This window comes from Rhinichthys klamathensis, unplaced genomic scaffold, assembly GCF_029890125.1.
Source record: "Rhinichthys klamathensis goyatoka isolate OS25496 unplaced genomic scaffold, OSU_Roscu_1.1 h1tg000217l_1, whole genome shotgun sequence".
Classification (NCBI taxonomy): Eukaryota; Metazoa; Chordata; class Actinopteri; order Cypriniformes; family Leuciscidae; genus Rhinichthys; species Rhinichthys klamathensis.
The window spans coordinates 531,770-586,805 of NW_026606742.1; the positions used below are offsets into that span (position 1 = coordinate 531,770).

Genomic DNA, 55,036 nt, shown 5'->3' on the forward strand with positions numbered 1-55,036 from the left:
TGTGTAATATTTGACAAGTACCTTTGGAAGAATGCTTGCTAAATGATAAAGGCAACTGCATTGCTATCATGGACTGGACAAAAAATATGAACTTACAGGCTAAATTTGACACAATAGAGAATTTGAATTACTTCTTCCTTGCCTGTTAAACAGATGTTCACAAGATCACTTCGCTGTCTCGTAAAGAGGAGCCATGTTTGTCATCTCTCAAGTCACCAAAGTAGGTTCTTTAACTCCCTCAGTTTGATCATAATCATTTACATAATTGTATGAAGTTTAAAGTATAATTTCTCTTGGAGGTTTATACTTCAAACTCAAACATTATTGTACCTCAGTTTAGTTTTTACTGTAATGAATTTGGCAAGGCAGTTAGATGGCAGTTGTCCACATGTTTGTATGTTGTAAATGTATAGCAGATGCATGTTGTAACCTATATGATATTGTTGTCTGCTTCTATATACTGAACCATTTTTTTTTCAGGAGACCTTTATTTAACTGTCCACCTAAAGACAAAACTTTCATTGCGGGAAATGGCAAAAGGAAAAGAAAAGAGTAAGCTAAATCAAAGTTTCTCAACACTTTTATTTGAGATTGACTCTTGCTTTCCTTTGACAAAAAAGTAACAAAAACATTTATTTAAAATACCATCTGTTACCCAGAAAAAAAAAATCCAAATTAAAAATGATTTACTCATCATGCATAACACAATCTCTTAATAGATATTGACTCTTATAATAAGATTTTTTTTTTCTTGAAATTGATTATCACTAAATATGTTATTTATAGTCATTGCTGGTCAAGATTATTTACATGTTGTATTTTATGAGGCTACTACACAACCTAACTAGTGTTTGTACATTTTAGTGACTGCAGTCAGCCTGAGGACTACGAAGAGCCTGAGATAAGCTCATGTTCGGAGGAAAGTGGGAACAATGTAAGTTAGACCTGTTGTGCAATTATCATTTAAATATCAATATCAATACTGACTGTGCAAACTCATGTTTTATTTTTCAATTTTATAGCAGTCTGATCGTGAGCGGAGTGAAAGCAAGCCACAAGTCGTTCTGTCATTCGAACTAGAGGTTATGAACAAGAAGAAGTTTTTGAACGATACTCCTGATACCTTTGATCAAAAATCAGATGATCAAAACTCCACTGCAAAAATACCTGACCAACCATATGAAGTGCGTACGTCCTGGGAAGGGTGTGCGGTTCAGAAAATTGAAAACATTGCTGACAGGAGCAACGAAGACTTGGACTTAAACAACAACGGCACGCCCATCAGAACAATAAATTTTTTCCACTATGCCAAAATAATTATTTTTATACTTGAATTTTGGTATAAACAGGAGAAGCATGATATCATCTTATCAGTTGGTAGATTCACAATTCGGTTGCAAGCAAGCGATCTGTACTGTTGTCCAGTCCAAAATGATGAGAAAGATGACAGAAATCTTAATTATGCAACAATGAAAACATCAAAACAGTTCAATAAAAAGTATTCTGAGACAGTTTGGAACTACATGGTGGGGAACCATGACAAAGTTCACTCTTATGTACAGACCCCTCAAGATGCAATTGCAATATGTGCCATTTTGTTCTCAGAAGTGATTAGGTATCCTGACATGTTTTTCCACAACATCTTAATGATGGCGCATTATAAATCGTGGAATGAGTTTTGTGACTATCATCCCATGGTAACAGGAGGATCATGGAAAAATCAGGGAAAGACAGAAAGGTCGGAAAAGTCCAAGGTTGAAAAAAGAAAAGATAAAAACATTTTGTCTTGTGCTGAGAAGATATTAAGGGATGAGGGAAAAAGAGACACTCTATTCCAAGTTACCTCCACAGTTTGAAGAAGCGCCTTGGAGAACACACTCATGCTCATTTCTTTATGTGCATAAGCCAATGATAATGTAAATATATGTAAATTTGGGGGCTCTGTTTGGGAAAGGCTTTTAGGGTATGGGAGCTGAACACGCAGCAACCCTCACCCAAATAGGGCCCCCCAATTTATACTTTTCATAATGTTTATTTATTTTTAATATTTATATTTATATGTTTTATACTTGTATATTAAACATGTTTTATATTTGAATTTATTTATTGTTTCTTTAATAAAAATGATTTATTTATCTTGTTATTGTCATTTTGTGACTGGTCATTAAAATGTATTAAATGGGAGGGGTGATAACAATTTGATGTGAAAAAATAATAAAAACATAACTGTAGGATTTCAATAACAGTAAGACAATAAAATGAAACAATCTGTGCTTTAAGAATTATTCATTAGACATTTGTTATCAGCAAATGTAAATATTGTGCCATCATTAAAGAGTCCAAAGGCTCAATATAATGAAGTCTGCATAGGTAAACTTTGGTTATCAGCTCCTTCTTTAATGTTGTATGCTAACACGTGAACACACAACCCATAAATGCACATGCTTGCTTCTGGTAAGAAAGTCACCTCCATTAATGGGTTTTTGACATGAAATACTTTTGGAAAGAAAACATACACTGTTGTAAATACAATCAAAATTCAGTTTTTGTGTATCAAAATTTCACATTTACTTCAGAGTGTTATACTTGGCAATTCTTTGTTAATGTATTTCTGAGTGAAAATTGTATCTTCTAGACCAATTTTTCCCCAGTGTATCCTGAGGTGTGACTATTTTGTGAATTACTTCATAATTATAGTGCTTGCAGCCTTTATGACCTCATATTAATTAAGACTAGATTGAATATTTGTACTTTTAAAAAGTAGTTAGTCACACCGCAGAACCAAAATGAACTAACAAAGTCAAAGTGGTGAATTCATATACATTTTATTCTGATCATTTATGTTGGGGGAGTGGGAGATCATCACAGTTCTTCTCATAAATAAATCCATTTTCAAACCGAGTTTAATCCAACTTTCTGCAGGAAATTCGCATTCTAGATTTAATTGAGATTTAATTTACCTCTCATAAAGTAAACTTCACAGTACATGCACACAACACTTTCTATAGTCCTAAATGAAAGGAAATACTCTCTGTGTCTCGTTGCTCACCCCAGGTCAATAGGTGGGTTTGTCTCCTTGTAGGCCTCAGGTTTGGAAGGGCCAGAAGGACAGCATCTTCTGCATGTCACGATGTGCAGTTTCTCTTTTAGACCATTGACGCATGCTCGTATGGCACTGCGAACGGCAGCCGAGGAAAAATAAAAGATGATGGGGTCCAAACAGGCGTTTAGGGTGCTGGAGATCAACGCCAAGTGACGCCACCCCTCGCTATTGTCGTGGATGAAACCAACCACATGCGAGATGTTATAGGGGCTGAAAGAAATGGTGAAAACCAACAGCGTCCCAACCGCAAGCCCAATGGCCCTGAGTCTACGACGTCTTCCGAGATGGGGCAGCTTGGAGAGAATTCGAATGAAGTTTATGTAGCAGAAGCAGCAGATGAGGAGGGGTATACAGAAAAGCATGAGAAAAAGCTCCAGACGAACAGGAAGTAGAATTTTCAGCTGCTCTTTGGTGAAATTATCGTAGCAAATTCTCACGTGGGGATTGGGCTGTAGCATGCTGTTGCTCGAGTTCTCACTCGAGTTTATGTATGGCACGATGTACACGATGCTGAGGTTGAGGGATCCTAGAAGCCAGAGGAAGCAGCTTGCGATCACAGCGTTGCGCGGCCGGCGGCCTAAAGCGTACCGGATCGGAAACGCAACGCCTAGATAGCGTTCTATGCTAATCGCAGTCAGAAATAATGTGCTGGTGTAGATGGTGGAAAAGAAAAGGAAACTGCTAATGGAGCACAGGTAAAAGGGAAGGCTCCAGTGTAAGTTGTCAATGGCCTCCTTCATCTTGAAAGGCAGGACTGCGAGGAAGATGAGGTCAGATATTGTCAGGTTTAGCAGGAGAATGTCAATAGGGGTGGGTTTGCGGTAAACTTTTCGACAGAAGGTAAAGAATGCTAGGATGTTGGCAGGAAGGCCGATCAAGAAGGTGAGGATGTAGAATAACAAGAGAGTGTGGTAGATCAACTTGGCCATTGGTCTGTACCTCACAGATGGTCAACAGGTGGTAGAAACACTGTGCAGAGAACAGAATAGCAGGAGTCAATAAGATGGTGATAACAGACAAATTGAAAAATAAACCCACTACGTTTTTTTTTTATTATCCGTGGTTAATAATGATCAAAAATGGGTTTAATAAAGCAATTTAAATAAAAAATAATGTTGAAATTATCTCTAAATTTACTTACATTTTGAAACAAATCCAGCCAACAGAACTGTAAAAATCCCTGGTGACAGTGACAATTCATACTGCATGATATTATATGCTATAATGGTTATAACAGGATATTTCTGCAGTTATGGGCATGGCTCTGTTGACTTAAAAACACCTCTCACTAATTTAATTTTGTTTGTATTTTAGTATAGGCTATACATACACTTTTTCAGAAAGTCATGAAATTTCACACCTTTTTTAGTGTCATTACCACTAAATTTTAAATTATGCATTGTGTTTAATAGTATTCTGCGATGGAAATGACACTAGTGGAAATTACATTTTTATAATAAAATGATTGAATCCTTAGTCTTGCAAAGTTTTTTTATCGTAATTAAATCCTTAATATCATTAATCATTAATATAATTTGCAAAATCATAGCTTAATAGTAGATGCCACACAATAATAATGACATTTACTCTGCTTTTACGTTGTTTTCTTCACGTACCATGTTGCTAATGCTCTTCATATTGCATCCTTGGCAACAAGTCTACTAACTTTATTAGAACAAAATTGTACTGTGCTGTGGAAATGACGCCAAATGTGGTACAGTCATAATTTCTGAAATGTTTATATAAATAATTTTCATACAATAGAAATCTAAATTGTTTATATTTATTTCACTCTTTAGATTATCTTAGTTTTAAACAAGCATTATTGATTATTGACAGTTTTAATGTGATCTTCCTATAACAAAGATTGCATTTTTTTGTTTTTTTAATACAAATCAATCCTTGCAGCATTCCTACAGTGCCTGCAGTTGAGGGAATATTCTGTTCAAGAAGTATAATGAACAAAAAATACTCACCTTTACAATGTAGGAAAATTAGGATCCTCAGCATTTTGTGTCTCATCAGTTTCACAAAGTGTCTGCAAGCTCCCTTCACCTCTGTTCTAGGCATTTCGACTGCATAATTAGACTACGTGATGTGTGCAACGTCTCAAAAGAGCGGAAATTTAATCAATTCGGAGCATAATCTGCAACACTGAGGCTCATCAAACAATGTCTCTTGGCAACCCCCCTGGGAACAGTCAGTGAGAACACAGGAAGCTGTCATAACTGCCACGTGTGTGTGTGTATGTGTGTGTGTGTGTGTGTGTGTGGGTAAACACTACGTGGTGACAATCCCCACATAGATGGCAATATCCGAAATCATTATCCTTGTGGGACATTTTTTGATCCCCCATGAGGAAAACAGCTTATCATATAAGTGATGTTATTGTTTTTTGTTTGTTTTGTTTTGTGTGTGTGTGTGTGTGTGTACATGGAAATTTTGTATTAATGTGAACGGATTCAGCTGTTAGGCAGTTTGCATAGCATCACGAGATGAGAGAAGGCATTAAATGACCTCATGTCTCAAAGCACATATCATAATAATAAACAACTTACCGAGCTCTGACTTGTACCACCTGACTGCTGCAGATTCATTTCGGTGTTGATAGTGTTGACATAGAAACACAAAGATCTGAGTCTGAGGACGTGAACAGCTCCTGGTAGAACGTGTCACCTGTTGCCATCCTGTAATTATGGTTATGACATGGCGTGAATGCAGCATTTGAGCCTGTTGTTTTGGTTCAGGAAGAGGAACTGTAAAAGGTGGCTGCTGTTTGTTTGTGGTGCTCTCGGTGACTGGCGTCTGTCTAACTCTGCATAGCCTTAATATAACGCAACGCACTGATGACGTGATGTCTGTGCAAGCAGGGTGTGCGGAGGTATGTCCAAATGCAATGGTTGATGGATGAACATTTTTTTGTCCTGTGTGCGCACAGAAAGATGAGACATGATACAATATGAGACATGCAGCGCTAACCACTTCTTTCTTCTATCCTTTTCTTTTGGTATAGAATAAAATACCAGTTCGGGGTTCCTCTTTCGGCTGTTGTTGCAGCCAACTGCACAACATATTGCAGGCATTACTGAGACCGTCGGTCGTAAAGATGACGGCACAAAGCGGAATGAGCTTGGCGTGATGTCCCTAGCCTCTGTAGTCCCACACTTGTTAGCAACCGTCTTTGTAACAAATAAAAAAAAAATCACGAGTGAGGTAATACTGATGTATTTTATCACAAATTAGTCCAGGCAAAGTAGCGTTTTACGACAGACTAATTGTAAAAGAGTTTTTTGCAGCTTAGATCATTTCTATGAGGTGTCCAGAACAACATACTAATGCCGCATTCCAGGCAACCTGTAACCCGTGTTTTTCCAACCTTATACCCGTGAAAGTGCACTGGAACGGCAGTCAAACCCGTGACTTCCCACCCGTAAACTCGTAGTAGATCGATGTACTCCCAGTTAAGCTCTCACGTCACATAGCCCGCGAAACCACACAAAACAACCAACGGATGCAGTGTTTCTGCTCTAACGTTATTTATCCGCAAATGTTGCATTATCAGCACAGCAGCTATTCTAGCGTTAACTAGTTTTAACTAGTTTTCAATCCATTGAGTGCAAGGATAAGTTAACACCAAATACATTTCCAAATATACAAATAAAGTAAAATAAAAGGTATAACAGCTTATCCTGCCTTATGCGCCGTTTTTCCTCCTCTGTTTCCCTCAAATAAACAAGGAGTTTAAGCACCTTTGGCGACAGAAATTATTACAAATGCGCATAAGCCCCGCCATGCTGGTTTGTTTACATCTAGCAAAGTCTTGAGTCGTGGTTTGAAGTCGTGATTTACGTGCTCAAAAACCTGCCTGGAACGCAGCATAAAAGTCCTAAGAAATCCTAGTTGAGGAAATATGTTTAATTCTCATCAATCCGAGATGTGTGCCAATATGGCCAGGCAACAATACACCCCAATGGGGCTATTTTTTACCTTTACTCCTATCAAAATTAAACTTTACACAATGAAAGTACCCATTAAAAGTAAAAAATTTTGTATTACAAGTTTCTTTGAAAATGAATTGTAATATGCAAATGAGCTATACACTAATCGAATATGCCCAAAATACACCCAAATAGGCTTAGTTTTTACATGAAAAGTAACTTTTTTTTTGCCAACTACAAAAAGAGAGGCAAGTGACCCAGGTAAGTGTGGCAAGTGACTTCAAATGTATCATGTTTATGCTTACTGAATGGACATGAATGTGTTCGTTATTTGGCCCCTGTTTTTTTCTACTTGTGACTTTACGGCTTCTTGGCCATAAGTCAATTAGGCCTATAGTGTTGAGCTCATTTGCATATTTAAAATAGATTTTACCAAGAAACTAAATACATACCTTTTTGTTTTACAAGATACTAACTTGTAAAACAAAAATGTTACTTTTCATGTATACTTTCACTGTGTGAGGTTTGATTGTGATAGGAGTAAAGGAAAAAATAAGCCCATAGGGTGTATTTTGGGCATATTCGATTAGTATATTGCTCATTTGAATATTCAAATTCATTTTCAAAGAAACTTCTAATACAAAATGTTTTACTTTGCATGGATACTTTCATTTGTATAAAGTTCTATTTTGATAGGAGTAAAGGAAAAAAATTGCCCCATTGGGGTGCATTGTTGCCTGGCCATATTGGCACACTTTCCTCAACTAGGATTTCTTAGGACTTTTAGTATGTTGTTCTGGACACCTTATCGAAATGATCTATACTAAAAATCTATTTTTGGCTCCAAAATGAGTTACTTTGCCTGGACTAAATCAATTCAGAGCTGCATTACACTGGGCCATACTGTTATCTTACTTAATGCTTTAACAATTTTTTTAATAATAATAATAATTCTTTAATAATTAGGTTGATTGAATAAATATGTTGATTGAATAAATGGTCCATTTGCTGAGATCAAGCTATATTGTATTTTATTATTTTATCTAGCAGATTTATCGGTCCCACTTTTTACTTAGGCCTATTAAAAACATGCACCACTCTAACAAGTGAGATTTCAATGATATTTTGACCTCTGAACTAGGAAATGTCCCTGGTTTACATTTCAGAAATCTGGTCCCCTTAAATAAAAAAGTAATAACAATAAAAGAGGTCAAATAAAATATGTGCATACAAAACCAGAAGCTTTTAATATGTGTTTTTAAAAATTATAAAAAATTTCATTAAGTTGCTTCTGAACTTCTATCACCCTCTTTTCTACCACCCTGCATATTGCTGTTACCGTGGTATTTTTACCTGTCAAGCAGCAGAAAAGCAAGCGCAACATCTGTTTTCAAGCTTTACCGGTGTTCACGCTCATAGTTCTTTTTTGAACCTGTGAATGACTTTAAATTTCAATGTTTATATGTGAATAAAAGCCTAAATTAAATCAATTCCACATATGCGATCGCGTCTCTTCAGAACTCTTCACCTCTCAAATCATATAAATAGCTTTATGATCTCTTTATGAAGTTTTTGAAGTGCCAAAGTGGTAGTTGCGTAGCTATCAATGGAGGGACAGAAATGTCTCAGATTTGATCAAAAATATCTTTATTTGATGTTTTGGGTGAACTGACCCTTTAAATAGGCATAACACCGAAAAAAAAACTTAGCACATACTTTGATTGCACTTCTCATCTCCCTAGAGATACAGAAAAATATAATAGGATCATAACATGCATTTAAAGTGCTCAGGATTAAAGCTGTCGTGCGCCACTTTGGATTTTCTTTTTTGACGAAGGCCACTACATGTGATATATTGTAGGGTGCAAAACAGCTGGCGAACACAAGGAGAGTTCCCAGAGCCAGTCCAACTGCCCGGAGTCTACGTTGTCGCTTGATGAGTGGAAGCTTTAACAAATTACGAATGAAATTGATGTAACAGAAGCAGCAGGTAAGGAGGGGTAGAAAGAAAAACACCACTGCTAAACCCATCTGCACTGGAAGCAGTTTTGCGAGCTGTTTCTCTGTGAAGTTACTGTAACATCTCTCAGTTTGCTGATTTGTGGTGTTGACCGCTACACCAGAATCCGTGGATACTGCCTTGTAAACAAATGTAAAAATTGCGGCAACAAGCACCCAGATGACAACACATATAGGTATTGTATAAATGATTCTCTTCGGACTTCTATACTTAACTGGAAACGCTATACACACATAGCGCTCAGCACCTATTGCTGTCAAGAACAGGCTGCTGGAATAGACGGGAAGTAAGTAGACAAACACATCGGAGCGGCACACACCAGAGGGCATTTTCCAAACCATGTTATCTGCGGCCTCTTTCATCTTGATGGGCAGGCAGGTGAGGAAGATGAGGTCAGAAATAGCGAGGTTCAGCATGATAATGTCAATGGGGATGGGTTTAATGTGAATCTTGCGAATGCATGAGAAGAACGCCAGCACACTATTAGGAAACCCAATCAGGAATGTGATTATATAAGTAGCAAGTAACACCTCCTGAGGTGGTTCTTCTGACATTGTTGTCAGCTTGTGGTAATGTTCTTTACTTTAGAAAACAGCCCTGCAGGTTCAGCTGAAGACACCACCTGTAATGTATACACTTATTTTAAATGTATTCTCGTAGTTTTTTTCAATATTATTAAAACTATTGAAAGCTACTAAAAAAGTATCAGCTGTTTTGGTTTAATATGTGACTTACCAAGATATATTTTTCTGTTATCAGTCTTGATGAAATCAAGAGACAACGGGTTCCTTTGATATGCCGTTCCGTGACACTCAAACCACCTGGACAGCATATAAGCACGCTCTAAGATTTGCATTCATCATGTTATGAAAATGAGTTTATATTCATAATTGAGCCACTGTTTTTTTTGTTTTTTTTTACTGCACGACACGTCCATACCCTCAGGGCTATACCCATTAGCTAATGCTAATAAAATTACACAGCATCAGACTGGTTTATGTTCCATGATCTGTGATCAGCAACAGAGCAATTACTTAAAGTCTGGAGGCTGAAATAAAGTGATTTTTTTGTTATTGTTATTCACACTCATGTTGTTGCAAAACCTGTATTCTTTTTGCAGATTTTGTGTAACTCTTGTGTGTAACTCATCTTAATGATCAAACCAAAATGACACAAAAACACCTTAAAGTTATTTAATATTAGTCAATGTTCCCAAAAGTTTATTGAAAGGTGTTTTGATCACTATGAACTGTTTGCAAGAGCAGCATAAAGATTAATCAGAATTTGTCCTATATTGTTAAAAGCATAAAAGATTGGAATGACAAGTATTATTTCTTTTATTATATTTTAAATGACTATTGCATACAACTTTTTAATATTAATTTAATGTGCTGGGGTCAAAGTACTGAGAGCTTTTGGAAAAAAATGCTGTACTGATAATACAAATCAATTGAATGTGCAAACAAAAATATAAATGAAATTAGATAAATGAAATTGTCAATTCGAATCTTTATACAATCAGGTTTAGGTAAAGTTGTGGGTTTCTGGTAGTTGAGAGTGAATCAAACAGCGAACAATAATTAGCATTCTTCAGATTCAATTTTAATTAATAATTAGTATAATTCTGATGCCCATATACAAATTACAACTAATGGTGAAAGTTGATGTAAAAGCAAAATGAGAGAAAATGCAAATCAGCAGGGTAACATTATTGCACTTCTATTATCTTTTACATCAAAATTTGACTGTTATCACTGCTGTTTTTATAGTCATTAAACGCAATAAGTCAAACGGGTGTATTCCAGTCCAACATATTTTCTAAAACATCTGAATATATTTAAAGACACTCACCAAGACTCTTCAGGTTATAGGCTTCCTTCTCGTTTTAAGTACCAACTTTTAACATGCATGTTTATTATGTCACACAGGGGACGTACCTTATTCCAAACCACAAACTGTCACATGGGTTTTTATCCACAGTTAGTGCGTAATGTGAAAATAGAAGACACTTGTTTTGTTTTGTTTTGTTAGGCCTGTAAAACCTGTAAAATGCAGAGGTGTACACATTTTAAAAACATTTATAATACTGCATGCGGCAACTTAAATTTCATTCATTCATAATATCAAAAAACTGAAAATGAAATAATACCAGTGAATGTAAGAGCAATTTAATTTATATATACAGTGCCCATGTTAAACATAATACACATTCACATTATTTATTATAGCAGAAATAACAATTACAGAATAAGAGTTTCACAGAATAGGTACAAATTAACATGGTTCATTATCGGTATTTAAAAATTTCTAAAGATCTTCTTGCATGTTCAAAGGTATTAATAAAAATTACTATTTTACAATATTTACTAATTACATTTATTTACTGTAGTTTATACTTTTGGATAAAATCACTGAAAAGTAATGATATAATACAGAAGCAACCATTAGTGAATAGGGGAAGATGTGCATAGACAGCTGGTGTCTAAAAACAATTGCTGAATTTTAAAAGAATGTGCACTTTCTCATCCAATATCTTTAATGACCACCAAAACATTATCTTACAGCTCATATCCTTCCCCTAAATAGGTCTGTTTGGGTGACTCATAGATTAAAAAAAAATTCCATGTTCTCATTTGCTCCAGGAGTGTATGGCAGCACCCTAATCAGGTCACTTTTATGGACGGGTCTGCTTTGTTTGCTCTTGCTCTGTCATCTTTAGATTCTCCATGGCTTATTATTGACATTGCCTGTGTAGTTGTTGTTTGAGGGTTCCTGGAAGCCATACTGCAGTGATGCTGATGCCACAACTTGCATGATGCGTCTCTTCTCTTACGGCACAGCCTGTCAACCAAATCCCTCGGCGTCCACGGCGAAAGCATCAACATAACCACGGGCTCTAGAAAGACATTGCAGGAGCTGGACAGCATGGCTTCACTTCTCCACTTCACATTAGTGTACAAGACAAAGCCTACCACGTGGGAAACATTGTAGGGTCCATAACAGACCACAAATACAACTAATGTGGAGAGTGCAATGGCTAATACCCTTCTTTTCCCACCAGAGGGCAAAGAAGAGTGTCTGACAAGCACAAGGCAGCGCAGCGTGCAGAAAGCTGACAAAACAAGTGGCACCAGGAAGAGTAGCAGTGCCATCTCTAGGCGCAAAGGCACTAGCACATCCAACTGCTCCTGGGTGAAGTTTTCATAGCATGCAGAGACATTATGCTCAGATAAAGACACAAAATGTCCCCCTCCTTCGGCAAGATAAGCAAAACCCAAGTGCAAGAGCACTAAAGCCCACAAAATGGCGCTCACTAAGCTAGAAGTATGGGCCCGGCGGTAGAGCTTGTAAGTTATGGGGTATGCGATACTCAGGTAACGGCCCACGACGACTGCTGTGAGGATCAGACTGCTACCGTAGACCGAGGAGAACAGAAAGAAGCTGTAAATGGGACAAATGGCAGCTGGAAGCGCCCAACCCTGGAGCACCGTCTCGGCCACTTTGACTGGCATCCACAACACTAGAGCGAGGTTTGCCACACACAGGTTAAGAGCGTAGACCACATTGGGAGTGGCGCCGTGTTTTCGAGCCTTACGGATGTACACGAAAAGAACGAGGAGGTTGCCGGGAAGTCCAAGCAAGAAGGTGAAGAAGTAGATCAACATCGAGACATAGCTGAACGCAGTCAGCTCCATGTCAGATCAATTTCTAGATTTGTTGCTCAATTAACAAATACCAGATACTCCTTTTTACAGGCTCTCCATTGGCCTCCAGTATTCCCTCGTTATTCCATGCGGAAGAATTGCCGTTCCCGAATCAAATAAAATGCTGAATACCTTCCAATCTGTGTGAGAGAGAAAAATAGATGAAGACAATGGAGAAGTTCGTATTTGCACGGAAGTTTGTATTTATTTGGAAAGCACAAAGTAGGGTGGGGAGAAAAAGGGGGCGTGGGAGGGGTGTAAGATGGGTGGTTAGTGCATCTAAGAGCTTGAATTGGTCTGATATGAGGCAAGGGGATGGGTACTTAATGTAGCAAGATGGCATTTATATGGTCTCATGTTGCCGTATTTGCCCTTGGTGCACACGTCAGATCAGGCCCCTTTAGTGAAATGATTCAGAATAATTGGGCTTTACAGGAAGCCTTGCCCATCCAGCCGTGACTCGGTCACATGAAATGAACTGGACGGTTAAACCATTAAAGCTGTAAACTCACTAAGAGACTGTTTAGGGGTTTATCATTCAGCATTGACTATTGCATATAATGAATTAACTTGACGCTTTTATAGCGGCATGCAAAAGGCCTTTGGATCTGTTTATTAAGCATGATCATACTGGCTGTATATCATGCATCTTTATCTTTGTGTGTGGGTATATATATATATATATATATATATATATATATATATATATATATATATATATATATATATAACTAAACAATTAAAAACAGTGAATTTTGTATATTCTAAATATTTTTATTCAAAAAAAAAAAAAACCTCAAACCACCCAATCCTACCACATCAAATTATGTTTTTAAACACGCTGAGCATGAGAACTGAAGAAAACAGAAAGCTTCAGCAACAATGTACAACCTCAATTTTAGGTTTACAATAATAGCAATAAACAGAAAAAAACAAGTAACACCAAAAGTAGCATCTTAGTCTTTACATAATGGCATTTAAATATGAACTGATCACACGCTTTAACAAAATGTGATCAACCATGATTTGAGCTCTGTAATATTTGCCATGCATTTAAACTCGTAGGGAAATATCTTCCTCCCTGTTATTTCACATAGACTCAAATGGTCCCATTTAGAGACATTAGTATAGCTATTAACTTCAACAGAATTGATAAACCCTCACCAATGGATTTGCGTAGATTTTTTTTGTCACCCATACTTTTATCTCATTCATCACTGAGAGTCAAAGTCCAGTCTAAATAGAGCCTTTCATATGACATTAGCTTCTCTTCCCTCACATAAAATAAAAATCTGTTGACAGATGGATTGTTGGAAAGAACTATGAAACCAAAAAGACCATTTAACAATACGACAAAATGATCCACATGTGGATTGCGAGTTAGTGTGTATTTATTTGAGGTTGCTCCACTCTTAATCATAAAATCAAATGAATGTTTGAAATACTATACTCAAAGCTCATTACCACATTAAAAAAAAAAGTTGTCTTAAGATTGGTAAAGACATGGGAAGAGGAAATAGAAATTTATAAAATACTGGAATCAAAAAAAAAAAAAATACATTTTTTTTTTTTTATGTAATCATTAGGTTATCAAATAATTATTCATTGTATTGAATTTACCTTGTTTAGTTGTCCCTGACTAGTTTCCACCCTCTCTCTTGCCAATTAAACTAGCCATTTTTGCAGCTCTGGCTGTAGCAAAATTGGTGCTGGTAACTCAAAGGTTCTGAGTTTGATGCCTAGGAATGCAAGTCCTGAAAAAATGTATCCTTTGAACACACTGTAAGCCGCTTTGGATTACAATGTCTGCCAAACATGTAATATCTACCCTACTTCCTCTTTATTACCTCACCGGGACTGGGCAGAAGTTGCTAAAACCAAACTGCTGTCACTGACTTATAAATGTGTATGATCCTGTGTCAATAGGGTCATCTGTGTGACGTCAAAAAAGTTGCAGAAGTTCCGAACAAGCCATTGGACTGATGAGGACGTTTTGAATTATGATTTTGACTCTTATTTCAAAAGATTAAGTAAAATTTGATTTCCCATATGACTCTTTTAAATTTAGACCACATGTGTCAAACTCTACTCCTGGAGGGCCACTGTCCAGCAGTGTTGCTCCAACCAGCTCTAAAACACCTGTCTGGAAGTTATCCTGAAGACCTCGACTATTGAAGCCAATAATCGGTTGGTTGAAGCCAAACTGCTGGACAGTGTCCCTCCAAGAGCTGAGTTTGACACACCTGACTCAGGCTATGTTCACACTGTCGGTCCAAATCCGATCATTTTTGTATCCGGATCTAAATTATTGACTGCCCACACAGTCGCAACTGTTTCAAATCTGATTTGTGTGTCCAGTGGCTCTCTTTCGCCTTCCAGAATATCTGCACTGGTTTTCGCGGCTTTATTCCGTGCTGTCATCTCGGTCATTCTTAAAATTCAACATGTCTCCATTGTATTGTAATTTTTTAGCGCGACCGGCATATGAATAAACACAACCTTGTTTCTGGAGCAACTTACAGAATGTTTCCTATAACATTGTCTGACATGTTTACGTTTTACGTAGTGTGAGAAAGTGACATCCGATGCGAAATCCGATTAGAGCGGTAAGACTGAAACACATATGGCACACATATGGATGTAGCTTAAAACGGATTCGTAAAAATCCCATTTCATGTGATTTTTTTGCCATTCACACTTGCTAAATATGAGAAATTCCAATCGAATATGTACAAAATTCAGATTTGGACTGACAGTCTGAATGATGGTTTATATTAAAGTTGCAGTCACATTTGCGAAATTTCAGGAACATTTTGCAGGCGTCAATTGTCAATTGCGTAGAGATGTAAAAAGCACAGCTCACACAGACGTCACTTTCAAACCAAACAGCTTTCTGTTTGTAAACGTAGTGAATTTGCGTGACTAACACAAGCGAAATCCGCATGGGGAACTTTTTCGTGAAACGCAAATTCCTTTTGGGATAACTGGATTTCACCTGTGAAATTTCACTGAGCAACGGTAAATGTGACCGCACCTTAAAGGGATAGTTCACTTTGAAATTAATTTTTGGTATGTTTTAGCTTACCTCAAGGGCATCCAAGATGTAGGTGTCTTTGTTTCCACAGTAGTTTCAATTTTGATATTTTTAGGTCAAACCGTTCTTGTCTGTCAGTCATATAATGCAGGTCTACGGTCACCATCTCAAAGAGCATGCACAGAGAAGTCCAAATTAAACATGATTTAATGACTCGTAAATGGAAGTACGCATTGATGGCCTAAGACACGAAACGAGCGGTTTGTGTGAGAAAACGAACAGAATTTATATCGTTTTTACCTCTTGTAACCACAGCCACGTCGAAGTGATCTGAGGGCGCGGGCGCTTCGGTCCGCGCAAGCGCCGGAAAGCGCTGGAAGTGATCTCTCGCGCGGTTGCGAAATTTTTTTATCGTTGTCTGTTGATATATCGAAATCGTCTTCCATTGCGATTTCCTGTATATCTAAATATGTTTAGATCTTCACAGTGAAAGGTAACACTTCCGAAATCTCTGTGTAAACAATGAGTGACGTACACGCGCGAGAGATCACTTCCGGCGCTTTCTGGTGCTTGCGCAGACCGAAGCGCCCGCGCCCTCAGATCACTTGGACGTGGCTGTGGTTACAAGAGGTAAAAACGATATAAATTCTGTTCGTTTTCTCACACAAACCGCTCGTTTCGTGTCTTAGGCCATCAATGTGTACTTACATTTACGAGTCATTAAATAATGTTTAATTTGGAAATTGAAACTACTGCGGAAACAAAGACACCTACATCTTGGATGCCCTTGAGGTAAGCTAAAACATACCAAAAATTAATTTCAAAGTGAACTATCCCTTTAAGTATGGGGTAAGAACCAGGACGGCGACTCAAGCGAGGTCCAGCTTGAATCTGCCGCTAGAGTTGGTGAGTGGCACCACAGCTGAACGCAGACCCTGAGTCTGGACCCCCAGAGTCAGGTGCTGGCGGGTCTGGCTGCTGCGCTGCTCCAGCGACAGGGCATCCTGCTTACGAGACAGATCCTCTATCATTTGAGCTTCATGCTGCTTCAGAGCCTGCATAGAGTGCCTGGTCATGGATAAGACAGTTTCAAAGATGTTCAGATTCCTTTTGCATTTGCATTATTTATATAAATGAAAGGAGGAATTGGACTCACTGGGCCTGTGCTAGCTTCTGTCTCAGTGCTAGAATGGCAGCTTCCAGTTGCTTGGCTTCATCCACCAAACCAAACTGTACCTGTGAGTAATAAGTTATGAGATAACCAATCAAAACACAGCAGATTAAGATGGATTGTGTTTGTATTTCAGTGGGTGATATTAATTAACTAGAACAAAGGTCAAGCATCATTGCAGATGACATGAAGTGCAATCTGATTTACTGTTGTTCGGCAAAATCCAGTCATTTCATTCCATCTTATTTTTACCATAAGAGCAAGCGTGGCCATTCGTAACTTGATTGTGTGAGGCTTCCAGTGTCATCCCAGATATTTTAGCTGTACAAAAACAGCCCGTTATGCTGCTTGATATTGCAAACTGGTATTTCTTATCCTATTCATTTCTCATCATATTCATAAACACACTGGTTTGTAGCGCAGATAAATTTACTATTTACTGGACTTTGTTACTTTCACAAAACTTACCCTGCGCATGCGATTCTTTATGTCATCATTTTACCTTCATAAATGTATCTAATGCAGTTAATAAATCGGAAGTCTCACATATTCACAGACAATATTTTCGCAGTGCAAAATAAGGTGGATGGGAATCCATCCGATCAGGAATTTCATGGTTTGAGTTGTTCACTGAATTTTCGCAGCCAAAATACAGTCATTTCAATAGGAATCCACACGTTCAGGTATTTTGTGTGAGGGCGAAAGGATTTGTAATGGATTTGCTGTAACCTCATCCTTCCCTCGCACTTTGCAACAAATCCTTCGCTCGCGGGTCAAAATGATCCGAAGCCCTAGAATTATACTTTTTTTTTTTTTTTTTTATCCAGAAAGCTTATTTCATTTCATTTTGATAATATTTTATTTACCTTTAAATTACTCGATTTTATCAATAAATGATAAATAAATAATAATTTAGGCACATTCTTCACATTCCTTCAGCTCTATATTTCGTTGGGTCCTAAAGTCAGTTCGCTTCAGTATGCATTCAGATACACATGTAGACATTATAAAATCATTTTTTGGTAAAGTTTTAGCATTTTTAGTTTGAATTTTGAGCATTTTTAGGTTTTTCTATGTGTACTGAAGCATTCCTCGCATTCCATTCATTCCTAAGGGGGTCAAATTGATCCACGAGGGAAAGATTTGTCACCACTCCAGTCAATTTTGTGTGTGTGTGTGTATTCGTGGTTCAAGTGAGACAAAAGTCCTAGGGTCTTGGACCACTCCGATGAACAAAAAAATTCACTGTGACTGCACCTTTATGCATGTTTCCACTCAACTGGTTGTGGAGTTTACCTCATCTCGGCACAGGTCCATGCCGGGCCTCTTTATCCTGTTCTCCAGACGGGTGTGGACCAGCTTTAGAGGAGCCATCTTGGCATGCATGTCCTCCTCCAGGCCACTAATGTCCTTCTCCAGCTCAGCAATCTCATCCTGAGTCTGAGAGACAGTGGGACAAATTGAAAGAAAGAAAAATGCTGTATTCATCCATTACAACATGGCAATCTGGAATACTTGTTTCTGACTGATCAATCGCATCATTCTGCTATCAGATATTTTGGAATAATTGCCTATATTGTCCCTAACAAACAATTTCCAACACAGTGCTAGATCGTGTCGCTCATATCACGGCAAAGTCTGACTTCTCACATAATCAAATAGTATACACTCAAATTGATTTTTTGGGTTGGAAGTCATATAATAAGAGGATATTATGCAGTCAGCTGGTCATTATCGCAAAACAAACTCAGGTTGATGCCTCATTTTATCACCCTGTGGGGTTTATTTGAGAATAATGACCAACTAACCTATATTTCATTACTGAACTTCCACATTCACATTTCAATTGAGTGTAAAGCACTTTCTTTAACCACTTATTACTTTGTATGACAGTTCATATGTGGTTAGTATGCTGTGGCCAAGATGCTCTGTGTTTCATTGCATATTCAAAACCACCAGAAAAATATTAAAAAAGAGGGGGAGAATCAGGATGAAGCCTCACAGTTTTCAGCTGCCATTGCATTTCATGATGGGCTTGTTCCTGGTGGTGAGTTCGCTTACGGAGAGCAAACTCCACGGCCATTCGTTGGGCTTCCAGCTCATTCTGCACCTAAGAGAGAAGAGGCATGTAGCCTATATAGTAAATGGTGATCATACTAAATACTGTTGTTCAACTACAAGTCAATAAGTTCCTTGAATATTTTAAATCAAGCTTTTAAATACACTAAACGATTAAATCTGTAGTCCAGGTGTTGCACCTGTGCTCTTGTGATGCTGTTATTCTCTCTTATTTGCACAGAGGCCTGCATCTCTTCTTTGGCTCGAGTAATATTGTATCGGCTGAACTGCTCCCACTGCTGAGGAGTTGTGGAACTGCAAACAAAGTGAACAAAATAGTACATTATATTTATAATTTATATTTATAAAACGGTTAGTTACAATCCTTGATTCTGATTGGTCAATAGCTGTGTTTTATTATTGAGAGGTGCTGGACGTTCAACGGCCAGGGACTATTTTTTTCCAGCGGAAGGAAGACTTTTAGTGATTTTACTTCATGAAAGTTGCATAGAAAACGTTACATATTTTTCGGCTTTAATATTTGTATTGTGTGGTGACCGTTTTATAAAAGCAATAAGGTACTCGAGGATGAGGTTAGTGCTATATCCTGAATAAGTAAATAATAACTTCGCTTCGCGTCGTGCCTAACAACGCCCTTCAGCCGTGATTTATTCACGATACAGCACAGGCTCTCGTACCTTATTGCTTACAATGTATCATGTTTGCAATTTAATAGTACATAGTTTATTTTTTGTCATCATCAAATTACAAAAAACTACAAATTACTAATATTTGGAAAATATACACTCACCGGCCACTTTATTAGGTACACCTGTCCAACTGCTCGTTAACACTTAATTTCTAAGCAGCCAATCACATGGCGGCAACTCAGTGCATTTAGGCATGTAGACATGGTCAAGACAATCTCCTGCAGTTCAAACCGAGCATCAGTATGGGGAAGAAAGTTGATTTGAGTGACTTTGAACGTGGCATGATTGTTGGTGCCAGAAGGGCTGGTCTGAGTATTTCAGAAACTGCTAATCTACTGGGATTTTCACGCACAACCATCTCTAGGGTTTACAGAGAATGGTCCGAAAAAGAAAAAAACATCCAGTGAGCGGCAGTTCTGTGGGCGGAAATGCCTTGTTGATGCCAGAGGTCAGAGGAGAATGGCCAGACTGGTTCGAGCTGATAGAAGGGCAACAGTGACTGAAATAACCACTCGTTACAACCGAGGTATGCAGCAAAGCATTTGTGAAGCCACAACACGCACAACCTTGAGGCGGATGGGCTACAACAGCAGAAGACTCCACCGGGTACCACTCATCTCCACTACAAATAGGAAAAAGAGGCTACAATTTGCAAGAGCTCACCAAAATTGAACAGTTGAAGACTGGAAAAATGTTGCCTGGTCTGATGAGTCTCGATTTCTGTTGAGACATTCAGATGTTAGAGTCAGAATTTGGCGTAAACAGAATGAGAACATGGAACCATCATGCCTTGTTACCACTGTGCAGGCTGGTGGTGGTGGTGTAATGGTGTGGGGGATGTTTTCCTGGCACACTTTAGGCCCCTTAGTGCCAATTGGGCATCGTTTAAATGCCACGGCCTACCTGAGCATTGTTTCTGACCATGTCCATCTCTTTATGGCCACCATGTACCCATCCTCTGATGGCTACTTCCACCATGTCACAAAGCTCTAATCATTTCAAATTGGTTTCTTGAACATGACAATGAGTTCACTGTACTAAAATGGCCTCCACAGTCACCAGATCTCAACCCAATAGAGCATCTTTGGGATGTGGTGGAACGGGAGATTCGCATCATGGATGTGCAGCCGACAAATCTGCGCCAACTGTGTGATGCCATCATGTCAATATGGACCAAAGTCCCTGAGGAATGCTTCCAGCACCTTGTTGAATCTATGCCACGAAGAATTGAGGCAGTTCTGAAGGCAAAAGGGGGTCCAACCCGTTACTAGCATGGGGTACCTAATAAAGTGGCCGGTGAGTGTATATTGATCATGTTTAAGTGATTTATTTTTAAGTTTAAGTATGTTAAAATATAAAAACAGGACAGATTTTTTTATTTAATGACATCATAATTTAAATAATAATAATAATAACAATAACAGTAAATGCATAGCTAAACACATCTGTTTAGCTATGCATTTACTGAATGAGCACTGTGCCACTGTTCGTCCGACTGTTTTACTGTACTCTCTTTTATTTTTTATTCTAAACTGTTTTAATTATTCTTATTTGTTTTGATTATTTTAATTTCTTTATTCTAAACTGTTTTAATTATTGTTATTTCTTTTGATTTTTTTTAATTTCTTCTATGTAAAGCACTTTGAATTACCATTGTGTATGAAATGTGCTATATAAATAAACTTGTCTTGCCTTGCCTAATAATTACATTTTATTATCATAGAGGATTGATGTTTATTTATTTAAAAATGGAGATTTAAAGTCATCATGAAAACAAAATTGCAATATATATTATAAATGATGTAGGTGCACATCATTATTGTGCCCTCGTAATCTTTAATCAAAGGCACGTTTTAGTCGTTATAGAACCACAACGATGCAATCGATTCCTGATGGACAAAAATCAAATCCGGCAATACAGTTTTCTTGTTTGAGAACCTCTTTCACTCGGGTATACGTCGCAATAGGAAGAATCGACTATCACAACTTCCTTTTTATGCCGACTTTAAACTACATACATAATGTCTACATACCTATAATTGTCCTATAATATACTCTCTGGGCATTATTATTATTATACCAAGATAGCACATTTACTCACCCGGGGGGCACCCTTGTGGGGTTGGGCTTCAGGGAGATCTCAGGTGACCGTATAGTGAGAGACAAGCATGACATGTCCACATCAAGCGCCTCTATTTTATCTTGAAGGTCAATGGTCAGCTGTTGCCGTGCTTCCTGTAGACGACTGAGAAGATCTGATAAGACTGAGAAGATCTGAGAAGATGCCAAGCAGATTGCTATTGAGTGCTTCAAACCAATGAAGGTCTATCTGACTGTACTATACTTACCACAGCTGTTCAAAGGCCTGATCGATGCACTGCTGAAGGCTGCGTTGTGCTCCATCGATCACCTCTACTTCCCTCTTAAGTTCAGCTTCTACAGGGTCACTGACCAGCTCCTTGCCACGACGACCTTCCCTCAGGGTCAAGCACTCCGCAGTGACTTCAAGGGGCAGAACAGTGGCTGCAAGGGCTCGTTCTGTCTCCTCCTTGGACTTAGCAATGATTTATGGGTTCATGAATACACTTGAGATTTTTTGTTTGTTTGTCTTTTTAGAAGACACATTTTTCTTGCATTGCATTATTTATTTATTTTGCATTATATTTTTTTTACAACACATTTCTTCACTGTAAAAAAAAACGTTTATGGTACATTTTACATTAAAGACTATTTCAGAGTTTCATGTTTAATTCAATGTGTTACTTGGGGTTTCTTTACAGCAATTTCTGAATGAAAATTGTTTTTACATGTTCACTCAAAATTGTTCAGTGTTGTAAAGACATTCAGGTATGTCTGATACTTAAGATTATGCAAGACATTTGTACTAGTAACCACGTAATTCTTGATATCAAAAATGATGATTTTTACTGGTAAGGATTGTATTTCTGATTATGTGAAATTGGAATTTCAACTAGTAAGAAATCAATTCTTGATATCAACAATTGAATTTGAATGGCAGCCTAAGCTGACATTTAACTAGGGAAAATACAATTACAGATATGAAGAATTATAGTTTTTAGTTGAAATTTAATTCTTGCAAGAATTCATATTTCTGCGAGTGATGACGTCATTGTGGATATACTGTAAGAAATTATATAATCATTAAGTTGAATAAGTTTGATATGAAAACGTTTTTACATCGCTTTAACTCATCAAAATTAGTTAAGCCATTTTGTAAAATTTTTAACTCATTTTTTTTAAAGTCAGTTTAATGTAATTTAAGTTGAAATGACTTTAAACAACCAAGGTGATTATACTTAATAATTTTAGGCAACAACCTTTTTCTTTTCTTTTCTTTTCTTTTTACAGTGCAATGGAAATATAATTCCTGATCAAAAACTGCCATTATTACTAGTAGAAATCTAATTCTTGATATCAATATTTTCACTTGATAACTTCAAGAGATGGGAAAAAAAGACGTTTTTAGGGACACATTAATCACCAGGGTTAGTGCGTCCATTTCTGTATCCACTTCCTGTGCACAGGCTTTCAGATTCTCCTTCCAGCGTACGACGTCATTGATTCTGTCACTCAGTCGCCGGCTGCTGTCATACTCTTCCCAGTTCGTCTGATCAAGTGAGAAAAACAACAAAGAATTTGTTGGTTAAACTTTATTTTAAGGTGTCTTTGTTACAGTGTAATTATATATTTAAGCACTGAGTAATATTAAAGTCCCCCTGTAGTCAATAATCTTATCCCTTAAAACTCATCTTTGATCACCAAAATGACATATTTAAGTGTTTTTTGTGCCTTAAAATAGCTTGAATGTAAGTACACCCTTGCCTCATTTAGTATAAGCTGTTCTTTGAATATGGAAATTGGCCCTGCCTCCACTCACTCACACCAGCTCAGAGATCTATATTGACGATCACATATCGATGTGATTGGTTACAAGGTACTTTGTGACGTCAGAAACACCAGCGATTTCAAACCGTGTCTTTGGTTCACTGCAGTTTTAAGGAGAAAATACTCAGCAATGGTGTTGACTTATGAATTTGCACATGTTTTTTCTTAAAGCACATTAAAAACACCACATAGGCATATAAACAACATTAAAAACTTGATTTTCACCACAGGGGGACATTAATTAACTACATATACTTTCGGCATAATTAGGGTTTGGTTATAGGTAGTTGCTTGTAATTAAGCATAATTTACTGTTACTATACATGTAAGATGTGTAAAAGGGACACTGTAAAATAAAGTGTTACAAATGTGTTAATTAGTGGTAATTTTGGTAACACTTTATTTTTTGACACGTTACTACATGTACTTACTATAGTAATAACAGTAAATGATGCATAATTACAAGTAACTAACCCTAAACCAAACTCTAATTGTAACTCTATAGTAAGTGCATGTAGTTAATTAATATTAGTAGGCCCTACTTATTTGAATAAGTACAATGTAACCATGTCACCTTAAAATAAAGTAATTTTTTGACCTGCCAAACAACTTCCCACCCTGATCTTTAATGCATTACCTTATTGGCCGTCTCATTACGCAGATCTCTTCCTGCCTGCCGTATCTCGTGTGAAATATTGCGCTTGTGCTCAGCAGCTTCTGAGATCTGTTTATTGCTAGTTGCCCAGTCAGACACACTGTAACGCAAGCTTGGCTTCGAGCTCAGGGTGGCCATGTTTGCTGGTATCTGGTCCCATAGAAACAAGATGACAAACACAAAAGAAGTAGTTCTGGCAAACAGGCAAATGGTTATCCATCTGAATCTAAAGGTTCTGTTTGTGTTTTACCGTTCTGATTGTTATTCATGCATGAAATACATCAATAAAATGTTATATAAAATCATTATTATTGGACAAAATGTCAGAAATGTTTATCAAATTCACTGGTGAAATCTTAACATTTTGGTTTTTTATAAACAACTTCAGACATATATAAGGATCACCAAAACCAACAGGCATTAGAAGTTACCTAAATTCATTACCCCGCTTTGTGCTTTTCAAAAAGCACTATATAAAGACACTATAATGTTCACCAAATTCTTTTTTTCTCTAATATATTGTTTTTATCTTCTCCTACGTACACCCACATATTGCTTTCCTATTTAATTTGTTTATTTATTGTCATAAGTATGTGTATGATAATAAAAATGTTGTGAAACTGGTGGTATTTGAGTGTATTTTTAAAAAAAATTATTTGTTTTTTGCTATGTTGCTCTTAAAGTTCTGTGATTTTTTTCCAGGCCACAGCAATACATTTATACATAAGCCTATACAGTGCTGGTCAAAAGTTTGGAAACATTACTATTTTTTATGTTATTGAAAGAAGTTATTTCTCTTTTCATGTTATTTTGTTAAGATATTATGTTATTTATCTTTTCAAAAGAAGGCTTGCTCATGAGCAACCCTGCATTTATTTGATCAAAAATACAGAAAAAGTAGCCTAATATTGTGAAAAATTATTACAATTTAAAACAATGGTTTTCTATTTGAAAAACAAGGCTGAATTCATCAGCCATTACTCCAGTCTTCAGTGTCACATTCTAAAGAAGATATATAGATATAGCAGGCTATCATATATAATCATAATGATAGAGCAAAGCAATAGAGTGACATTTCAAGATGTTTCCTTAAGTGACATGATATATAGTCTACTTCATCTAACGTCTTTTACTTTTCATGAACTCGTAATTGAGAGACTATTGAATATTTTAACTTTTTAAAGATGGAACTGTCACACAGCAAAATAAAAAAGTTAGGTGGAGACCTTAGACAGAATTCAGTACCTAAAATATGAACATTTGACTTTAGTTAAAATCTTTTTTCCCCTTTTTTTTAAAAAACAAGTTAATGTAGGCAACATGTCATTTGTAAGCCGCCACAAACATTTATCTGACTTTGTGACTTACCGAGACGGATGAAACTTTCAGAAGTGTTGTTTGCCTGCTGTGAGTGCAGGAACACAGTAAGCGGGTCTCCTGGTAACGGGGCGACGCAACCGCAGCTCCTTCAATAATTTAAATAGCATAGTAACACTCAACAATTACTCACTCAATGAGACAGTCATCATATGACCGTACCATACTCTACGACCCCTAGTCTCAGCTATTGCAAGTAATAGGCTACGTGCTTTTGTTGAATCGCAAATAGAACCGAATATCACTTGGAGGTGACGAGGTCCGACGTCGTGAACGCCGTAGAACAGCAAGGCAAAAAACAAAAACACTCAGAACAATTCAAAAACGCCGTGGCAAGTCACCCACAACATCTTTTGCATTTTTCAATTTTTTTTGTCAGAACCACGTTTGCCAACATTTCGAGAATTTTTTTAACCCCTGGGTGCTACTATTAAAAAAAAAACATGAAGCAACTGGCTCAGTCTGTTTTATTTCATACAAATAGTTTAGCTATATATTTGTACAGGTTTGAGGTTGATTACTTGATAAATATTTTCATAGGCCTATGGCAGCTTTTTATCCTCTAAAATTACTATATCTGTATGTAGGCCTATAGGTTTATACAGTATATAATCATGATATATTGGTCATTTCAGTGTTTAATTAATGGAATGGATTACTTCTGGCATTAATTGGTTTACTCTCTGTTTGTTCTCTCTCTTTTTTTTCACAATCACAACAAACTGTGTTCCATTAGAGAATATAAATTAAGAATACATTAATAGTTATGGCATAGATTTATCATGGTTGCAGTCAGATTAATGAAAGAGAGTTTTCATAGATAGTCCATCTCTGCTGTCTCAAGATGTTTTGTGATGTGGTCCAGAATATATTTTTCATTTGCTGCTTCTTTCAAGTAAAAGTGAGATCCAGGAAGCATCTGCACAGTGAAGTCCCCACTCGTCATGTTCTTCCAAGCTATAAAGCGAAAGAGACACAATACAAGACTTACACATAAATCTAAAGCTTGTAGAATGATAATACATTCATGAAATGTGATTATTATTACGTTGAACAAATAACCAGTTTGGTCCGAGCTGACGGCTTTATAAAACCAAAACCATGCATGCTGTTGCAGAATTGTTATAGTTCGTAAAAAAATGAACCACTCGCCTTGTAAGTCATGGGGTACATCTTCTTTTCCGTCAAAGCATGACACTGGACATGATAGGAAAGGTGTTGATGGTCTGCTGCACCTGCCGGACATATTATATTATAAAGACGTAAGTTCTTATGCCACATATGCTGATGTTTTTTACACTAAGGAAATACTTTGTTTGTCTGTTTCTTCTCAAAAACCCACCTATAGTTGTCCATTACACCGATGTCTGCTTTCAGCGCAGGCAAGAAGAGTTTGGCAAGCTCAGCATTGGCCAGTATCTCTGGTGGTGTGCCTCCGATAGAAGTTACCCATATAAGAAACTCTTGATCTGACAAATCACTTCTTTTTGGCGCCTGCAGTCTTGTCACAGACTTACAGAAAATGTCATTTTATTACATAAAAATACATTTAGATATATTTATACATACAAGTACACATTTTTTTAATAAAGAAAGAAATGAAAATATCAACAAAAACAAAAAAATCGGCTTAACCACTCAATGTTGTGTAACTTTTATGAAATCTGTTCATTTTGGGGTTTTTGAAGATACTGTGTATTTCACATAATCTGTGGGGTGATCATGCCTCATGTTTGTTTTCATGTGGCAAATGGTTCTGGCAGTTTTCTCATAATTCCATTCACATTTGACAGATATGACAATACAGATCAAATCACACTTACATATGGTGCAGAAGCTCCAGAGAGAAACATGTGAATCGGCTCAAGATTGCAGACTTTCTTTACATGCTCGGCAAAGGCAAAGCAGGTCATAGCTCCAAAACTACAGAAAAAAATATATATATATATTTGCATTATTATGCTGTCACTGTCCTGGCCCTACACATCAGGATCAGGACATTATATACCTTTTTAAAACCTGTCACCATTTCCTGTATACTTTAGCAACAGTCTCACATACCTATGTCCGAAGAGTGCAAATGGCTTTTCTTTGAGTTGTGGAAGTATCACACCTATGACTTCATCAATGATTTCCTGCATATTTTGGAAAAATGGTTCTTTGGTTCTCCCTTCTCTTCCTGGCAGTCTAACTGAGTATACTGAAAATATATGAACAATTCAAATAAATTAGGTTAAAGGGATAGTTCACCCAAAAATGAAAAATCTGTCATCATTTACTCACCCTAATGTTGTTCCGAACCCGTAAGACTTGCATTCATCTTGAGTTCATCAAATTAAGATAATAAAATTGTCTTTAAGCCTTTAATTTAAGCGTTTATTCACATATAAACATTGATCAGTGAACATAAGCAGAAGCTCAACCAAAACCTGATGACGTGCGAGAACAAACCTCATTGGTTCTCGCAGAAGCTCAAACGTGCTGTGTAACACGAGAATGAACCTCATTGGTTCTCACACGTCAAGCGAACATGCTTGAGCTTCTGTTTATCATAACTGATGTGTGAGTTGATGAATGCTTATATGTGAATCAAAGCCTAAATTTAATCTGTTCACCATTTAACCTCAGAAAATATGGACTAAACCGCTCAATTCATATTGGCAGTTGCGCAGCTGTCAATGAAGAGACAGAAATCACTCAGATTTCATTACAAATATCTTCATTTGTGTTCCGAAGATGAACAATAGTCTTACGGGTTTGGAACGACATGAGTCGTTCTTATTGATGAGACGGTGAGTAAATGATGGCAGAATTTAAATTTTTGGGTGAACTAACCATTTAAAAAATTAAAATGTATTACAAATGTATATATATATATATATATGAAAGAGAGTTTCATACAGATGTATATATATATATATATATATATATATATATATATATATATATATATATACATGGGATGCACCGATGTAGCGACCAATAATAGGTATCAGCTGATAAAAGCAATTATTTCAACTTTCACTGTATTTAAACACAGCCAATGATCAGGGCCGATTATATCCTGTTAATCAATAGGGGTGTCATTCTGTTCATTTTAATGAAATCTGAGAAATGCTTGAGCTTCCGTTTACCATTACAGATGTATGTGTTGATGAATGTTTATATGTAAATATAAAAGCTTAAATTAAATCTGTTCATCAAATAAAACGGTCGTGTCTATTCAGAAAATTTGGAGTAAACCACTCAATTCATATTGATTAGTTTTACGATCTCTTTATGAACTTTTTGAAGCATTAAAGTGATAGTTGCATAGACTGTCAATGGAGGGACAGAAAGCACTCAGATTTCATTAAAAATATCTTCATTTGCCTTACGAACATGAACAAAAGTCTTATGGGTTTTGAACGACATGAGGGTGAGTAACTTAAAGAATTTAAATTTTCGGGTGAACTAACCCTTTAAAGCAGTGTGACCCTATGTTCATGCCAGGGTTGTAGGTCCGCTGTTTTCCCCTACATCAAACATTATTTGTAGCCTGTCTCCCATTTTATAATCCCATGATTATACTTCTGAAGTACTTCTGATAAGAAACAAAGTCTCAGCTTTCAAATTATGTCCATTTTATCACGAAATTCGCTCTTAAATGTGACGTGACAGCTTCCACTTCCTTCCACTAATGCTTGAGTGCTTGAATGCACTAATGCACAAAAGAAGATTCAAGAAGAAGCCCTTATGTTTTTTGCATTTACCTCACGACAGTTATCCAATGTTCAAAGTTCGCTATCGGCGGTGAAATTGTGTATCACTGCATATCTATTATATATTCATCTCTTTACCTTCAATAGAGCTGTTGAGAGCTTTGGCCCAGCGAGCATAGTGGATCGAGCCTCCACCTGCCCAGGGAAAACAGATGAGACGGACAGAAGCATCTGGGCACTTGTTGAAACAGGTTATGATTTTATCCATCCCTCTGAAACATTACGAAATGCATTAAGAATAATTAATCCTATGCAAACTGTCAATAAATAAAATACCAATAAATAATAGCCTATATCTGATCAGTGTCTATGGACTGATGGCAAATTACGGAAGATAAACAAAAAACATGAAAAAAGTTATTGACCAAGACCTGACCCTGCATTACACTTGTTTACCTGAAGAGAATATTTTATTAAAGTTTATTGAGTAACGTTACTGATCTCAATACTAGCTCTATTTACATATTTCGATATGTAGTCATTGTTTTGTGCCCACATGATGTAATCTTTCATATTTGAATGAATGCCTCTTTATTTTATAGATCATAGAACAAAATAATGAATTTACTGTTCTCACGTTTACAGTGCGGAACCATAGACAGTGCGGAAGTGCGGAACACGTCCCAGTACGATCTTCTTCTCTGGTAATGACATGCATGCTAAGCACACTGCTGCCATCTGTAGACCAAAGTTTTTTGTAAACTAATACAAAAATATACAATTAAAAATTTACAAAACAAAAATATAAGATTACCACAATGATGAACACTAAATGTGAAAACAAATAAGTCTTTTATTTTATTTTATAACATACTTTGAAACTTAACATACTTCAAAACGGACATAAAATAAATGCAAATATATGTATGTATGTATGTATGAATGTGTGTGTATATATATATATATATATGAAGGGTGTATATATATATATATATATATATATATATGCTTTCTTCACAATAAAAACATTTTATAGATAATAAAATTCGGATGAAATAAATGCCATTATCTAGGAAGTGACGATGTTTCCTGTGTTTGGTATTTCCTGTGGGTCTCCCTGCTTCATTGTTGCCATGTCTGCACATTTTAATGTAACATTGTGCTTGTTGCTTCACAAAGTCGCTTGACTCGCTTATAGGAATGAGTGATTAGGGTTTGTTGTCTTATTTCCATAACACAGTTATACAAAACACAAATAAGCTTATTTAGGCTGATTTTGGAGAGGCAAGTCGCTTATTTCGAGTTGATTTTATCAGACCAGCTTGCTTGTTTTCTTAGCGATCTGGCAACATAGCGACTGTACCGAGATGGTAAACCCAACCAAGGCAAACCGGTAACACAGAGTCGATGAGACGTCAACGACCGCTGGCAAACTCGGTCTAAAGCGACTGGAATAAAAGACACAATTTCGACTCAGTGAGGGATATTAAGCTATAAGCCTCATATATGTGTGTTTGTCTTTAAATTATACGAGATTGTTCACTTTACAAGACACAGAGCGAAGGGTTCGAGGCTCCTGACAAACTCTGTTTTCGCGACGGCTGTTAACGTTACAAATATTTTCTTTGGAGTCTTGTCAGCTTGTAGCATTTACGGATCCTGCGACACTCGGTAGGAGACACGGGGGGAGTTCGTGACTTTTGGTTGATTGACTCGTACTGGTTGGGTGGACCTCCGACCAGAGCACAGCCTCCGAGCGGCCCGTTTCAACAACCGCAGTAGGAGTTGGGTTGTAGGTCGATTTACGGAGGATATTCAGCGGCTTTAAACAAACACCCTTCAGCCGGCATTTGATCCCCCGGAGCCGGCTAGAATCCGGACAGAGACCTCATGAATGGAAATCGGAACTACAGGTAAATTACGTCGCTCTTGAGGTTTTCATACCGATTTAGGATTATTGTCGATTCCGTACTATTGACTCGGTGTAATTTTGTTAACGTTACGTCCACCGTCAGTACAACACACATTCATTGCTTAGCAAAAGTTCTTGGTCAATTGCTACTAACGGGTTTTCGAGATATGAATAAGCATTTAGATTTAGCCAGTTTCTGCTCATTTACGTTTGGGCGTAGCAACCACATTTTTGTGAGAGTTTGGTTAGGGTTTTTTTTTTTTTTTTTTGCGATCATACGCCGTGTGTGGAAGATCCTCCTGACTCACTTGCTCTGCTGACGTCACACAATTGTGGCCCAGCTGTCACGCACAGGTGCTGCGTGCGTCAGGTGCCGGGGGGAGGGGGCGAGGGGCGTGTTTGTGGAGCGGGGGGAGGGGCGAGTTTCTGATTGTCCGTTGCCATAACGACTGTGTCATTGAATCACCTGCTTATTATCAATCTAAACGATCTCACGTAGGATTTTGAATTGGAAGTCGTTCTGTATTTAATAAGTAAAATACATTTTTTTGGTAGATACCTCATAATGTATAGTGCAGATAATATATGTATCTGGGACGTGTGGGGTTAAATTTTATTAGTCCGTTGGAATATATATGAAAATTTCAAGAAAAGTTTGTTTTTGGTTTGTCTTTTTGGTTTGTCTTTTTGAAAAGTCTTTCATTGTTGACTACTGTGCTAGGAGGACCAAATAACAACAAGATATTGTGCAAAATATGATTGCATATAGTTCTGTATCTTATTTGTTTTTGTTTTTTTTGTATTATTATGTGTTCTTATTGTAAAGCACTTTGTAAAAAAAAAAAATTGAAAGGAGCTATATAAATATAATTAATTAAATAAATCAATATAAGAGCCTATAGAAATTATTTTCCCCAAGTCACTATAAATAAATAAATAACCAGGACCTTGTCTTGACTGATATAGAGTGCAACAGTGCACTCTATATCTATATTAAAACACCCACTTTAATTTTTTGTGCTTTTCTCCCACAAGTATTTTTTTCATAAAGGTTTCCCATAAGGATGTTTAAATAGTCTTTGTTACAGAGTTATGCCACATGAACCAAGCCTATCAGCTACGAGGTTAATCACAACACTACAAACTTTGATTTGAAGCAAAAAAATAATAGAAAATCAGACAAAAAGACAAAGGTACGTACAAGACTGTGCATTTAACATTTTTAGTTAGGGAAAGAACTACAATTCCACTGTTAAACATGATTTTTTTTTTTTTTATAAGCTGACATAATGCGTGCTGACAGCTTCAGCAGAAGCAAATACCATGGCCTTTTTTATTTTTTAAGTTATTGTTCAAAATCAGTTTCCATGTGGAAAAAAAGTGAATGGAGTTTTTACTTCCGGAACCCAATAGTTGCACTCTATAGAAGGATGGGCTGGGTGGGTATTATTCACTGCACTGATCTATTTAAATTATTAAATCATTTACATAGATCAGTGGTGTTCACCTGCAAAGGTAACCATAGCAATGGTACTGCTTGAGCGCTTATCAAATTATTATTTATGACTTCATTATAATAAACAAATATTGTAAGAAAGTTAGTGCTTTAACATAGTTGACGTTTGGTTGACTGTGCGAAGGGCACCAATTCACCAAATAACAATTAGGCTTGCATAACTAAATCTAAAGGTATTTTACACAAACATGCACTGAAAATTGACTAAAATGTTTGTAAATTTGTAAACAATAAATTGCTCATTGTAGAAATAAGCTAGCAATTAAGGACATTAAAGGGATAGTTCACCCAAAAATGAAAATTAGCCCATGATTTACTCACCCTGAAGCCATCCTAGGTGTATATGACATTCTTCTTTCAGACGAATTCAATCGGGGTTATAAAATGTCCTGGCTTTATAATGGGAGTGAATGGGTGTATGTCTTTGGAAGTCCATCAAAGCACATCCATCTATGATTAAAGTGCTCTACTCGTCTCCGGGGGTTAATAAAGGCCTTCTGAAGTGAAGCGATGCGTTTGTGTAAGAAAAATATCCATATTTAAAACTTTATCGACTAAAATAACTAGCTTCCGGCAGACGGCCGTTAGCAAGTCGACTTACGCCAAAGATCTGAAAGAAGAATGTCATATACACCTAGGATGACTTCAGGGTGAGTAAATCATGGACTAATTTAAATATTTGGGTGAACTATCCCTTTAATCAATGCTGACGATATAACAATGGCCCAATACATATGACTTATTTAGACATATTTGAGAATAAGGCTACGTTCACACTGCGAGCCTTAGGGCTCAACTCCGATTGATTGCTCAGATCTGATTTTCTTGTATAGCTGTTCACATTAGCCGTGTTTCCTCTGTCGGCCAAAAGTACTGAGCGTGCTAGTGTGTGCCAGGGCCAATCGCATTTTCACTGTCTCTTCCTGGGCTTGATCAAGCCTCATCGGGGCTTCCTTGGGGCCAACGGCCTGGGGGTTTTGGCCCGCCGAATACCTTGGTCCAAAGTGGCCCAACTTGGGCTTGAGGAGTGATCAGGAACAAAGGCGAAGTTTATCTGAGTCAGGAGACGGTCAACACCGCTGCTCATTTCTCATGTTATCATATCAGGCTACCAGCTAACTTCAACATGTGGGCAATATCAGATGATGATAACAAATATGGCTAATATCAGATAGATTCCAGTGTGAACAGAACATGGTCCTGGACTGACCTCATGCGCAAAATTATGATAAAAAGACGTCACGCAGCACGCTGTCATACGGAAATAATCACAGAGGACATTAAAGTAAGCGATTACTCATTTGTTTATAGTGTGATTTGCCACAGAAGCCAGGGAATACACGTGCAGGCAATATTTAAAACAGATGGGGATGTGAAAAAAGTTTTGAAACATTTATTATGATACGCGCCCTCGTGTTGTGTTTTGTAATAGTTATGAGTTCTGACACATCACTGTCCTTCCACTCTTACTATCTTTCACATTGTCTTGAGAACTTTGGGTATGTAAAATATTTGAAGTGACTCCCATGAGCGCAGAATTGTGATGAATGATGATGAATTCCGATTTGACTGTTCAGACTGAGGTCGCATTGCAAAACGACTGACCTGTACTGGATTTATGACACATGTTGAGGTGGCCCAAATCAGAATAGAAAAGATCAGTATCCATGTCTTTTGTGCTGTTCACACGGTCATGAGAAAAACTGATCTGAGTCACATATGAGCAAAAAAATATGATTTGGGCCACATTTACCTGCAGTCTGAACGTAGCCTAACTGGCCTGGCGGGTTTCACATTGGAATTTAACATGACACAACTTAAAATAAAGTTTTTTTTTTTAAATGTTTTTAATTTTTCACGCTTTTGCAGCGTCTCACACATGACACATCTTTCTAAAAATGCGGCACTCTAAAATATGCATTTCTTTTTCCCCATTTCCACTGCACACGTCTTGTATAGGCTATTTGCTTTGAAAGTCTTTGCTTTCTGTGTGAACCGGCCCTAACTCCTGAGCGCATAAATACATATGGGTATCATAAGGTAAGATGCTGATTTTTGTCCTGCCATGTAGTGAAATATGCAGTGTTTTTAACATTTATTTAATTCTGAGCGTTCTCACATAACTTTGTCCTCATTCATTTGAATGCGCATTCCCTCTGTAAGTGTTGTTTGGGCTGTTTAATATTATGATTTTGTTTAAAATCCTCCACCCTGCAATATCAAGCCCTGACCCCCAGCACCCCCCTAATAAAATATGTTCCCTCGGCTATGTCACTTGTTGTCTAGTGCAAAACTGTCTGACTAAACAGTAACAGACAACTTTAAATCCGTTTGCTTGACTAGCTTTGAATAATTAAATGATGAGAAAGGAGATGTCTCATTCTCTGAATGAGTGAAACCCCTGTTGTAAATGTGCCAGTCCCCCATTTGCCAGTAAAGTGAGCGTTACACTCCAAGCAACACAATAGGCTTTCGAACTCAGCTGAGTGTGTTACCACATCATTGTCAAACCTGCAGTTTCTCTTAGTCTGTGATGTCAAGAAACTCCTATATTTAGCATACTCTCTCAGGGATTTCAACTGAAGTGAGAAAAAGACTCAGTGTGAACAGTACAATCAACGCTTTCATGGTCAGATTTTTGCGCAAACGTTGTAGAGTAAACGTTCATGTGTGACCTATGAGATCAATTGGTCCTGTGCCTATATATAGAAACAGCTGTTTTTCTTTTAATTGGTTGTTAGTGTAGTCATGGTTGCCATGGCGAAAAGAAGCCACATGAGTGCAACCGGCATAGCAACGGCACACTGGGAAGTGTAAGAAGCAGTTGCAGTCGAATTCCCCTTCCACACCTCTCAGTTACAGTTTTGTTCTGTTACCCCCCTCTAAAGCATCTGTTCAACAGCAGTAACAGTCTCGCCTACTGTTACATGATGTGATAACACAATGTCCCACTTAGAAAAAAAAGTAGACCGTACGAGTATCGTGTATAGACACTAAACTGCTGATAGACACTAGACGTGCCGATATACAGTTATATATCGCGATAATGAACATGTACGGTATTGTTATCGTGGGCACTTTAAAATGCAGTGAATAATTCCTTAATATGAAGTATTTAGATATTTTAGATTAAAATGTACATCACTGTGTGTATTCTTCATCAAAGAGGTATGCACACTTTGATGTAAACAAGCCCAGCATGGATGAGAAGCACGGCGGAACGAGTGAAGAAGACGCACTGAATCAAAATTCACATTCACTCTCTGACAGTAGATGGCGCTTATGGAACAGCAAAAACCACGCAGGCTGCACTACTTTCTCGCTGCACCGAAATCAAACACTTCCCTACTATATAGTGTGCGAAAAACAGTACACCAAAAGCATAGTATGTCCGAATACATAATATAAAAAAAAAACAGTTGGCGAAAAGTCCGCAGATGACCTACTCAGGGATGGAAATTAACTTTTCTGTCCACCGGCCACTGTGGCTGGTGGATTTCAAAATCTACCAGCCACTCAATGTTTTTACCAGCCACTTTCTTGTTTTTAACCGACAATGTGTAACTGCATGTGAAAATTAATACTACAAGAATACTTAAGCAGTTCATTTAATCTCAAGTCTCAATGAAATACTGACATTTTTCTCTCACCCTCGGCCTCATCCACCTAATCTGTCATTTATTTTTGTTTTGATGATAAATTGAGCCAGCCTCCAAAAGTAATTAACCTGTCCTGTGATTTTTTTTTCTCTCACACAACACTCTCCAGACACGGATTTATGAGCTATAGTATGTTGGTTGCCTTTACATTAGAATAATATTTAATATAATCTAGATATGAAATGGAATAAATAGCATTCAATACAAAATGAATATGTCTCATATATTGAAATCAAGTTTAATGTGATAAAATATTTGCTTTGTTGTGCATTAGAACCACATCAGGCATTTAGTTCAAAATAATTTATTGAAGCATCCAGATACTTCACCACGTGACAGCAGCTAGGCTCCTGATTGGTTAACGCGGCGCGAATTGACGCTAAAGTTCAGATTTTTCAACTCGGGCGGCAGACGCGAATTCGCGTCAAACGCGTGAATGCACAAAAGCACTCAATAAAATCATGCGCGCGGAACGCGTCAGACGCTCGAACTTGCCGCGCGAATGAGGCGTATTCGCATCTACCACGGCGCGCTCTACACCTCATTCGCGCCGCAGGAATTTTTTACGCGCGTAACGCGTCTTTGCATTGACTGGTGTGTTCACACCGAACGCGAATAAAGCGTCAAATATGCGTCTATCGCTTGAACATTCGCTCGAGTTCAAATTTTTCAACTTGCGCGGAAGACATTCGCGGCAAACGCGTCGCCCAATTCGCGTCATTTGCAACGCCCGGCGCGAATGATGCGCCTATTCGCGTCTTTGCATTGACTTTGTATGTAATCTACTCGCGCAAATAATTAAATTCGCGTTCGGTGTGAACACACCATTAACAATGAAATCACTCGCGGCAGACGCTCTATTCTCGTCTGGTGTGAACGCACCATGATGTTTTCTCTGCCGACCTTCTACGCCTGCGATGTAACGCCACATTTTGTTTGAAGGTGTGCCTCCTCTAAAAGTGTCCGCCGTCCGGGTGAAACAGTATGCTATTTTTATTTACCCGCCACGGTGGCCGGTAGGTGAAGCGAGTTTACCCGCCACAACACAAAATCACCCGCATTTGGCTGGTGGCGGGTGCTAATTTCCATCCCTGGACCTACTACCACTGCCGAGATTCTGTGCGTATATTTAACGGACACTTTACTATCCCGTGAAGCCACGGGAGGGGATTTATGAATGGAAGTGAAGCATCGCAACTGACGCTGGCAGGTCACATGATAGTAACTACATGGCGGATGTAGTACATCCTAATTTTATTCATACTACCCATATTCATGCTATATAGAGCACACTTTTTTTTACGGTCGCGAAGTAAATTCAAATGTAGTATCTACTCAGAGAGTACGTGATTTCGGATACAGCATCTGTTTCTGAACACTATTTAAATGTTTCAAACAACCATCCAGTTTTTTTTTTAATTCGCTATGGTGTTCATCTCCTCATCAAATATTAAATACTTAATACTTAGCCTAACTCTTTCCCTGCCATTGACGAGTTATTTCGTCTTTTATGGTAAATATGGCTATTTACATTATAATCTGGACTAGAACATGCCCTAGATATTTACGGAAAATACTTTTTTTTTGTTCAGTAACACTTTTCAATAAGGATTCATTAGTTAACATTAATTCATCAGTTAACATAAACTAATAATGATTTTTTTTACTCTTAGTTAAAGGCACAGTATGTAAGTTTAGTCGCTAGAAGTCGCTTATTCAAAACAACCGTAGATTGATGACGCCGTGAATGAATGTGGAATCATGGGTGTTGTCGTCTTCACCTTCACAGCCAATAGAAAGCAATCCGACGGGACTCAGGCAAAAATCGAGTTCTTGGATGAGCTAATATATTAAAGTTTTATTAACGTTACTGTGGTATGAAGCAGGATGGGGCTGAGAGTTTGGGACATTTTACATTGCTGCTTTTAAAATGGTAATATGCCACAGTTGGCTGCTGCCGCTCCATCCATTTTGTTGTTTATGCATATTTTACAATTAAAGTTACGATTAAGTTATGTTTAACGTTTGCCACCTCCTTCCTTGAAGTTGCATTTTGTTGTTACAGTTAGGCTACATTTGATTGTATAAATGTACATTATTTTATTTCATTCGAATGAAACAGCCGCAAGTGCTGAATTATTGCTCATACAGGTCACTTTATGTGACAAATTAAAGTTGTGGGGAAATGCAGCTCTGTTTTACTTGGTCAAAACAATCATACAAAAAAAAAAAACTTTGAAAGTTGGGACAAAAATGTCCCCACAAAGACAATATCCAAAATTCTTGTCCTTGTTTTTTATTTCCAAAATGTTTTGGTCCCCATGAGGAAAACAGCTTATAAATCATACTAAGTGATGTTTTTTGAAAATGTTAAAATGCAGAAAGCTTTCTGTGGTGGGTAGGGTTAGTGTAGGGGGATATAATATAGGCTAGTTTGTACAGTATAAAAATCATTATATCTATGGAATGTCCCCATGAAACATGAAAACAGTCAAGTCACACACTAATGGCAATTATTTTATTTCTGTCTCATCATTTGATTGCAAATGCTGATTCTGCCAAATCAGTGTTAATTTGTTCACGTGTGGATTAGAAACCGCAGCAGGTTTAAAAAAAACTAAACAATTTTCAAAAAATGTGTGTTTTATTTGATAAATATCTGGTAAGGTGTGGGTAATCTGTAATATGTGTGGTGTGATGATGCTGAGTGTTGTTTCCAGTGAGTAGGCGTTTAGAGGAATAACTCAGATAACAGATAACACCCCCTCTTTTGAACGTCAATGTCAAGAAACGAATGGGTGATTGCTGCGCTAATATTAATTGTATATTAATTCATTTCCATGAAATGTCAATGATGACAGATGAAAAATAACGCTTGTATGTCCATACAAAGGTTGTGGCTTGAATTTCTTGATCATGATGGTGTCGGCTGCATGCTTTTACACGTAATTTCTTGTGGGAGCTTGTTTAGGTTTTCACTTTTAGGTCAGTGGTAATAACTGACGTTGAAAGTCTTACTAATCTAATAAGTTTTGAGAACTCGTATTGATGGAAATCCCCTGTGATTTTCTTGACAGGAGCCGTTGGGGCTGCGCCCCTGTTCTCCGTTCCTCGGAGGCCAGGCTATGGCACCATGGGGAAGCCCATCAAGCTGCTGGCCAACTGCTTCCAGGTGGACATCCCCAAGATGGATGTCTACCTGTACGAGGTGGACATCAATCCAGAAAAGTGTCCACGGCGTGTTAACAGGTGCCAAATACTGAGAATATATCATTTGACATTGTTTGCAACACTTCTTTATTTTACAAACAGCATATTTACAACTAAGGGGCTGTTTACACCTGGCCACTTCATGTGTTTTCTGGGATCGGATAGCTATCCTATCGTGAAAAGACCAGGTGTAAATGGTAAAATTTGAATCCGATCGCTCAAACCACTTCAGGAGGTGAATTAATCCGTACAGTCGAATTAAAAACTGGTTTTATTTCTGTTATGTCTTCTAGGGAGGTGGTGGATACCATGGTTCAGCACTTCAAGGTGACAATCTTTGGGGACAGAAGACCTGTCTATGATGGCAAGAAAAGCCTCTACACCGCCCAGCCGTTACCAGTGGCCTCTGGGGGGGTAAGACACATAAATGGATACCAGGGTTGGTGGGAAGTACCTTACAGTATAAATCAGACCTTGATACGTCATGATTAAATGTGTGTTGATTATGATATTCCTTTTATCATACCTAATGTAGTTTTTTTTCCCCTAATGTTTATAAAAGCTACTTGAATGTCTTAAAGGGTTAGTTCACCCAAAAATGCAAATTCTGTCAGTAATTACTCACCCTCATGTTGTTCCAAGCCCGTAAGACCTTCGTTCATCTTTGGGAAACACAAATTAAGATATTTTTGATGAAATCCGGTTGCTCAGAAAGGGCTCCATTGACAGCTATTTAATGAACACTTTAAAGGCCCATGTGTCAGAACGCCAGCTGAACGTCATCAACGCGCATGCGTCGTGGTGCTCTCGTGAACGCACGTCGGAGACGGATACAGAAGAGAAGAAATGACTGAATAAAGTCAATATTTCGTTTTTTGTAAATATAAATACTTTTTGTGCCCCAAAAATACGCACGCACCTCAAAACTATGCACTCTAATGATGACCTTGCTTAATCGACCATCGTTACGTTTTTATTAAGTTTAATTGATCATTTTTATTGACAATTAGTCAATCGTCAATTAACCGTTAGCATCCCTAATGCCGACTAATGCATTTTCACAATTTTATTTGAAAAAAAAAATCATGTAAAATAACAACTTAAAGGAACATCTCATACTTTTGAAGGTTTTCATGACTATGCCTTAATCGTTTTATCCTGTATGACTGAATAAAACTATCATTGTAAATTTGTGCAATATCTGTAGGTGGACCTGGATGTGACCTTGCCAGGTGAAGGTGGGAAGGACAGGCTGTTCAAGGTCTCCATTAAATTCGTGTCACTGGTCAGCTGGCACATGCTGCATGAGGTCCTCACTGGGCGGAGCACGTCTGATCCACTGGAGCTGGATAAGCCAATCAGCACCAATCCCATACACGCTGTAGATGTTGTTCTGCGCCATCTGCCCTCTATGAGGTAAGAGTTCCCCATGAGTACTCTTACTTGATCATAAAGGGCATTTAATACAATTAGAAACAAAGTGCTTGTTATGTCTTCAGCAATGCAATGCATACCTAGTCAAATGAGACTAGTGTTTTCTTAAGGATCAGTGTTTAGCAGTTAGATAAGGATCATTTAGGAGTGCACATGTTTGTTCTGCAGGTAACATCTGTGTTATTTGTCTTCTCTCGCTTCAGGTACACCCCAGTGGGACGGTCTTTTTTCTCCTCCCCCGAGGGCTATGATCACCCGCTGGGTGGAGGGAGGGAGGTGTGGTTTGGTTTCCACCAATCAGTGCGGCCAGCTATGTGGAAGATGATGTTGAACATTGATGGTAAGTCAGAGAAGATTATAAAAACACAGTTTTGCTTGATTTATCCAGTTACATGATCTGGATGTGGGTATTAAAGATAAAAAAGATCAATTAATGACCGTCTCTCAGCAATGTTAAGTGTGCAATTTCTGTGCACACTTTTCGAATAAAAATGTTTTTCCCTATCTGTCATTGGTCCAACAAGCAAAAGCATTGCCACTTTCAATAGCATTACAGTGTTTGCAGTGCATTTTGGGTGGATTCAACCTTCAAATGAATTATTTAATTAACTGTTGGTGTAACGTTGACCGAGGTTTATTTTCCCCATAGTGTCTGCCACGGCTTTCTACAAAGCTCAACCTGTGATTCAGTTTATGTGTGAGGTTCTGGATATCCACAACATCGATGAGCAGCCTCGTCCTCTTACCGATTCCCACAGAGTCAAATTCACCAAAGAGATCAAAGGTTTGTGTGAACATGGTGGCAAGTGATCGAATTTTCTTTGTCGTATGTTGACTGATTTCCACTGCTAAAGCCATTGTCAGAACTCTATTATGAATTATAGTAGCTATAACATTAGAATGCAATGCTAGCAATGTCAATGGTTTGACTATGGATCATACTGTAGGTTTGATTCCCAGGGAGTTCATGATATGTGTAGCGTGAAGGCAATACCATTCAAAAGTTTAGGGTCATTACGATTTTTAATTACAGGGTTCCCACGGGTCCTTGAAATCCTTGAAAGTTTGGCCCTGTAAAGTTTTTGAAAATAAAACATAGTAGATACAGGTCCTTGAAAGTGCTTGAATTTTTTTTGTTTATTTAGTTTTCTGGAAAAAAATTCCATATTATTCCCTCTGGTCCGCTAATGTTATTTCACAACACTTCGTGGCCTTTGCACACTAGCTTCCTTGATTTACGTTTGCTACGCGCATTTACGCGTTACGTTAAGTGTTTCCGCGTGAGGTGATTTGTGTTTTACGTTGCCATGACGTTCACGCGCGCACAAAACAACTATGCCTCAACGTTTGTGTTTCGACACTACAAATGTGTTCCTACATTAAGTCCTTGAATTTGAGGGTATTGGGCCTGGAAAGTCCTTGAATTTGAAGTTAACCAAGGTGTGGGAACCCTGTAATTAATACTTTTATTCAGCAAGGATGCATTACATTGATCAAAATTGACAGCAGAGGTGTAAAGTCCAGGGGTCAGAAAGTAAAAGTCCTGCCATATGTTTATTCCACCCATGAACTCAGCCAGCTGATTTCACTAATTAGTTCTATCTCCTGGCTGAAAAACTGTGCTATTTAGCAAATCATGTGATTGGAACAAAATACTGAGGAGTTCTTTTACTTTCTGAACCTGGACTTTAATCCTCTGATTGACAGTAAAGACTTTTACATTGTTAAAAAAAAAAAATCTATTTCAAATAAATGCTGTTCTTTTTAAACTTGTTAAAAGGTTTTCAACATTGATAGTAAGAAATGTTTCTTGAGCAGCAAATTTGAATAATTTCTAGAGGATCATGTGACACTGAAGACTGGAGTAATGATGCTGAAAATCAGCTCAGCCATCGCAGGAATAAATTACATTTTAAAACCGTTATTGTATATTGTAACAATTCACAATATTACTGATACTACTGTTGTTGTTGTTTTTTACATTAGATAAATGCAGATTTAAAAAAAAAAAATGTTATATATCAGTAGCTGGTTTCCATTGACATATTTTAATGCACATTTCGGGATAACATAAAAATGTTGTGTGGAAACACAAAGATGTGTAAGTGACAATTTTGTTCTCTTGGATACATGGTAAAGAAATGCTGCTTTATTTGCAAATTGCCCCTCAGATTTTTGCATAAATTATATTTTGAAACTTGGATTAATACATGATGTTCACTGTAGTGGATTTAATAGTGAAAATTCTCTTAGACCTATATAAGACTTATGCTGAGCTGTAAACTGCCCAGTTGTGTCTGTATAGTGGTGTAAATTTGATCTTCTCCTCTCATCAGGTCTAAAGGTGGAGGTCACCCACTGTGGCACCATGCGGAGGAAGTACAGGGTGTGTAATGTTACTCGACGGCCGGCCAGCCACCAGACGTAAGAGTATATGCAGCTTTGTTCATCTGTCTTATGATAATGTGAGGTTGTGTCTCAGTAAGCAGACAGGTCAATAAGGCTGTACTCTCACTAAAGGAAATATTTGACTGTCCTGTTTGTTATGTTAAGAAGCGAACACTTAAGAAACTGTCTCAGAATCCTTTCAATTCTGTTCATTGTTTCATTCTTCCCAGTGCCCCATTAATTTTTTGTTTTAATTTGTCAGGTTTCCTCTACAGCTGGAAAATGGACAGACTGTAGAGAGAACAGTTGCACAATATTTCAGGGAAAAGTACAACTTACAGCTTAAGTACCCCCATCTGCCCTGCCTGCAAGTGGGGCAGGAGCAGAAACACACGTACCTGCCTTTGGAGGTGAGAGTCAAGAGATCTGATAACTTACTGTATGTTAGCAGGAATCTGGCTACCATTTCCTTCCACACATTCAGATGGCAGCCGCCATCTCTTCCCTGATTTGTGGATTTTTGAAACATCATTTTTTAGACACTTAACGGCACTTTTAGAAGATTTTAGATGTCTTGATCCTTTTTAATGGTGACCATATTGGCCATCCTCTTCACCACTCAGGTGTGCAACATTGTGGCAGGCCAGCGCTGCATTAAGAAATTAACTGACAACCAAACCTCCACCATGATCAAAGCCACGGCCCGCTCGGCACCGGACAGACAAGAGGAGATCAGCAGACTGGTGAGTTCAACATGTCGCCATCTAACGCTGCTCTTAACACAATAAAGAAAAGAGACTCCGCAACATCTCTGCTAGTCTCAATGATCTAAGATCCTCAGTGGCGGAAAACCAACACTGTCACAAGGCCCAATTCTCATGTATAAATCTCTTGCTCAAACCATAGGTGCGCAGTGCCAACTACAACTCGGACCCCTTCGTGCAGGAGTTCCAGTTCCGTGTGCGGGACGAGATGGAGGAGGTGACGGGTCGCGTCCTGCCCGCCCCCATGCTGCAGTACGGCGGCAGGGTGAGCTCTGAACACTTTATGGTACCCGCCCCCTTTCACTCATGCGCCGTATGTTTGTTTGTGTTTGAGTAGAAGGCTAGAAATTTGCCATGGTTTGTGTCTAGATTTAACATTTAACATTATAATTAATGTGTATGCTAATTTTTAAGGAGAGTTCACACCAATAACGGTAACTATAATGATAACTATATTAGCATCCACACCAGTGGATGATATCGTTCTCTTTACTTTAAGCACGTACTGCAGATACATTGTGTTCTGCTTGAAATGCTCAAGCTCTTTAAAGCAGAATGGATTCTGATTGGCTGTCAATGTTTTTATCGTTCAAATTGATTCCAACGATATCGTTTCTCTGTGCTGTTATTGTTATAGTTGTTATGTAGACTCTGCTATTCCTTTATATTTAGAACTACATCTTTATCGTTATCGTTTTTGGTGTGAACGAGCCTTTAGTTGCTCTGTCTGTTGCTTTCAATGGAATGAGGTTTGTTGCTCATGTTCAATTGCTTGCTTGTTCTGTTTACACATTTTGCTTTTGCATTTGGAAAATACAATTTATTTTCTCATTTTTGATGTGTGTTTTTATTGTGTGTTATGTGTGATTTAGTGTAAATATTGTGAATATGTGTAGCTATTTATAGGAATGTTAATATAGCATTTAATGTATGATTTTGAATGATTTTATGTAACTTATCCTCATGTCGTTGCAAACTTTCTGTTGTGGAACACAAAATAACAAATTCAAATCAGAATTTCTAAGCTGCTTTTTTCATACAGTGGAAGTGAATGGTGATTATTGCTGTCAAGCTAGACTTAGAATATTGTTGTATAGACTTTGTATGGTGTTATTTTGGCCTTTTTTGCGTTTGACATGCCTTTTAAATATTTTTAAATATTTTTCAGTCTAAACCAACATTTAGCAGATTTGCTTTAAAGGGATAGTTCATCATTTACTCACCCTCAAGTTGTTCCAAACCTGTATGAAATTCTTTCTTCTGCTAAAAGACAAAAGAATATAAGTAACCTAACAGTTGATGAGCCCCATTGAAGAAATTCATACAGGTTTGGATCAACTTAAGGTGAACTATCACTTTAAGATCCCAAAGTGAGAACTTTGAGGGTTTTTTTTGCCAGCTTTTATATCATTATATACTGTAAAGTTCATCCAAACATTTATATCCTATAGCATCTGAGTTTGTACACTATTTGATCTCAGTAAATTAAGACAACCTTTGTATACATGTGTTACAGAATCGTACAGTAGCCACCCCAAGCCATGGCGTGTGGGACATGAGAGGCAAGCAGTTTCACACTGGTGTGGAGATCAAGATGTGGGCCATTGCTTGCTTTGCCACTCAGAGACAATGCAGAGAGGAAGTTCTCAAGTAAAGCTTTCTCCATCTTTTGGTCATTAACAAAGCACTACTTATTACTGGAATTAAAACCGAAATACTAAAGTATCTCTCTTTGTCTTGTCTTTTTTTTTTTTTTTTTGCAGGGGCTTTACAGACCAGCTGCGGAAGATCTCTAAGGATGCAGGGATGCCCATACAAGGCCAGCCATGTTTCTGCAAATACGCTCAGGGAGCAGATAATGTGGAGCCCATGTTCCGTCACCTGAAAAACACCTACGCTGGCCTGCAACTCATCATCGTCATACTGCCTGGGAAAACTCCTGTCTACGGTAACTATATATGGACAGATGCAGGCCCTTTTTAATATGCTTTTTATTTTTGAATTTTGCCTTTTTACTGTGAATCAATATCAAACCTCTGATTCAACTATGCATTTGCGCCATTATTTAACGGGTGTTAGTAAAAAAAATATTTACTGCAAATATTTAATATTTCTGGTTGCAAAAGAATTTTTTTTTTTACAATTTAAAAATTTAATTAGTTGTTACTGTGATGGCAAAGTTGAGTTTTCAGCAGCCATTAATCCAGTCTTCATTGTCACATGATCCTGATTTGGTGCTCAAGAAACATGTATTATTATTATTATTATTATTATTAATTTTGAAAACAGTTGTGCTGCTTAATATTTTTGTTGAAACCATGATTAATTTTTTTTCAGGATTATTTAATGAATAGAAAGCATTTATTTGAATTGGAAATTTTGATCAATTTAATGCATCTTTGCGGAATGAAAGTATCAATTTATTTTAATGAAAAAATGTAATGGCCCCAGACATTTAAATGGTAGTGTATATGTAAAATATGTAATTATTAGTGCTGTCAAACGATTAAAATATTTAATCGCGATTAATCACATTAATGTCATAGTTGACTCGCGATTAATCGCATTTAATCGCACATTTTTATCTATTCTAAATGTCTCTTGATTTCTTTTTGTCCCATTATTTTTTTCTCATTTTAATGCTCTTATCAACATGGAAAAGTGGATCGGCTTGCTTTGTGCAAATGTTTTTTATTGAAAACAATATTGGCATATACTGTTCAATTTCACACTAAAACATTCTCACTTGGAGCAAATAATCTCTCACACAATGTAACACTGTCCATCAATAAAAGGGTGAAAGAAATACTGACGAGGTCCCCCTGATATTGACGAGGGGGTGGAGAGTTCGCATCAGCTGTGTGTGTGTGTGTGCGCGCTTGGCCATCAAGTGGTATTTCAGACTGGACGTGCTGCGATGATGATCGCTCAGTTCACAACGACAAAACACACAGATCACTTTGGTCTTGTCAACCATTTGGCAACTTTTTAAAAGTAAACTTTCCATTCAGAATCTTATTGCCATCCATTTCGGCGTCTCGCGCTCATCATCCACTCAAAACTGGACGTTTTGAACGTTCCTATAACATTCAGAAATAACGTTTTTATAACTTAATGGGAACGTCTAGCTAGATCCGCTTGCGCTTTCAAAACGTCCTCGCGCGGCGCAAGCCATTGAAATGAATGGGTTTCATATCATATACATATGGGTTTCAAGCGCATGCCGCGTCCTGTTGCAAAAGCATGTGAAAAAAAAACTACAAAGTTTGCTAGGCCAAAAAGACCGTTAATCGCGCGATAAAAAAATTTACGCCGTTAAAATGGGTTTGCGTTAAAGCCGTTAATAACGCGTTTAACTGACAGCCCTAGTAATTATATATTGTAATGAAATATGATTCAGTATTATACAGGATGATACACAGAAAATGTGTTGTTTGTATAATTGACACCCAGATGTGTGCAACAGTTCAACATATTGTAGTCTGTACCTGTGTCAAATCAAATTATTCGTACAACACCCTGAACACAGGTGTGCAATCGCCACAGCATAGCAGTATGGATAAGAAGTATATGGTAAATACACATGTACAGTTAACAATATATGCAAATTACAATATACGCAGTATACATATTAAGGGACTCATATACAGTACAAGTAGTAAACTATATACAGTTGGACCTCCAACGCGAAAAACTGCCAAACTGGTTTGGAACTTGTAACACGTCAGTCATACTCGGCGCCATCTTGTTTTTGTCAAATTAAATGATTTAAATTTGGTGTTTATTTTCCCATGATATATTCTTTGAGTTGCTGGCTGTTGCACTGAAGTTTGTGCTCTCGTTCTCCAGCGGAAGTGAAACGTGTTGGAGACACTCTTCTGGGAATGGCAACTCAGTGCGTTCAGGTGAAGAATGTGGTAAAGACCTCCCCTCAGACCCTCTCCAACCTGTGTCTCAAGATCAATGTCAAACTTGGCGGCATCAACAACATATTGGTACCCCATCAGCGGTAAGAGAAATCGAAAGTGGATTAAGTCCGTTCCATTTCACTGAAAACGTAATTCTCTGGCTAGGACACATTTTCCTTAAATGTACTAAACACCTTGTTTGTGTGCATTTATATTGTTTGTTTTTTAGCCCGTCTGTTTTCCAGCAGCCCGTCATTTTTCTGGGAGCTGATGTCACTCATCCGCCCGCAGGAGATGGAAAGAAACCCTCCATTGCAGCTGTGAGATAGACAGAACACATATACACACCTTTCATATAAGACACTTTACAATTTCATCACATCATACTAGTGCAATCAAAATTAACTCGTTCACGCATGCGATACATTTTTTTCAGTTTAACACGTTACAAATATTTAACGCAATTAACGCAGAATCTGTTTTTTACCCATCATCCTTTGGCTAGTGTTACATTATATGACCACGCTCTTATTCTTGCAAATGCTTTCAAACTATTCAAGCGCGATAAGACACAAAATAGAACGCAGTGCATTACTGCCGTGTGCCACATCTGAATCCCCTGTCTGTGAGACACACACGACTCGAGCGCACAGACAAAAACACACAACATTATGCCAAAAGGCCCGTTTTGTCGAGTGTCCTAACAAGCAGTCTTAAATGAGTTAAATGAAGTTTTAAATGAATATAAAGAGATGCGTGTCAGATCCACGTGATGTGCGTCAGGTCTTAAAGTGACAGCAAAATATTAAGGATAATCAAAGAACAAAAGAGCTTTAATAAGGATTAATCTATATTTAATTTATCCTTTATGCAGTGAAGAATGTGTTTCAAAAGTGTTTGATAACTTTATGCAATTTCTTTATCCTACCTATTAGACCTACCTGAAAATCTTAAAACACTGTTCACAAGGTTGTCAAAAACAATAACTTTTTGTGCATTTTGTCAAGATGCAATTAAACAAATATTTAAAATATAGGCTGCTGTCTTTGTTGTTTCTTTCTACATTGATTTAGAGTTTAAATGTGAAATTAATTAGTACAATATAAAAATATATTAACAACTTGAATGTTGGGTGCGATTAATCGTGATTAATTACAGAAAAATGTGCGATTAATTAGTTTTTTTTTTTTTTATCGTTTGACAGCACTACATCATACACATCTCAAATCTTATAATAATAAGGGACCTGAAAATTGTCGAACAGATGTGGATATTTTTAAGTCGGTAATCAAAGTACGAAAGTTGTGATGAGTGAAGAGTGAAATGGCTTCTCGGACAAGAACAAATGTAGAGCGGGACTTGATTTTGTCCATCGGGAATTGATTGGATCTTTGTGGTTTGCTATGGCTGTAATCTCATGTGAATGACAGGTTGTCCTGTCATTAGAGAAGAGAAGAGAGATGATTGCAAAAGGGAGGGAAATTATTTTGATTAAAGATTACGGGGGCACATAAATAAATGAAAAAATAATGTGCACGGATAAATCATTTATAATAAACACTGCAATACAAATACGAGTTGGCATTTTTTATTTCATGGTGACTAAAGAAATACTGCTATTTTTCTCCCTCTCCTCACTTCAAATTTGTTGCTGAACAGGTGGTGGGTAGCATGGACGCTCACCCCAGCAGGTACTGTGCTACAGTCCGTGTCCAGAGGCCCAGACAGGAAGTGATTCAGGACCTGGCGTCTATGGTGCGAGAGCTGCTCATCCAGTTCTACAAGTCCACTCACTACAAACCCACCAGAATCATCTTCTACAGGGATGGTGTGTCTGAGGGACAGTTCAGACAAGTGAGGCTCTCCAGTTACACACTCTCTGTCTTATGAACAGTATTCATTTTCATTTATTCAGGTCTTAAAGGAGTAGTTCACTTTAAAATGAAAACTAGCCCATGATTTACTCACCCTCAAGCCATCCTAGGTGTATATGACTTTCTTCTTTTAGACAAATACAATCGGAGTTATATAAAAAAAAAAATATCCTGGCTCTTCCAAGCTTTATAATGGCAGTGAATTGCAACCAACAGTTCAAGCTCAATAAAGTGCATTCATCCGACATAAACGAACTCCACACGGCTCCGGGTGGTTAATAAAGGCCTTCTGAAGCAAAGCGATGAGTTTTTGTATGAAAAATATCCATATTTAAAACTTTATAAAGTAAAATTAGCTTAGGAACTAGCTTCCGGCAAACGAACATTCGGATTGACGCACTACGCTACTTCCGATGTCACAAGTTGCGCTTTAGGCGCAAGTAGACTGCGTATGGCCGTTTGGTCGGAAGCTAGAATTTTACTTTGTAACGTTAAATATTAATATTTTTCTTACACAAACTCATCACTTTGCTCCAGAAGACCTTTATTAACCACCCGGAGACGTGTGGAGTTCGTTTATGACGGATGAATGCACTTTCTTGAGCATGAACTGTTGGTTGCAATTCACTGCCATTATCAAGCATGGAAGAGTTAGGAATATTTTTTATATAACTCTGATTGTATTCGTCTGAAAGAGGGAAAGTCATATACACCTAGCATGGCTTGAGGGTGAGTGAATCATGGGCTGTCGCCTCTCGTCGGCTGCGTCAGGGCCAAAAAGATGCACATGAACACACAGCACTACAGCCGACTGCAAACTAGGATGTGCATTCTGCGGCCTGCGTGTAAGGAATTAACTGTCTATGTCAGCAGGTATCAATAGTCTATTTTAGTCACTCAAAAATAGGAACCGAAACCAGGATATACGAGATATACGCAGATTATGAAACATAAAAAAGCAGCACCTGCTAGTCGCTTTTTGGAATGCTCGGGTAGGATAACATAACATTAGACCAGCCTTCTGCCTGTGCCGTCTTGACTTCCTTGCTCTCTTTCATCACTTTCGCTTTAATTCTCGAGCACTGACTCGTTCACTAAACTGGACATCCAATCAGAGTTCACACTCTCACCGACAGCCCCGATGCCGATTTAACATGCTGAATCGTCTTCGAATATTTTCAGTCGTCGTCTGAACTGTCTTTCCTTCTAGGTGCTGTACTATGAGTTGCTGGCCATACGTGAAGCTTGTATCAGCCTTGAGAAGGACTATCAACCGGGAATCACCTACATCGTCGTCCAGAAACGTCACCACACTCGTCTCTTCTGCGCTGACCGTACTGAGAGGGTGAGTATGAGAGAGTTCTCTTGAAAACGTTGTCACTTTTGCACTCACTTTTTCGTAATTTTCGTTTATTTATTTTCAAAGGTGGGCCGCAGTGGTAACATTCCAGCAGGTACCACAGTGGACACTGATATCACCCATCCTTATGAATTTGACTTTTATCTGTGCAGTCATGCTGGAATACAGGTATGAACACACACAGCCATGAGGACAACAGAATTAGTGCATTTTTAGGCCTTTTTTACGGCATTATTGCCTGATATATCGAGTGATTAATTGCATTCAGAATTGCATATATTGGAAGAATTGAGTATATTGCATCTCATCAAAATTATTATTTAACCCCATTTACCCAGGGTACAAGCCGACCTTCACACTACCACGTGCTATGGGACGATAACTGCTTTACAGCCGATGAGTTCCAGCTCTTGACCTACCAGCTGTGCCACACATACGTGCGCTGTACCCGCTCCGTCTCCATCCCTGCACCAGCCTACTATGCCCACCTGGTGGCCTTTAGAGCCCGTTACCATTTAGTGGATAAAGAGCATGACAGGTGAGGGATTTACTGGACTAGTTGATGATGTCTAGGTACATAGAAGTAGAAATTCTATTTGTTTAAATGACAGGCTTTTAGAAGCTGTCAATCACTCTGATTTGAATAGGCTTTGCATATTCTTGGTTGCCATAGGCGCTCCTTTGTTAAAGTGAGCCAAAATATCCATCATTTCAATGATTCAAAGTCTTGATTTGAATTCAGGAAGTTGAGTTATTCAAGCTAACCACCTAAAAGACAGAGTCAGATTCATACAGTCACCGTTTTTTTTATGCAGCAATACCATATAAAAGTCTTTTATTTGGACACCAGAACATTGGAACATTTTCACAACTCTTGAGCGCTAAAATCAAGAGGTTTTTCCTTTTTCTCTTCTTTATATTTGTGTATGTTTCACTAACACTTTTTGTATTTTTTATGTATTATTGTTTGCACTCTACTACTGTCTATAATGTGTTAAAAAGTTTGTGATTTGTAAGATTTAAAAAAAAAACAAAAAAAAAACGTTTTTGAAAGAAATCTCTTATGCTCACCAAGCCTGCATTTATTTAATTAGAAATCAAGCAAAAACTGAAATTTTGTGAAATATTATTACAATTTGAAATAGCTGTTTTCTGTTGAATAGGGGTGTAACGATACACGTATTCGTATTGAACCGTTCGGTACGAGGCTTTCGGTTCGGTTTTCGGTACGCATTTTTAAACCGAACGGTTCGTTGGACCATTTTTCCTGCCGACCAAAATTTCGTTATTTCAAATGTAGGCGCGTCACGCGTCGCAAGCGCGCTCATAATGTAAGAGACGCCGGCGTGACCACAACATTGCCCAACATCAAATGGCAAACATAATGCAAGCGGAACGAAGCTGAGCTACTCGTTATTGTGTGGTTGACGGACCGTTTATCAGTCTGGACCAAAGCAGCGCGAGCCGATCTTCATCATCAGCACTGTTACTACACAGCGCTAAGAGATCCAGTAAAGAAAACATTTGAGTTCGCCACTGAAGTAATAACATCGCTGCGAGATCTAGTAAGAACATTCACATTTCTCCGTTATTAACGGATCAAACAGCGCTGACGTGGAAACCAGGAACAAACATTGTGCCATGAATGAACTATCCAGTGTCCACAGATCAGCAACATTCACCATGGGTTTACTGTAGTAACACTAACTGTAACCATGGGAGTTTGGCAGAAATAGTAGCCTATAATGCTTTCAAGTAACATTACGTCAGTTTTATTTTGACTTTACGAATACAATTGCTGCCCTCAAATGTTAATCTGAACTAAAATAAACCTGTGTTTATAACTACTACAATATTACATTTCATTTTGTCCAAGGAGCTGTTTTTGTTTTATATGCTCCTAAGAAAAGTCAAGGATAGCTCCATCATTGCTCAAAGTAAAAAAATGTTATGATGTTAGTTTAAAAATATAATTAAAAAAATTAAATCAAGGAAATTTCTCTGGCATTTCTTTCTTTTTGCTGTATCGGAAACGTACCGAACCGAACCGTGACACAAGTGTATCGTATCGAACCGAACCGTGAATTTTGTGAACCGTTACACCCCTACTATTGTAATATATTTTAAAATTAAATTTATTCATGTGATGGCAAAGCTGAATTTTCAGCATTATTTCTTCAGTCTTCGGTGTCACATGATCCTTCAGAAACCATTCTAATGCTGATTTGGTGCTCAAGAATAAAGTTACAAAAGTTTTTTAGTTTTTTTTAAGTTTTATTTGAAATACAAATCTTTTGTAACGTTATAAATGTCTTCCTGTTGATCAATTGAATTAATCTTTGCTGAATTAAAGTATTAATTTCTTTCAAAACAAAAAAAAACTTACTGACCACAAACTTTTGCACAGTAGTGTACATACCGTATAAAGTTTCATCTCCTTGGTATGTCAGGGAAAATGTATGATTTCATAGTGTAAATGTAGGCGTCTGTTCATTGCTTTCTCCTCTTTCACAGCGCGGAAGGCAGCCATGTGTCGGGTCAGAGCAATGGCCGAGATCCTCAGGCCCTGGCCAAAGCTGTGCAGATCCATCACGACACTCTGAGGACCATGTACTTTGCTTAGCCCCGCCTCCACAGACCTGCACTTAGAGGAGGAAGGCTTCTCCCAATCACAGGCTGCTAAAGAGAACCAAATGTAACCGAACTTACAGGAGGAATGCAATAGAAAAACAGCCAATCTTTCCAATTGCCTTCGCTTACTGATTGTTTTTAATATGTAGATTGCAGCTATACCATTATTTATTAGATTTGTAGATCTGTTTAACTTTTAATTTTGCCTGCTTAGGTCACAAAACCAAGCTTAAAGGTCGGCTCGATCAAATCGTGCTAGATCAGCGAATGAGGCAGTGTTATTTCTTTAGGACAGGAGGGATTTGCCCTGCTCATGCCGATTTCTCCTACAGAGTTTAGTTTCACAGCTAATCAAACACACATGAAGCTGGACATCAATGTCTTCAGGTTCAGCTGAAAAGGAGTGTTCGAACAGAGTTGAAACTAATCTTTGGAACACCTTTCGGTTTAGGATTAGTATTCTATTAGGTTTGGTGAAGGATTTTGGTGGAATGCCACTAGAGGGCAGTGTAAGGTTTTGCTAATAGTTTGCAATGGCATCTTGCTGTAGGTCCTCCACTGTTCCTCTGGACATTTATTGCGCTAATCTGTGACCAGTCTTGATATTTCACTAGTTACTCTTACTAGTAAATCACGTTTTTCCAGAAAAAAAATCTACTCTATAATCTTGCAAAAAAGACAACTGAAATGTCATTCCATTTTGTTCCAACCAGTCGGAGATCCACATTTGTCCCTTTACATCTCATTTACCATGTGTCCATGTCTTATTCCGCTTTTTGAACATTGGAGACACCACTTTTCTTCCAATTCCACAGTCTTTCAAATGATTCTTTATACCTTCTGTGATACATTAACTTTCTGGTCCATGCACTGCCTGGAAAATTTCGCTCCTTGCGGTTCCTGTCGTCTTTCCTCTCGGCTCGCTCATTAAGCAGAGGTGACAGATTAGCTAAGGGCTGCAGAATCACCAAAAGAGGAACTTTGAACTTTGAAACTCAAGGGT

At 37.8% G+C, this 55,036-nt stretch overlaps 7 protein-coding genes across 10 annotated transcripts in view; 2 read left to right on the forward strand and 5 right to left on the reverse strand.

Moving 5' to 3' along the window:
- The window catches only part of si:dkey-211g8.8 (uncharacterized protein LOC108004533 homolog), a 3,265-nt gene extending 1,227 nt beyond the window's left edge, over positions 1–2,038 (forward strand). The window contains exons 3-6 of one of the 2 annotated variants that reach the window (XM_056264190.1): positions 154–220; positions 481–552; positions 865–934; positions 1,023–2,038. In XM_056264190.1, coding sequence (XP_056120165.1) covers positions 1,086–1,856 — 771 coding nt within the window. In that variant the 5' untranslated portion in view covers positions 154–220; positions 481–552; positions 865–934; positions 1,023–1,085 and the 3' untranslated portion in view covers positions 1,857–2,038. The remainder of the gene's footprint in view (positions 1–153; positions 221–480; positions 553–864; positions 935–1,022) is intronic. The other variant, XM_056264191.1, reaches the window with a different exon arrangement.
- Positions 2,039–2,954: 916 nt separating this feature from the next.
- si:dkey-211g8.6 (uncharacterized protein LOC794045 homolog) lies at positions 2,955–5,339 on the reverse strand. Its single transcript, XM_056264153.1, has 2 exons — positions 5,080–5,339; positions 2,955–4,072 (listed from the first exon to the last, which is right to left on the reverse strand). The coding sequence occupies exon 2, from the start codon at positions 4,030–4,032 to the stop codon at positions 3,046–3,048; it is 987 nt and encodes a 328-aa protein (XP_056120128.1). The 5' UTR covers positions 4,033–4,072; positions 5,080–5,339; the 3' UTR covers positions 2,955–3,045.
- Positions 5,340–8,688: 3,349 nt separating this feature from the next.
- Positions 8,689–9,656, reverse strand: si:dkey-211g8.7 (uncharacterized protein LOC794123 homolog). Its single transcript, XM_056264160.1, has one exon. It carries the CDS (start codon positions 9,613–9,615, stop codon positions 8,689–8,691), a length of 927 nt encoding a protein of 308 aa, XP_056120135.1. The 5' UTR covers positions 9,616–9,656.
- Positions 9,657–11,724: 2,068 nt separating this feature from the next.
- On the reverse strand, positions 11,725–13,286 carry si:dkey-211g8.9 (free fatty acid receptor 3). Its single transcript, XM_056264161.1, has one exon. It carries the CDS (start codon positions 12,754–12,756, stop codon positions 11,725–11,727), a length of 1,032 nt encoding a protein of 343 aa, XP_056120136.1. The 5' UTR covers positions 12,757–13,286.
- A 3,351-nt stretch (positions 13,287–16,637) lies between these two features.
- Positions 16,638–25,909, reverse strand: tekt2 (tektin 2 (testicular)). Its single transcript, XM_056264192.1, has 10 exons — positions 25,668–25,909; positions 24,282–24,449; positions 23,241–23,366; positions 22,087–22,292; positions 21,840–21,983; positions 19,229–19,343; positions 18,973–19,080; positions 18,267–18,410; positions 16,956–17,035; positions 16,638–16,867 (listed from the first exon to the last, which is right to left on the reverse strand). Exons 2-10 carry the CDS (start codon positions 24,435–24,437, stop codon positions 16,669–16,671), a joined length of 1,278 nt encoding a protein of 425 aa, XP_056120167.1. The 5' UTR covers positions 24,438–24,449; positions 25,668–25,909; the 3' UTR covers positions 16,638–16,668.
- Positions 25,910–26,437: 528 nt separating this feature from the next.
- Positions 26,438–30,041, reverse strand: olah (oleoyl-ACP hydrolase). Of its 2 annotated transcripts, none has more exons than XM_056264154.1 (7): positions 30,013–30,041; positions 29,516–29,654; positions 27,738–27,876; positions 27,500–27,599; positions 27,019–27,188; positions 26,829–26,911; positions 26,438–26,633 (listed from the first exon to the last, which is right to left on the reverse strand). In XM_056264154.1, exons 1-7 carry the CDS (start codon positions 30,031–30,033, stop codon positions 26,491–26,493), a joined length of 795 nt encoding a protein of 264 aa, XP_056120129.1. In that variant the 5' UTR covers positions 30,034–30,041; the 3' UTR covers positions 26,438–26,490. The 2 variants fall into 2 exon arrangements, with proteins under 2 accessions (XP_056120129.1, XP_056120130.1); XM_056264155.1 differs by having other exon boundaries at positions 29,516–29,649; positions 30,015–30,030.
- A 602-nt stretch (positions 30,042–30,643) lies between these two features.
- ago3b (argonaute RISC catalytic component 3b) lies at positions 30,644–54,045 on the forward strand. 2 transcript variants are annotated; one of them, XM_056264194.1, is made up of 19 exons: positions 30,644–31,290; positions 39,542–39,713; positions 39,968–40,088; positions 40,882–41,090; positions 41,312–41,448; positions 41,758–41,892; positions 43,445–43,532; positions 43,759–43,906; positions 44,120–44,239; positions 44,403–44,546; positions 45,777–45,910; positions 46,024–46,208; positions 48,110–48,269; positions 48,398–48,488; positions 49,828–50,022; positions 51,253–51,387; positions 51,469–51,570; positions 51,741–51,940; positions 53,917–54,045. In XM_056264194.1, the coding sequence occupies exons 1-19, from the start codon at positions 31,272–31,274 to the stop codon at positions 54,023–54,025; spliced, it is 2,604 nt and encodes an 867-aa protein (XP_056120169.1). In that variant the 5' UTR covers positions 30,644–31,271; the 3' UTR covers positions 54,026–54,045. The 2 variants fall into 2 exon arrangements, with proteins under 2 accessions (XP_056120169.1, XP_056120170.1); XM_056264195.1 differs by having other exon boundaries at positions 44,403–44,525.
- The last annotated feature ends 991 nt before the right edge of the window (positions 54,046–55,036 follow it).

What these genes read in the sequence shown, in the direction of transcription:
- si:dkey-211g8.6 (XM_056264153.1), bottom strand. Translation starts at nt 4,032, where the DNA reads ATGGCCAAGTTGATCTACCACACTCTCTTGTTATTCTACATCCTCACC.
- si:dkey-211g8.7 (XM_056264160.1), bottom strand. Translation starts at nt 9,615, where the DNA reads ATGTCAGAAGAACCACCTCAGGAGGTGTTACTTGCTACTTATATAATC.
- si:dkey-211g8.9 (XM_056264161.1), bottom strand. Translation starts at nt 12,756, where the DNA reads ATGGAGCTGACTGCGTTCAGCTATGTCTCGATGTTGATCTACTTCTTC.
- tekt2 (XM_056264192.1), bottom strand. Translation starts at nt 24,437, where the DNA reads ATGGCCACCCTGAGCTCGAAGCCAAGCTTGCGTTACAGTGTGTCTGAC. An exon ending in ACAGCATCACAAGAGCACAG is followed by an intron (nt 19,081 to 19,228) that starts GTGCAACACCTG and finishes CTTCTCTCTTAG; the next exon opens with GTGCAGAATGAGCTGGAAGC. An exon ending in TGGACCTGTGCCGAGATGAG is followed by an intron (nt 17,036 to 18,266) that starts GTAAACTCCACA and finishes TATTACTCACAG; the next exon opens with GTACAGTTTGGTTTGGTGGA.
- olah (XM_056264154.1), bottom strand. Translation starts at nt 30,033, where the DNA reads ATGGTTCCGCACTGTAAACGT. An exon ending in TCTCAACAGCTCTATTGAAG is followed by an intron (nt 27,877 to 29,515) that starts GTAAAGAGATGA and finishes ATATATTTTCAG; the next exon opens with TATACTCAGTTAGACTGCCA. An exon ending in TGTACCCCATGACTTACAAG is followed by an intron (nt 26,634 to 26,828) that starts GCGAGTGGTTCA and finishes TTCGCTTTATAG; the next exon opens with CTTGGAAGAACATGACGAGT.
- ago3b (XM_056264194.1), top strand. An exon ending in TGGGAAAACTCCTGTCTACG is followed by an intron (nt 46,209 to 48,109) that starts GTAACTATATAT and finishes CTCGTTCTCCAG; the next exon opens with CGGAAGTGAAACGTGTTGGA. An exon ending in GCAGTCATGCTGGAATACAG is followed by an intron (nt 51,571 to 51,740) that starts GTATGAACACAC and finishes CCATTTACCCAG; the next exon opens with GGTACAAGCCGACCTTCACA.